The 72,089-nt window shown below is 33.3% G+C and overlaps 2 protein-coding genes across 4 annotated transcripts; both read right to left on the reverse strand.

Moving 5' to 3' along the window:
• Positions 1-32,097: 32,097 nt before the first annotated feature.
• On the reverse strand, positions 32,098-36,770 carry LOC105197172. 3 transcript variants are annotated; one of them, XM_011163418.3, is made up of 7 exons: positions 36,679-36,770; positions 36,067-36,579; positions 35,598-35,987; positions 35,141-35,533; positions 34,459-34,851; positions 33,650-33,734; positions 32,098-33,050 (listed from the first exon to the last, which is right to left on the reverse strand). In XM_011163418.3, exons 2-6 carry the CDS (start codon positions 36,398-36,400, stop codon positions 33,658-33,660), a joined length of 1,587 nt encoding a protein of 528 aa, XP_011161720.1. In that variant the 5' UTR covers positions 36,401-36,579; positions 36,679-36,770; the 3' UTR covers positions 32,098-33,050; positions 33,650-33,657. The 3 variants fall into 3 exon arrangements, with proteins under 3 accessions (XP_011161720.1, XP_011161721.1, XP_039308852.1); XM_011163419.3 differs by having other exon boundaries at positions 36,067-36,270; positions 36,620-36,752; XM_039452918.1 differs by having other exon boundaries at positions 36,067-36,755.
• A 4,259-nt stretch (positions 36,771-41,029) lies between these two features.
• On the reverse strand, positions 41,030-46,018 carry LOC105197174 (kinesin-like protein KIF20B). Its single transcript, XM_011163420.3, has 2 exons — positions 41,748-46,018; positions 41,030-41,485 (listed from the first exon to the last, which is right to left on the reverse strand). The coding sequence occupies exons 1-2, from the start codon at positions 45,879-45,881 to the stop codon at positions 41,288-41,290; spliced, it is 4,332 nt and encodes a 1,443-aa protein (XP_011161722.2). The 5' UTR covers positions 45,882-46,018; the 3' UTR covers positions 41,030-41,287.
• Positions 46,019-72,089: the final 26,071 nt, after the last annotated feature.

The following is a 72,089-nucleotide window of genomic DNA, read 5'->3' on the forward strand; positions in this document are numbered from 1 at the left end:
GACACATAAACTTTATCTTAAAAATCAAGAATCAAAAAATTGATATCAAAAACCTCAGTAAACATTTCTGGGGTTTCTCTTGTGAGTGAACTTCTTTATTAATTAATTTTATTATTAAAAATAATTTTTTTTGTTAAGTAAAGTTTAAAAACAATAAATAAATTCGGTCTTACTTAATTTAAAAATTGAATAAGGCTTGTAGTTAGAGCTTAAAAACTATATTAAAAGTTATTTTCTAAAAACTATCACAGTAACTAAAAAAAAAAAAAATAAAGAAAATGAATTAAGTGAGCCTTATCAATCCGAGTATTTTATGTATTCATATATAAAAAATACTATACATAAAGCTAAAATAATTTGTTGAATTTCCAGTGAGAATAAGATAGCAAATCTTTGAACTCTATGAACAATCAAATACTATACCAAAAAATTGTATTCTCGAATTAAGAGGACTATGTACTTTAAATACTTTCTTAACATATATATTCGTAGTGAATAAGAATGTATTCTTCTTTTGTAGAATATCCTTTGAAACTAAGAATAATATTCTAACAATATTTTGGACACTGACATTCTATACAGATTAGCTTTCGTTTGGTGTCTACAACAATTGCATCAATTGCATGTTTTAAAAATCAGTATATTTATAATTTCTATTTAATTTGTATTTAACCTTCATAATCGGCGGAAAACAATGTGTGTTCCAATAAAATTTAATATTTATTTAAAATTATATTTCTTTTCAAATTTGTGAGAAGTCAGTTTCAGAAATATCGTCTAGAAAAAAAATCTTACATTCTAGGATTAAACAAAAAAAAATTAAAAATATCGGTCACTAATCTATTTTTTAGAAAGGAATTCTTTCTAAAGTTAAGAAAATCCCCTTGATGTTTATTTTAGGAGAAATGTGTACTGTAAAAATAAGAGAAAAATTCCTAAATTAAGAATACAATTTTCTCGGTGTACGCGACACGCGATGCGCTTAATCAATATACTTGAACGCATGAGATGTTCGGCGAGAATCTGTGTGACTAATTAGCGTGTCCCTCCTACCCGCGTGTCCTTCCAGTTCTGCGATTGTCGGCGAGGAAGCGGCATGTACGTCTCGCTCTCGCGAGCCACTCGCATCAATTTAGGTTTTTCTTCCATGGGCAACGAAAAAAAGGGTGCATGATCTTCACGATTGTGTGCGCTCACAAAGCGCCGACGTGCCGCTGAAAACGTTCCGTCGACTTTCTTTTACCGCGCGTTATATCTCCTTTTCTTTCTCTCTCTCTCTCTCTCTCTTCCCCTCTCGTCTCTCTGTTCTCTTCTCAGTCTTGATATAACTCCCTCCCCTCCTCGATTTCACCCCACCATACTACGTCGCTCCCTTTCGCTCCCTTTAACTTCATCCGTTTCTTCTTTCTCCGTGACGTTTGATGTTTCGCGTTTGTGCCGGTCATTCGGCGCAAGAAGCGCATTATAGACCGTAAATGTTGGGACCAGATGCTGAATTCGTCATCGCGGCCCGTTGCTCTTTGGGCCCTTTGGGAATCAAAATGGAGGATTATGTTCCCTTCCTTTCGTTAATCGTACCCGCGGCTAATAATGTGACGCGAGAGCTTCTAATTCTTCATTCATACGTCGCGCTATTGAACGCGATTTGGGACGTAGGCTAAAAATACTTTATCTTGAATAAAAGTATATATTATTGCTTTGTCATATTTTATTAAATCAAATCAAACATATCAGTTTTTTACTTGCATGGTATAAAAATGTTTAAATCGGAACTTTAAACAAAATTCGTAAAAAGAGAAAAAACAAAGCGGAAAATATCTTAAACAGTAATTAATATTAATAAATAAACAGTAACAAATAAATAGCAATAAATAAAAACTGATGAATCTTGAGACAGTAATAAATGAAGTAGCACAAATACAGAGAAGCTAAATTTGACGAATTACGCAAACAATTAATTTACTAAATAAATAATTTAATAAATAATTAATTTATAAAATTTTATATTTCGATGTATTAACAGAAACAGTACAAAAAAAGAAACAGAAAAATAAATACAAATTGAACAAGAATGCCTTTTACGGTCGCAGCTAGGTCTTCGTGCTTGTATTGTTTGTGTGATTTTATATACTTCCCTTATATACGTTCCTTCAATGAACTGCGCGCCGAATTAATTTTCAGTCATAACACAATTCTAAATTGAACAAGATTAAGTAATATCATGTATTATTAAATATTAAATATTAAACCTTTTCTCCCCTGAAAAAAACTGTAAAGAAAAATAAATCTACATTTATAGTGCGTCAAGCGCGATTGCTACGGCACGACTCAAAGCACTTGATGGTCAGACGAAGGACTCGCGCACGGACTCTTTTATTTCGACGACTATTTCCATAATACGGTAGGATCAGTAGTCTAAGGAAGAACGGGGCAAAATGATCTCGTGAATATTCACAGGAGCGCGCACGAAATGAGATGCGGATGCGTGTCTGGTCGTAACAGTGCACCAATGCGCAAATAATGACACGACGAAGGAATAAAGGCCGTCTTTCCCGTCTCTGCCCGTCTTTCCTGCATCGAGAGTCAACATCGGGAAGACTTAATTACTCGGCCCTTTCCACGCACGCGATCTTACTCATCGGTCCGGAAACCTCAGGTACTGGGTGACCGTGAAACAAAGCGACGAATATCATTTTACGTTGTGTGTTGATTTAAAAAAAAAAACAAAATATTTGAATTTCAAGAAATTACAGCATTTACATAATTAAGCCAAACAAAAAATTATTCGTGAATATTGTTTGATCAGAGTAAAATATAATGCATATAAAAAAACAATTAGAATCATGAATTCAAATAGACATGAGAAAATATATACAGGGTGTTCATTAATGGTTGTATCCACTTTTTACCATAGGAGCATGATTTACCGACGGATATGTATTTCTAACATATTATTTATATTTGAAATAACAAATGCGTGCTCCTATGGTAAAACGTGGGGACAACCATTAATGAACACCCTGTATGTATATTGTACGTACGCACAGTGCTATTTTATAAGTATGTATATACAATATTCCTTTACAAATATAAAGATGGATGAATACTGTGAACGTAGAGCGATTTATCTGCAAATTTTCTCGCGCTTCCTGATCGGGAACCTTTAACTCGATCCACCCGTTAGAGGATCCGATCTGTCGGATCATGAGTAATTCTGCTGGCTTGCAGGCGACGTAATGCGCCACGGTAAACTAAAAACACACCGATCCGTCTCCGGCGGTTTCCATGTGGGCCGTGTATGACTGCGCTTTATTATCGCGGAATTTCAGGTCAATTGTTAAATTGATCGGCAATTTTCATTCCAGGAATTGAAATCTTTATCTCCGCCGGCGGCGCGTATGTACGAGGTCGACGTTCGTGCGCACAGGCGATCGCAAGTGAGAGGGAAAGATAATCAGAGAGGGGAAAGTAAACGGAGGAGGGTGGAGACGGAAAGAGGGTTAGAGCGGCGCGAGAACTGCACAAGCTCGTAAAAACGGATAATTATCGATGTCTGGCCCTTTTATTGCAGCCGCCTGTCGATCATGGCCTCGCTAAAAAGGCGGCTGTACGATCGCGTGCGTCTTCGAGCTCGGAACGTGTTTGTCGGATTTCTGCGCGATACGGTCGTCGATAATATAACAATTATTCATCAGCAAAGTACCGTGTTGCCTTCCGTTGAACACACTTCTCCGCGTGTTTGTTTATTAATTTAATTGATGACCATCCCGTCTTCCCATTTTCTCGAGGGTGTACACTAATTCTCATTATTAATTCCTTTCTATGGACAATTTCATTCCGGTTTTAATGAAAGTTTCAAGTCATTAAATCAGTATCTAGTCATAATTTCTTAAACCCTCACAAAAATTTGCACATATTATTTATGAGCAATATAATAAAAATAAAATATATAAAAAGAATGAAAAGAACGGTTGAAGAAATTCGGTGTGATTTCGCGTTCAATAAACGGCGGTAGGAAATATTTCCGCATTTGCATCAGCGATTAACAGAAATCGTGGTGTTGATAGTGATAGGTGGTGTTGATAGAGAGTGGGATCAAAAGAGGGATGCATTCATAGGAGCAAATTAGAGGGTGGATTCGAACTGGGGTGATGCGGTACGTTTGACGTCGAATGGCGTCGAGTCGGAAAGCGGCGAGGGCTCTGCAGGGTTTGAACAAATGAAATGAAATGTTGTTGCTTTCTGCGCGAGGACGAGAGTGATAATAGAGAAAGAGAGATTGTTTGTCGTTACACCCCTTCCCATCCGTGTTCCGTACACCGGCGCAATTCTCAGTTAGACAGCTTATTTGCCTAATTGCGTGACGCGCCCGATAAATTTCTACAAATCGACGCTTTGTTTTGCAAATTTTGTCCTCGTACGGGCACCCAACTTGTGCAAACTCCAAATTTGCTCGAGGTTATCAGAACAAAGGACGGTCTAATTCGTCGAATCCGAAATCGTCCTTTGCGAAAAAGGATGTAGAGCGGGTGTACATCATGTTAATAAACTCAACGTAGCGAGGGAGACTGGAGCTAGTTGATCCACTTTTCAATTTTGAATTTTTAGAAAAAAGAAACACAGATTTATCGAAAAAGCAAATCCTATGTCAATTATTAAACATTAGACTATCTAACTTAAATTTATAGTTGTAATTTCTCAGTAATCGCTAAAGTTTCTTAGGTAGAGAGTTATGTTTCTTTCTATTAAATTAAGAGTTACTTTTTAATTACAGGACAAAGTAATATTAAAAATATTTATTTGTATATGATTTTCAATAATGTTTCTTAGTTCTTATGCATACAATATGCATATTTGAAATATTTCGGACAACAGAGCAGCAGAGTTTACTGTATATAACAAATTAAAAATAACTATAATCGTGTACAAACAATTATAATTATCTCCAGTTGTTTTATTTATAAATTCAATTAATCAACCTATCCCGATAGTCAACTAGCCTTGCAAAATCTCCCCTACAATTGTTTCTGTGTGTCTGATGAACCCTCCGATATTATTTTAAAACTTCAGTATTTAACAATATCGTAATCTATATCGCGCTTCGATGTTTCGGCGCAGTCGATATATTCATTAGTTGTCACAATTCGATAGGATCGTTGCCAAAAGAATTGTACGTAAGAGTCAGATTTAAATAAAGCTATACCGCGCGCTCTCTGAGAAACGAGCATCGCAAAGCATAACCGATAAGATCCATTCGCAGAAAAGACGATCCGCGGATCCTCTTATGTAATCCCCAACTAGTGGCTCGTTAGCGTATCGGGATCAATGGGTTCGTCGTGGCGCTCGTAATTTTATGGGATTCCACAACAACGGGGCGCATCGGACGCGCGGCGGTTTGATATCGAGCATGGGGATCGGTGAAGTGGAGAGCGGTTGCGCCGGGAGGGGTAGTCTTGTTAAAAGTAGCCCGCCTCATTGCCTCCAATATCTGGTAAGTACTGCTCTTTTGTAAAGGCACCGAGGTTCTCGGGAGCGGAGCATCTCAATAGCCACTCAAACCACCCGCAACGCCATATTGTCACATGAGCGTACATAAACCTGGGTTCTGCACACGTGCCCGTATTCGCGGATCCGTAACATGTATACGATCTCTTCCAGCGTTGATCATCAGAAGTTCTTACGATCATCAGTCGAAGTTGCGGCGCGATTTTAAAATAGAGACACGCTCGGAAGTTACGCTTGAACTATTTTGTACTTATTGTTAAACGTGAGGCGGGCAATTTTTAAGAAAAAGAGATTTATCAACTCGTCTAACTTGAGACTTTCCGTGATGGTTAATCCTATATTAAGAATAAATACCAGTTTTATTGCTTAAAATTTTGTTTATTATTTATTTTTTAGCAAATGGCAATAGCTTACCTTTCCTTTTCTTTCCTTTGTTGAAAAAAAAGAAAAGTCATATGTTTCCCATCCACTTCTTTTAAACAGGAGAACCTTCTTAATTTATTAATATTGAAAACGTTCATTGTAATAAAAATTATCAAAAATTATTTGTTTATTGTGGCACACTGAATATTTGACATGTGCTGCATAAGCGTATGCAATTATTCAGATTTAATAGCATTCTTGAATCAAACTTTTACACCTACATATTTTTAATTACATAATATTTATTTTGCATCTTTAGTATATATTAATTTATTAACGGCTAAAAAAATTTTTTTTAAATTCATCAGTAATTGGTGTATTATTAGATGTTTTAATGTTAAAATCTGTACTTACTTATATTCACAAATAGGATGCATCTATGTATCATGTCTTTAAAAATTTGATGTAACACAAACTGCGGTATAATGCATCTTGATTACAAATTACATTATATTAATAATTAATGTAATGTAAAAATTTGTAATCATAAATGCAGAATTTGTAAAAATTAATACAATTAATAAACTTTATAAGTTTAATTTCAAATATTTTTTATATCTAACATATTTAATTAATGTAACATTAGAAACATTATTGGAAGAAAATGTCCAAAGTGATGTGTTAATTTTTAAATGAGCACACGCGATACTGAGTGCCGCATCAAAAATTTATTATTTAGAAGTTACATTAATTAAATAAATAATTGTAAAATTATCATAAAAACAAGTAAAATATATGTGTAATAAAATATAGGTAACATTAAAATTTCATGTATATTCTCTTATAAAATTAATTTAGATAGACGTAACTAAAAAATTAAAAATAAGATAATGGTTTAAAAATAAAGACACATCCGTTTAAAATCAAATGTAGAAAAATAATAACAGTGCTGCTACTTTTGAATTTGATATAAAATAAACTTTATGAAATACTTGAAAAATTAGAACAATAATAAAAGATAAATAAATATCTTTTAATATTAATAATAAATAATAAAAGATGTTTCCTTCATATATCCAAGTGCTTACAGACGATAAAGAATATTTCTGAGACTTATGACAAAAAAAAAGGTTTGTTCAGGATGTCTCCAAAATAGTTTCCATTTAAAGTTATTAGAAGGGCTCACAAAATTTAATACTTAAATCTTATTAGTCCATCTTTTTTTGAATATTATAGTTTCTATTTGTTTTATTTGAGTTGTTTATCTATAATGTAATTTAGTATATAACCTAACTTTAACGTCATTTTTTCAAAAATCGCACTGGGAAGAAAGACATTAAACAGTAATGCAAAAAACAAATTAAAATGTAGAGAATAATTATCATATCGCATTATTACAATTATTTTTATAAAAACGATTTTACTTACTTTTGAGCGAAACACTCCGTGCCACAAAACGTGTCTTCACATTTTCAAAGTGGATAAAAGTCTAATTATTTGATAGACAAAATGCGACAACTACACTATCTTATGATTAAAATGTTCAATGAGGAATACAGAAGATTGGTAATAGAAGAAAAAAATGTAATACCAATAATTTTTCAGAAAAACAACAATGAGTGAAATGAGTGCCGCAGCGCGTCATTTAAAGGTTAATGAAGGACCTTTTTTGATAACCAAAAATATTTTATACAATAATGACTTAAATTTTCAACATGTTCTTAAAAAAAATCAAAAATGTTTACAATTGGATTCCAGTATACGATACCTTTAGTTACATAATGTTGTTTTGCTTAATATATCATTTCGAAACAGAAGCGCAGATGTTTTCTCTGTATCTCGTCAAAATGTAATGTAACAATTCGATAAAATCTTCAATATTGTGCAAACGTATTTAGATAATTAAATGTTTAAAACTTTTAACAGTATAAAAATGAAACATAAAATAGGTTAAAGCTAATTATAACGCACACGTTTTATTGAAACAAATATGAACGCATCTAATATATGTCGAGAATCGATATACTATTAATATTACATTGTTTTAGTATAAACAAAAATATATATACACTTTATTTCATTTCTTGTAATTATTATTATTATATGTATATGTGACGTTTCCTCTAAACAAAAAATCAAAAAAACATTACATCGGATTAAGCTAATCTTTAATTACAACTAAGTGTTCTCGATTTGACAAAACATGTAAGATACCTGAGCCACAGTAATAAATCAGACCCACTTTAAATTGAGCGTCAATATGTAGCAAAGAATAATATTTTACTCCCTCTTTGACCATCACGATCATTGGTATAACTCAATCAGTAACCAACGTTATTTTTTAGTGTGCGAAACTCATGAAATAGTAACATGTATAACAGATTGGGAATATTATACAAATTGAAAAAAGGATTAAAGTTAAATTTTTATAAAATCGGAGGATTATACTTACAATTAGTAGTAAACTTCAAAAAAATCTATTTTGAGTTTTGATATTTTCTGAAAGTACATATTTTCAAAAATATTTTCTGTAAATTTTAAGTTGATCCGACAAAATTTAACCAAGTGATGCGAGTTTGTGTTAGAGTCATACAGTTTCTCTTCGGAGAAAGTATATATCGGAGTCCTACAGGTAGACGAGTCCCGAAAGTAGTCTCATTCAAGTGTATGAGTATATATGTTCTATACTTGTACAGTTTAAATTTCTGTTAGTAAATACCAGCTATACGAAACTGAAAGTGTAATAACCTTTTAATTCGACTAGGAAACTGGCGGATTAGTAGTATCATTACGGGTTGAACATCTAGAAAAAGATCTAGAGATTTGATACAATCCATTAAGCTGCGGAAATTGAAGGCAATACAAAGAAAGTTAGTGAATCAGAAACAAATATAATGTGATAAAGAGAGTTACAGTACATCGGCAAAAAAAAATTGAAACGCAAGCGGACGTAATTGTACCAGAAGATTATTCTATAAAATATAGATATTGAATTTTATATTACTAAAATAACAACAAATGCATGTATCAACTAAATTGGAAAATTAAACCTAAAATTGTTTCAAGCGGCAATAAAATCGTAAAAACAGTTCTTTATATCGTCGCCGATATACTTATAAAAGGTAATGTTATACTTCTTAAAATATTTCAAGTTATTGTATTGAGTGAATAATAGTCCGAATGGTCGCAGATATATTAAAAGAAAAATCGGTACGCGCTTCAAAATTTCGGATCTCGATGCACAGCAAAGAATACAAGAGACAAGAGCACCTTGGCAACAAGTAAAAACTAAAAGTTTGGAGGCTGAATTGATTTGCAGGACTTACAATTTGATGCTGGACTAGACAAATCCATGTAAGTAACAAAATTTGCATTTTATTTTGTTGGAAACTTAACTTGAAGCATTAAATGCGTTTTTCTCAAAATTGTATTTTCAAAATTGGTGATTAAAATATCTCGAGAAACACTGCATCAATCAAAATAAAATTCTGTAGTGTAGTTTTAAAGATTCAGGAGAAAACCTGATTTTTTCAATTTTTCCACAAAATTTTTCGGTATTTTTCTCAAGGGATAGAAAAATTTATTGGAAAAATTGAAAAAGTAATGTACTATCATGGTTCCTCATCAGTATCAAAGTTACCTGTTTTACGATATAATTTCTTAATCTTAGCTCACTACACTTAAGTTTTCAAGTCCGCAATTCGCCATATTCCCATCCGTGACGCAGCTCAATTTTTCGTCTGGCATCTTTCACTCAAATTAATAATTTATAGTTTGTATTATAAAAATACATAATTTAAATACAATGTTTATAAGATAACAGCAAATTGAGAGAATTGTTTAAAATAATTGAATTTACAACAGTTTACAGGAAAAGTAAACTATAAAACGAGATAATACTTTACGAGATAATACTTTAAGAGTTGAACGGATCAGGGTGTAGCAAACTAAGTTTGAAAATTTGTCAACAAAAATTAAACAAAGACAACTTCAACGATTGTAGCTAGATCTTAGAGCTTATATTTATTCATGTAATTTTATTTTATTATCGATCAAGTTGGCTAGCATAAGACACCCCCACCGGAGATTTAGGAGGGCCCAGGTTCGAACCCCGGCTGAGGTGATATTTTTCGCAATAAATTCTTTAGGCTAAAGTCGGTATATATGTCGTAGCTATCGAAAATTTATTAAGTATTTATTATTTACTATGTTTAAGAAAAATAAATTATACCAATTAAAACTTTATACTGTTTATTATTATAAAAAAATTTTTAATATGAAATATTTTTTTCTTTATAATTGAAACTTTTTGATGATTTAAAAAAAAAAATAGAAAATTGATTACAAAAGCCGAAAGTGTGTACTGATTTCATCAAAGTTTATGATGGTCATACATGGTTTCCTTATAAATTTCATGATGATTAGACATAATTTCGAATGATAACACGGAAGTCCAAAATGATTTCTTCGGATTTACATATAATTTCTGGTAATTTTATTATAACTTCTGATGATTTCATCTGACTTTATGATTACATCTAATCGCAAAATGATTATATGAGAATTTCGTAAAAATTTTATAATGATTTTAGAGACACTGTCCACTATTACATTAAGAGGTTAACCCCTCGGTCTATACGAAATCGAAAGTGTAGTCATGATGTAAGAAAAAAGATGAAACGTCGTGCATCGTCAGCAACTCGATATGCAGCTTAATGTGCGATGAGCCAATAAAATTTGGGTATAAATACCACGTTACCCAATTAAGAATGTAGCAATAGTGAAATCCTGCATTTGGACATAATTATGATTCATTGAGACATAAGAGCTTATACGCATCTAACTTGCCTCACCTTTCTTTTTACATCAAGGATATAGTGATCTTTTGGTCTTCGCGACAGATACAGTGAGCAGTATAGCATTAGCAGTCGAGCAAAGCAGTCGAAAATTTTAACGCAGCATTTTATTTTGTGATCTACTGTTTTATTTATTATTACGGTTTGAACATCCAATCAAAGATCTAGAGATTTGAGACAATCGATTAACCTGAGGAAATCGAGGGCAATACAAAGAAAGTCTGTGAATCCAAAACAAAAAAAATACCATATGATGAAGAGAATTCTAGTGCATCGCAAAAGAAATTAAAACGCAAGAGGACGTAATTGTACTAGAAGAAAGTTCTACAGAATATAAATATTAAATTTTATATTACTCAAAATAACAACAAAAGTTTATATCAAATAAATTGAAAAATTAACCCTAAAATTATTTCAAGCGGCAATAAAACCGTAGAAACTGGTACTCATCTCGTTGCCTACTGTCGCCGATATATTTAACGAAGGTAATACTGTACTTTTTAAATTGTTTCAAGTTGTTGTATTGAGTGAGTAATGGTTTGAATAGTCGCAGATGTGTTAAAAAAGGAATCGGTACGTGCTTCAAAATTTCGAATCTCGGAACGCAGTAGAGGCTTTAAGAAGCACAAGCAGAAACTAAAAGATTGAAGGCTGAATTGGAGAACAATTTGACCCTGGAATAGACGAATTCATGTAAGTAACAAACTTTGCATTTTATTTTGTGGGAAACTTAACTTGAAGCGTTAAACGCGTTTTTTTCAAAATTGTATTTTCAAAATTGATAACCAAAATATATCGAGGAACACTACATAGAACAAAATAAAATTTTGCAGTGTAGTTTTAAAAGGTCGGAAAAACCCGATTTTTCAACTTTGCCACGGATATTTTGGTTTTTTCTCAAAAGAAAAAAAATTTAAGGAAAAATTCAAAAAGTGTGTCTTTATTAATATCAAAGTTACCAGTTTTACGATATGATTTCTTAACTCTAGCTTGTCACATTTATTTTCAAGTCAGTAGTTCGCTATATTTCCATCCGAGAGGTAGCTCAATTTTTTGTATGGCTTCTTTTATTTAAATTAATATTTTATAAATCGTATAACAAAAATTAAATATACATAATCTAAATACCATGCTAAATACTATGCTCATAAGACAACAGTAGATCGAGAAAATTATTAAAAATATTTAAATTTTTAACAGTATACAAGAAAAAGTAAACTTTAAAACGAAATTATGCTTCAGGAGTTCAACGGATCAGGGTATAGCGAACAAGAGCTGAAAATCTGTCAACATAAATTAAACAAGACAGCCTTCAAATGTCGTAGCTAGAATTTAGTCCTCTTATTTATTCATGTGATTTTACTTTCTTATTGGTCGAGTTGGCTAACAATAAGACACTGAAGATTCGGGAGGTCCAACGTTTGCACTGGCCGAGGTGATATTTGTCGCAATATATTCTTTACAGTTTTTTCATAGGAGAAATAGTTCTAATATTGACGTGCTAATTAATATTATTTAGTTTATTAAATCACGTTTATTAAGTTAATTTCAATTTAATAAACGTGATTTTACTAATTTTTATTCAACTTAGAGACGTGTTATGACGAGAAAAATAATAATTCGTCGCGCAGATTGATGAATTTGAAGAAGTATGTAAGATCACACAAATAAATATAATCACTAAGATCTAACTAAGACAGTTTAAGGCGTTCTTGATTAATTTGTATTGTTACATTATCGGTCGAATATATCTCTGAAGTTGAAAATGTGTGTTAACGAGAAATATAACCAAAAAATGGTGCATGTAAAAGTAGACTATTGTTGGTTTCTGTCTTTGAATTTTTGTCCATAAAGTTTTTTTTTCTTGTTTATGATAATGTAAGTACGACAAAAACAAAAAGCAAAAATATATAAAAACAGATTTAATGTAAATAAAATAAAACATGTGCCTCTTGATAATTGCTAATGTTCAAAATTTTTACAAAATAATTAACATAAATTTTAACTTAAATTAGTTTTTAAAATAGGATTAAATTTATTCTTCCAAATGTTTGTTTAATAATTATTAATCCTCAAATGACGTAATATTCCAAATATAAGCTTAAACGTTAGTTTAATATTAATTTCCAAACTTATATAATGTGTCTTATCTTAATAATACTGTAAAAGTAGGTAGTATTATTTACATGACACACACAAACAGCAATTTTCCGGAAAGAAAGCAATTTTCAGAAAAAACAGGAATTTTTCTGATATTCTGCCAGCGATTTAAAACAAGCAATTTTTTTCGCTATATTTTATTGGCTCTTTGATACTAAAAAATCTTATGTCCGATAATAGCATTCATTTCTTTCACGTACTTATTTCTTACATCAATAAGAACGAGCAATATTTTATCAAAAAATGTCGCAAAATATGTTTTCGAAAAATGGATGGTCGAGAAATAGATAACTATATACATTAAATAAATTTATCACGTTCTTTGCTTTCAGATGACCAGCTCAAAGTTAGAGCTGTTCACTGCAAAACATATCTAACAAAAACTGCTTTTAAGAGATTGTTTATATTTTTTCATTTTTTAACACTTTACCATAAAAAAATTACTTAATTATTCTTAAAATAAATATATTTGAATACATTAACGTTTGTTTTGAACGGTTTTAAAGTTAAAAAAAAAAAAGTTTTTTTAAATCGTTTTATCGGCCTTGAAATCTGGTACGACTATTTACTGGCATTAGTGTGAGCAGTAAGCAAGAATAAAGGGACTTTCAAAAAGTGTACTAATAAACTAATTAATACAAAATTCTAAATAACAATGTCCCAAAATTTAGTGTGGAATTATTTCACTCAACTTATACAACCAGTAGCAGAATGTAATTTATGTCAAGAAATCTGCCTTAGCGAACAAGTGCTAAATTTAGAGGAACATCTGACACGTAAACATCCAAAAGTAATAACGGAAATACGTGAAAGTATAAGACGTGTTGAATTAACAGAATATTTTATATTCGATGTAGGAGATTCTGAGGCAAGATGCATTATTGATAATTGCATTGTCAACATATTTAAAGGAATAAATTACTTAAATGATCACTTGAGCAATCATAGTATAAATGAACTTGCAAAGGCTTCTAAAAGTGCTCGAAAAACTCTAAACGCAACAGCATCACAACTAACAGTTGCAGAGAATAATGCAAGTACAAGTGTTAGTAATCAACCGACTGAACCACTTTCGCAAAGTACAGAAAATCTTGAAAAATTGCCATGGGGTAATTCTAATAATTTGGTATGGAGATATTTTAAACCACTTAAAAAGTTTGAAAAGACTTATGCAAAATGCAATCTTTGTAAAAGATTTGTAAAAGAATACTGCAGATCTTCGACAAAATTTGAAAATCACATGCTACGTTATCATAAAAAACCAATAGATGAAATGCAACGTGAAATAGATGACGATATTAGGTATCTCAATTTATCACCATATTTTGTGTGTGAGACAGTTCTTCGTCGAATAAAATGCAAAGTTGATAATTGCATTCATTTTCTCAATATATTTCACGGAACGACAAGATTAAATCACCATTTGAGAAAATATCATAAAAGTATATGGGCAAGGATTTGTATGTCAAGAAATGACACTGATGTAATGACAGAACGAGCAGCTGAAGACAGTAATGAGGGTATACAGCACACAGTCGCAGAAGACAATGCTAGTGCAAGTACTAGTCAACCAACTGATCCACTTTCGCAAGGTACAGAACATCTTAAAGAATTACCATGGGGCAATTCCAAGAGCTTGGTATGGCAATATTTCAAACCAATTAGAAAGCCTTATGCAAAATGCAAAATATGTAAAAAATGTTGCAAAGGTTCAGAATTGAAAACATTTGAGAAACACTTGTTAGATAAACATACGAAGGTAATAGATGAAATGCTATGTAAAATAAATGACAAAATTAGGCATCTTAATTTATTATCATATTTTGTATGCGACACAGTTCATCGAATAAAATGCAATGTTGATAATTGCATTCATTATTTCAATATATTTCATGGAACAAAAGGATTAAAAAATCATTTATACACATATCATAAAAGTATATATACAAGGATTTCTATGCTAGAAAATAACACAGATGTAGTGATAGAACAAGTAGCTACAGACAGCAATAACAGTATACAGCTAACAGTTGCAGAAGACAACGCCAATATAAGTGCTAGGAATCAACCGACAGATCCATTTTCGCAAGATAATAAAAATTTTGAAGAATTGCCATGGGGCAATTTCGATAGCTTGGTATGGCGGTATTTCACACCAAACGGAAAGCTTTTTGCAAAATGTAATATTTGTAAAAATTGCTACAAAAGTTCACAATCGCAAGGACTTGAGAAACACTTACTATGTTGTCATACAGAAATAATAAATAAAATACAAAGTGAAACAGAGGAAAAAATTAAGCGCCTTAATTTGTCGCCATATTTTGTATGCGAAACAGTAATTTCTCGAATAAGATGCAATATTGAAAATTGCATTCACACAATCAACATATTTTACGGTATAGAGGGATTAAAAGAACATTTGAACAAATTTCATGCAATAAAGATTTTTCCATACATTCGAAGAAGTACCTCGCATGTAATGACCAAATCGATAGCTGAAACGAATAATGTAAGTACACACACATATACAAACGTTGATGATCCGCGACCTGGTCCAAGTTGGCAAACGTAACAGAAAATCAAGGACAACGAAACAAGGAAAATATTGTGCGGCTAGTGGCTCTGCCTGACAATATCGATACTGATATGCGTGCGGTGAAAAAATAGGGCGCTATAAGAGACTAATATGACTTGGCCAAGGCGAAATCGGACAGTTAACAAAGAGCCTCGAACTCACACACTCCACATTACACTAATTACACTTGTATTAAATACTCTTTTTGTAATAAATATTGTTGTAATTACAATAAATTTTACAAATTGAGGTCTCGTTCAGGATAGCCTGCGTAAAAGTGTCAAGAGGAGAATGGGATTTGTATACAAAATATAACCTGCGACGAAAGGATAACGAAAGCGGAAGACGAAGACGATAGAATATTCCAGAAGTTGTTGCCACGTTCACACGAAGAAGAAAGAAGAAAAGCTCAATACAGTACCGGCATTTGAGCATATCAAGATGGGAATTATTATTAGATATAGCAATGAAGAGGCATGATCAGATTAAGATAATAGCAAGTAACTTCAAAAGGAGTTCGACAAAAATGATTAAAGCACTGCATAGAATCGCTTTTTAGCAAGACTGACAATGAGATAGAAATAATCAAAAACGGCTCCGAGAATTTACAAGCTTCTTATTCGCTAAAGGCTCAGGTGCGTATAAAGCAAAGAATCGTACGTAAAAGCTAGTTTTAATTCGGCAGACTGAATTGATGTATGTAATGTTTTAACGCTCGAGTAATGCGGAACAAAGAAAGACTTAAGTTATCGCATATATGACACCTTGATAAATCTAAAGTTGTTGAAAAATTAAACAAAGAGGAAAATATGGAGAATGGCAATACGCAAGTAGAGGAGTCAAGTGAAGACAGAACATAAAATTCATGACTAGAAAGATAAGCAAAAAATAAAGACGTAAGACAACGAAGAAAGAAGAGCGAAGAAATAGTAAATCAACACAAAAAGAGGATAAACATGAAAAGGGCGAAAAAGATGATATAGACAAAAAAAATGCAATTGAATACGAAGGTGAGACAAACGACAGGTAAATTCCAATACGATGAATGCTAAATTTGCAATGACATTTAGAGTCATGGGAAATGTTATCAGACACTGCGATGAATACGACAAATATCCGGTTGAACGTTGGGTAATAAATGCAAAAAAATGGGCTGAGCTGTTTGACTGGACGGACATTTAAAACTTAATATTTGCAAGGAAAATGTCAAGAAACGTGGCAAAATTATTTATTGAGGCTGAAAAGAGTATAACGTTTCAGAAGAAATTAAAGAAGATGCTGAAAGAATTTAATCATTGCATAAAAGAATTTAATCATTGCATAAAATAAATAGTGCCGAATTATACTAAACAAGAGAAAGATTAAATAAGACAAATCAGTGCAAACATATTTTTTAGTCATGAGAGGGATCGCTGGTAGAGGTTGAAATCAAAGAAAAGGCATTTTTCACTATGTTATAGATGACATAAGTGACAATACGGCGAACAAAAGTATTGTGAACATAAGTATTGAGAAAGAAGGATAAAAACATTTCAAAAAAATTAAAAATAAAAGAGAAAGTAAAAACGAAGATGCCGATTGCCATCAAAGTGACATATGTACTTACAAATAACAGGTGGAAACCGGAGGCAAAGGAAGAAGTTCGATGGTATTATTGCGGTATACTGAAACACAAATTAATTAGCAAGAAGAACCCGGCCGTCGAAAATCAATGGTTTTAATAAAATATTATATTTGTGTAGTATTCACTCATATTTATTACAGCAAAGCCATAACTTGCAATATTTAGGCACTCTCAAGAAAGAAAATATATACGTATAAAAAAAAATATTAAAAAATGTCAGTAGCGTCGCGTTCGGCGTTAAGACGTTGACTGTTTATACGCTTTGTTCTATTCACCGAGGATAAGACTTTTTCATTTAAACCTTATATTTTAAAATTTTTATGTACAACATTTTTTATTATTTATTTTTTATATACAATTTTTTTACAATTTTCTTATATTAAATTTTTAAGAAGTAAACATAAATTGTATAAAATACATTCAACTGGACACGATATATTTAAAATTTTCCAAATAAATCTTGTTTTAAAAGAATCCCTATTTTATACATAAAGTAAGTTGGGGGTAGATGCCAGTTGGAGGAGAAGCCACTTTGATTATAATTTTTCCACAAGATAGTGATTAGCTAGTCTGATCGTACCTAAGTGTGCACTAACCTATTGGGAAGTTATCACTATGAAGGTTAATTCCAATACTAAGAATCAGTAAAGATTTGTGTAAATATAAAAAGGCAAGTGATGAAATATGCTGCTTGTAATATTTAATAACGTACGCAATAATGAAGCTTTGTAGTTCCCTTGATGGTTACTTTGAAATCCGGTAACTGTTGTATAGTTTTGAGTTATTTATCTTTACAGTCACATGATTAGCACAGGTTATATTTTATAAAGTTGTTATATGTGTACAACTTGCAGTGACATCTTTTCCTAGCATTTGAGGGTAAGATGCCAATTTAAGTAAAACGTGACTATTTAAGCTTGACAGCTTCATTAACATGGTTTAAAAAATTGAAAGCACTTTGAGCACTTTATAAAATTCTAAACATTTTAAATTTGTAAAATGTTAAAACGAATAAAAGTGTGAAAGTATTTGAAGCTGATCCAATATTTACCCGTTTACATTTTATCACTATTTTTTGTGTTTTTTATAATTTAAACTTGATTATCTATTTTAAATAAGTAAAACATGCAAGTCTCTATTATGTTATATTATTTAAATAGTCGTGACATTTGCCTACAAAGAAAGTGGCATCTTACCCGTATAGTATGGAGAAAATGCCAGCTTTACAGTACCTAACTAACTTTTTTTCAAAAATCTAAATGTCAAAATTTTAATGACAATTTTATTTGTACCAATAAATAAAGGTCTCAAGAATATATATTAATATTTTATCGCTTAATTTCGTATCATAATAAAGTTATTTCAGAAGAAAGGCTTTAGTGTGCCACTTTCCCCCGACTTACTTTATACCTTTTTTCTCGAGAATGCTTGAGTATCGTAATTTACGGTCCTTTACTGTATTAAAAGTTTGATTGAACATAACACGCCATAAAATTTTATTAAAATTGATGAAGGTCAATTCCTGTATTCTTCTTATAAGTGCGAATCAAAAAGTAAATGCATAAAATGCTTTAATTGTAACGACTTTGGATACAAAACTCCCAAATGCAAGAAAGAGAAAACAAAAAAGATGTAAGATGAAGAAGAAGAAACATCGACGAAGAATGAACAGCTATGATCCACCAAAAGACATATAAAAGACAATTGAAATTTTAAAGGATAAACTGAATGCTCTAGTGGACACGGGGCGTCGGTTCAATATTATGAAAAACTCTATATATAAGAATCGGATCACCGAAATTTTAAAAAACTAAGATGCGGGTTTCAGTAACGAGGTAAAGCCCTACGAGGTAAAGTAATATTTTGAATATACGTATAATTTTTGTTGACGACAATTCTTTTTATTTATCTATGTAGTATTGAATGACGCTCAACTCAATACTATGCAAAATAGCATTCTCAGCAAAGTTACACGAAGATACGATGTTACTACTTAATTACGTCATAGAAGAAGGTAGGCCGGACGCTGTGCATTATACTTGTATAAAGAAGAAGCAAGAAGTAGAGAATCTTTTGGAAGATTATCAACCACGGAAGATGAACAAGACTAAGATTGATATGACAACAGCTATAATCAGAAGGTAATAGTAGAAGATAAACCAAGACGCTTGCTGTTTCTAGAAAAAATATTATAGAAAAATAGATAGAACAATGGATCGAGGAAGAAATAGTAGAACCCTGTTTGTCTGATACATCAATAAAGTGGTGATATTAAAGAAGAGAGATAAAACACCGAGAGTTTGTGTAGACTACCAATTATTAAATAGAGTAGAGGTCAAGGACTGCTATTCATTTTCACTAATCGAAGTTATATTGGATTTATTGCCACATGCTCGAGTATTCAGTATCTATTCATACGAAAAAAAGATTCTTCGACGTTCCGGTTCATAAAGATACCGGAAACACATCGTTCGTGATACACAATGTCCAATAACAATTTCTAAGAATGCCATTTGGTTCTGCAGTTTACCAGTCGCATTCTAACGCTTTATAAACCTGATTTTTAATTATTTGACCGCAAAGGGATTTTCTGTACATTGATGAGTTTAATGAAACCAGGTCTCAATGAAGAACTGCTATTGCTTTTCTCAAGTTGATTGTACAGAGACAGCGAAAGAATATGGAAACGAGATTAAGAAAAATAGTGCAAGTTGTTGCAAACACGCATTGAATTCTTGGGACATTTAATGGAATATGGTAAAATACATGTATCACATAATAAGATTGAGACAATAGTGAAATTTCCAAAGCCGCCACATATATAAATCGTTCAAAGCTTACAAGATTACCACTTTCGAAAGTTTATCCCATGTTGCTTAAAGATTACTAACCTATTAGTGATCTTCTAAAAAAAGATGCAAAAGTTCAGTCCGATTTAAAGAGCAGGAAATGGATGCATTCGTGAAGCTCAAACAATGCATTTCAAAGAAACCATCAATCTTAAGTACCTGCAATTGCAATTATGAAACCAAAGTTCACACTGACGCTAGTCAAGACGGTTAAAAAGCAATTTTACTACAAAAGACACTCTCACATAAATAGCTGGATCCTGTGTGGTATACAAACAAGAAGAGGAGCTATGCTGAAAGAAAACACTCTAGTTACGAACTTGAGGTATTAGTGGTGGAAGTTTCAAAAAAATTTCCGTGTTTATCTGCTGGGAATATCTTTCAAAATTGTAACTGACTATTCAGTTTTTCAGCAGACCATACATAAAAAGGATTTAACACTTCAGGTCGCACGATGGACGTTGAGTCTCCGAAATTACATAATGGAGCATCACAGAATGAAGCATATGGATGTTCTGAGCAGGCACCCAGTAATGAATGTCGTTAGTCATGACATTACTCCAAATATTTAGAAGACTCAATACTCCGACGAAAATATATAAGTCGTCAAGCAACGCAAAACGCCCCTCATAAAAACTACCACATGCGTAACAATTTAGTTTACTCAGGTAAACTTATGACTTATTTGTACTAATAAAGCCAAAATAAATATAAGCCGAACATAAGATATGCTCATGAAAAAGGTCATTTCGCAGTCAAGAGGTCCGAGAAAAATCTCAAACAAGAATTTTACATTCCTAATCTACATGAAAATGTAGAAAAGTGTATTGTTAATTGCTTAAAATGTATTCTCGTCAATAAGAAAACTATGAAAAGAGAAGGTTTCTTGCATTCGCTGACTAAAGAAATACCACTCCATATACTCACCATATTGATCATTTAGGATCTCTCTAGTTTACGAGCAAAAGTTATAAGCACATTCTGGCGGTAATTGACGCCTTTACAAAATTTGCATAGCTCATCAAGTAAAGTACACAACTTCGAAAGAATTTATAAAATATTTAAAACTGCAGAAAAGTGTATTTGAAAATCCAAAATGTATCATTTCCGATAGAAGAACAGTACTTACATCCAACGAATTCGAAGACTACTATCGTTAGGAAGATATTAAACACGTGAAGATCATTGTTGTTTTATTAAGAGCTAATGATCAAATTAAATTCCCAGCTGTATCATTTTCGATCGAGGGACAGTATTCACTTGCAACGATTTCGAAGATTACTGCCGTTAGAAAGATATTAAATACGTAAAGATTATTATAGATTTACCAAAAGCTAATGTTCAAATTAAAATCTTACCTATATCATTTCTGATCGGAGAACAGTAATCACTTTCAACAAATTCGAAGACTACTGCCGTTAGGAAGATATTAAACACGTGAAGATTATTGTCGATTTACCAAGAGCTAATGGTGAAATTGTGAAGGTAAATTGCATCATACGTATTAAATATTATACGTTTATGTGGTGTATATATTTGTGTTTTACGATTATTTGGGATTAATAAAGTTTTTTAGGAATCTTTGGAACGAGTTTGAACAATTTTAATTTGTTATACGTTGTTGGCTATGAACATATTAATAATTGATGAAAAGACTTATATTTCGAGATATTGTTCAATCACTTTTTAATTTAAGTGTAATTTGCATTTCAATAAATCTAATTCATATTTGAGTAACAAAATTAGATAATTTCATCTAATTATCAAACAAAACAATTAAAATATCATTTTGCATTTTTAATAGTTTTACTGCATTTTCTAATTTTGTAATTCACTGTGTATACATGTATATATGTGTTTACGTATGTGCAGGTTTACTCAAGCAGGATAATACCATGTTTCGAACTTTAAAACAATGAAGTATCATTGGACACTAAATAACCATGCCTCCAATCTGAAAGAATGAGATGTAAACTGGCTTCTTCGACGTGTTATTATTTTCTTCGTATCGATAAGAAATGTAAAGCAATTTTACAAATTAACCAATAAATATATAAAAAAATAATAGAATAGCGAAAAAGACTACTTGTATGAGCGTACAATTTTGAAGACAAATTGTTTTCCAGTAATTTCTCTCACAGTTTCTTCTCGAATCTAATTATATTTTTACATAAGAAGTGTAATTCTTAATTATCTTGCGGCTATAACTTAAATGTTACTAATTATCGTATAGTTATAATTTTATATATAATGTCCTCCCTATTCATTCTCCTATATTTTTAAGGCAATATTTGTGTTAAAGGGTAACACTATCTTGAGGCCCAAAAATGATACCTAAGTTTGTCAATTTATTGTGGGTAAATAAATAACTTTATATAAAAAAACTTGGAGGGCTTTATTGTACATATATTGATAAGTAAAAAAATATTTTTTTATTTCCTTTTATGCACAAAATGGTGGCGTACTGGGATTTACAAAATCGTCTTTTCTTAAAGATGAATTTTTACGTGCAAGTTTTTTGCGACTCGGTTCATGCTGGAACAAATGACAAAAATCTACATTATCTACATATTCACAACTAAACAATAAGTATGTAGGGATTTTTAAAAGTATTAATTTTTGTTAAAATAGCAGCTATTTATAGAAAAAAGTGCGTTTTTGCCTAAAAATGTATTTAAAAAGATGCTAATTGCAAAAAGAATTATCAACATTTTGCAAAAAACCTTTCTACTTCACTATAAAATAGTTACAAGAAGATTGTGATAAAATTTCAAGTCAAATAAAAATTGTAAGTATGACGTTGCACGCAAGTTTGAAAAATTTTGTTTTGACAAGAACATTGAACATATGTGTATTAATGAATAATTGTTAATACTAAAATAAACAGAAAAATATTTGTATTATTAGTTACATATATTAAAATATTTGAAGAGGTACGTTTTGGGTATTATTTCTTTTTTTATTTAAAAATTAGTACGGTTTTTTAAGTGGCAATTTGCTATTCAACACTATTCGTAAAGTTTTAAATGATGAAATAGAATTTTCAGAACAATAACTTGTTTATACAATTCTTAATCACTCATAGGCATTAACGATGCATGCACAACAATTTATGAGAGGAAATATATTTGTTTGATTTATGAGGACGATTAATTTCTATTAAAGTGTTAAAAAAAATGTATTATTTCTAACCTATAGTATTTGGAGGAAGCTTAACATTAATTCTGTTTTACATTCAATTACGCTTTTTTATACGTCTTCTTCAAGAAACTCATTTACCTTAAATAATAACCCAAATAGTGCCAAGTGTTCCTAAAAGGTTTGCATTGAGCTCAACTAAAAGAGCAATGATTTTACTGTTCATGAAATACAACTGGGAAAGTCAGTAAAAGGTATTTTATATAACAATTAATAAAAAGTTCAGCAATGTATTCAAAAGAAATTATTTTATATCCCCTTTGAGATCAATTCCCTAGTCACTTACTTCATTAAAAGTATATTTATTTCATAATATTGTAAAAAAAAAACGTTTTTGTCACAATAAATAAATTAAAAAATGTTGCTTAAAGTAAAAAAAAAATTCGAAAATCTTATTTTAGGAATATTATCGTTTTTCAAGGGGTCACCCATCCAAATTGGAACCTCTCCAACGTTGTTTGACTTCTGCGTGCATAGAAACTACTATTAAAATGATCCGTGAATATTATGTGTTGATACATATATAATACTGACAGATCATTTCAATATATGTTATTCTAAAAATAAATATATAATTAAAACACATTTTTATTAAATATGTATAAAAATGTACGCTTTTATTGATTTTTACAAAATAGTAAAGTCGACCATGTGGGATTAGAAAAGAAGGCAAGCATCGACAAGCACTGATCTTGAAACAAATTTCTTCAAAAGCAGGCAAAAAAATTACATTCTTGCAAATAAACGCAGGCAGATTTTGGGCCACCTACGTTACCCATTGTACTTGAATTGATTGTTGAAAATATTTGAAAAGTTCCACAACAAAATTTCCCGGAGCTATCGTCTTGAAAAATCTCAAAAGTATTTGGCAGTCAATGAGAGACTGTGTTTATAATACAGTTTGCATGCACAAAGAAGTGAAGTCATATGAAATTATTTAAGTTAGAGTTTTTAAATAGTTTAGGTTTCCTTAATCATTTGGCACTAAGAAAAATGAGCAACATTTTTTTAAATAGTAAGATGATTTGTTTGAAACACTTTATCTGTAACACTTTTCAATGAAGCTTTTGTGAATTTTTCCTGAACTACTGTCTCATTTGGGTTACTATCGCTTACTCGCCATTGTAACTTTTTTGTTCCTCACTAGCCATCGTGGTATCACTCGCGTTTTACGCTTTAAAGGTTACATTAAAAGCAAATGTGCATTTGTGCATAACTATATATAGTGTTTATCAAATGTTTCTTCCTTTGCTTTTTGCCACGCGTGAAATTTAGTGAATTCGATTGGATTGTACTAGCATTTTAACGGTTGCTCTTAGAATTCAACGCAAATTATCATGATATTCGTGGTATTTCATCATCCCAGACATATTCCACTACTACCGTCTTTTCTCTGCAGTAATTGTAATCATTTTTTTCCTCAGTGACGTTAACATTGCAAATACCTTTTTTCGCAAAATTGTTCTCTTCAATAGAATAGTTACATTGTAACTTAATATAGTGTACGAAAGTGTAAAAATATTCGCATTTCCTAAATGTTGAGGCTTTTGTCAAAAGTGTAAGATGAAACTCTTCCGACGATTCTCGATGTCGAATGTCGGCTGAGAACGATGTCATTTTAGACGTAACATTGAAGTTTCGGGCTTGAAGAGATTGCGAGGAGGAAAACGGCTCTCTTCGTCGACACGGTACCGGATTACGACGCCAAACTAACGAGGAGGCTGCGGCCTTCCTGATGCCCGCGGGCTCCTTATTTCGCATATCAGGCACGGGCCGAGGCGTATAACATTTCTATACGAAGGGCGTGCGCGGCCGGCCAACACCTCAAGGCAAAACGCGGCCGCATATAAAAACGTGAAATATCACGGGTGTTTCCTTATCGCCTGCCCGGCCATATGTAAAAATGAATAAAATCTCGGTAAGTTGCGCCAGGGGATCGCGCGCGGCAGTCGCTCCGGGCCAGTCGGTCGAATCTGATTCCATACGTTTTTAGCATACGAGTCGACGAGCATCGGGGATAAATCGTTGCGAGTACGACCTCGCACCCGGCCATTCCTTTCCTTGGTGTCCGCAAACATTCGCAATTGTAAGTGAAACACGTCAAGTGTATACTGCTATATTGCTCTTCTTCGCAACCTAGAGATGTAAATTTGTACTAACGTGATTTTCAACATTGTAATAGGATATTACTTTGACTTAACTAAATTTAATTTAAAGATACAAGTTGATCATAGAGGAGAAAATGGTATTATGGGCACTTATTTACATTTTATTTAACAACTTTGTTACAATCTATAATCTATATTTTATATCAAATCTTAAAGATTATATTCATAGAAACATTATTTAATTAATTCTAGACTCAAAGCTATGGAATATTTATTTCTTAAGACGTAACTTATACAAATGTGTTAACACTGTATACTGTATAGGTTGAAGAAAAACAAGGATGATAATACGGGCTATCACAAAAATAAATTTAATTGGTTTTATTTAAAAAAGATGTAATATTTTGTTACAAAATTATAAATTTTTAATTTTCCATGGTTTAGAATTATTTGGATTCAGAAACGTTAGAAATATCATTTTATCCTTGTTTAACATGTTAAAAGAGTAAAGTAGTATCTCTAATGTTTGAACACAACCTTATACAATGACAATTGATTATTTCGATATAAAAGTTTCGATAGTGCTCATAAATACTCGCTTCTATGTCCACATTAACAAAATGCTGTAATATACTATTGAATAACTTTGCACAATTCGAAAAGTGTATAGCCGAATAAAAAGTTAAATAACAAAAGAAAGCATTCGAATGTATACGTATGTTTGTGTAATAATATGTTTAAGTTTAGAAACAATGAAGAAGTAGGATCACTGCACTAGCCAATGAATAAATAAAAAATTGAATTAGTCAATAAACGTTTAAAAAAATTTAATATAATTACATTTTTAAATAAAAAATGATACTTTTAATAAAATCTTTATGAAAATTAAATCATGAAAGAATAGAATAAATTTGTAATTTATTATTTTAATACTTTTCTAAAATAGTCATTTACTGGTGATTGTTTAGTGACTGATGCAGTGACCCAATGTGTAATTAAATGTCAAAATGTACCTTGTGAACAAATTTCAAAATAATTAAAAATAAAAATGTAATAATTGTCAGTTATTATGTATTGTTCTATTGGCGCTACTACATAACGCCATGTTACTAAATAAATGATTCCATAAATAATTAGTAGCAATTCGTCACCTACAGAGATAATACGGGTGCTCATAATACCTTCCCATTTATTAAAAACAATTGTAGAACAGTAATGTTATAATATTCGTGATAGCGAGTGAAGAAAAGAATCTATGAAGAAGTAATGGCGAAGGCAAGCCGCAGCTAAGCAGAAAGGAATATCAAGGCTGGACCAAAGAGGGAAAATCCGGGCACGCAGGGGAGACGAGAAGCACGTAGCGTGCGAACAATAAGCAATAATAGGTAATGCAATTCAAACGTGGAGGCTGGCAATACTCCGAAGCCGACGGGGTGGTTACAATGCCGGGAAATGCAAGACAGGCATTTCCTGCGAAACGCGACGGCGGTGGCGGCGACGGCGAGAGGCGGACAGGGATGGTTAGGGGGGGCGAGAGAACGGAGACAATCATACAATACGGGACGTTCGGGTAGTCTATCGCATATTTGCCTTTACGCAATTCTCTACTCGCGCAAACGCTTCGCTCGCGATATTACGCAATCGCGATTTATCCAGCGCGATGCGGCGCGACGCAGTCATCGTCCGGAAGCGTGGCTGTATTTAATCCGTGAATACTCTCAGCGTGTCTGCGTTACCGTGATGAAAACGCCGCGGATAACCGCAAATATCTATATCTTGCCTTTCCACAATATTGACAAAATAATCACCGACGAATGACAATCCTGCGTCGCGCTCATTTTTCCATAAAAAAAAAAAAAATCGTAATAAGTTAAACGAGTAAAAGAAACTAATTAATGATGTTTACGGAATTAACTAGAGCGGCTTAATAATTTATTAAAATTATTTTGATAATGATGAATAATGTTTGACGATTATAATTTCCACGAAATTTTATGTTATTCTGTCAGAATTAATTTAAATTAGAAGAAAGCCAATACTACTGGCATGTCCTTCTAAAACGGCGTGCACTTATTTCTCAGAAACATTGCACTGTATTAATACTAATAGAAATAAAAACATGATAGAAATAAATATCCACAATTCATACATTTATAGTTTCTTTTTACATAAAATCAAGTAAAAATAAATTTTTGAAAAAATAGAAAAAAATTTGCACGATTTTCTTTTGCAAACTGTATAGTTTACACTTTTAAACAATGGTGAATATATATGATTGATAATATTATCATTTTATATATTTGTAACTTTTCTAAAACTCATTTGTTTCCATATTTTTCTCTTTTATATATTTCTCATAGTACGATTTGAAGCATAAAATTATTATGCAGCAAAAACCGGTATACTCCGTAAGAATTAGAAATAAGTGTAAAATTTTCAATTAAAATATTGATAGATAATAAATTTCATAAATCATTTTACATTTTATTGAATTTTTTAAGATAGAAAAAATAGCATAGAATATAATAGCATAGAATGCCATATCAACTAATAATAGAAAAAAGAGTAAAACGTAAAGGTTCAATCCTAGCATTTTTATTTTATATACTTTGTTGTTTAATACATAAAAATATTTTTTTTATTATTTATCAATTTATTTTATTTAGTTAACTCCTATCCTGCGACGCTCTGAATTCTGCTATCACTGTCTTCTGTGTCTGTTTTTGGGTCTCAATTTCTCAAACGCTTTCTCTGGATTATATACTGCATTAAAAATATTAATTATTACAAAATACGAAATAGCATTATAAAAGCGGACAGGAGAAATTTTATAGATGTTTTTTAGCATTAACATTATGTATTTCGGTTTTACGCACTCTCCCTGACCGTGTTTCGAATCCGACAAAATGTGCGACGTGCAATTTATGTTTGGTATTTTCCGTTTCCGTCAATCCGAATTTTACTTATTACTTACTGTGAGTATCATTAAAACTGCTGTACCATTTGATAAAAAACTGTTTAGCTTATTTTCATGTTTTTAAAGTTACATATTTAGTATTTGTTTAAGAAATTTTATTCGAAAACAAAGTGTTAGTATTGGTGATTTTCTTCTATTCTCGGATGGCTATATTTCGTTCCATATTTGTACCTATCGCAATTACCTTACACAAAAATATGAGCATACGTAAATATTTACAACTGCATGATATTTCTTATAAAATCATGTTGTGTATCTTTGAGTTCGTATAGTATGCCTATCTTTAGATACATACATAGATCTTGTGGTGGGATGATCTCAGGGAGGGGTATGAGGACGTAGCAGATGAAATCGTTTGTTCTAATATCGCGGGACTGACCCCCGAAGCTCGAAGATGGAAGTTTGTCCGTTGGAAATTGTCCGGATGACGTTGCAAATGGGTCCAGACGATTCCGCCCGTCTCTTCTTATAGCCCTACCGTGACACGCACACACATGTGCTCCCAACACCGCGCACGTTGGCGAACCAGGACGGTAGCTTCTCGCCTCGAAATCCCGCGAGGCTAATTCTTAAGATACCGTTCGACGTTGACAAAAGTGGCCATATCGAAGTCAAAGTTTTCGCAAGAGTGCCATATTTGTCCGAGCAATGCCTTATGTTCTCTTTCGCCGTCTTGTTATGAATGAATACCTCGTAAATTTGACTAACAATAGGGTTACTCACTGTAACTTTTAAATTTATGATTATATATTTCTACAAAATTATTTTAATAATTAACAAAAATAGTGTCAGTCGAGACAACAGTTTATTACAAAATAAAATCAATATGTTAGCTCGGATAACTTAAAATTATCTATATAAAAATAGGGTAAATGACATATAAGTTTTCTTATCTTAGATAATATAAAAATAATTTAATTATAATTTGTTTAAGTAAAGGATAAAATTGTGTATTGTTTTATCTAGATAATTTTAAGATATCATTGTTGTTAAGCAAAATAATTTTAAATGAAAAACATTACGTTCATATTTTTACTTATATTCCTTCATTTTTCAAAAACAAGAGTTATAATATAAGAGACATTATCTTTTTCAAACAGTAATCTACTTTTTTAAAATAATTTAGTGTGGCAAGGAACGTGTGACGTTTCTTTTTTTTTTATTTGGTACAAATAAGTTAAAATACATAGAGGGAATACATCACAATATAATAAGACTACATTCCGTATAAAAGTTTTTAAATCATTTAAACAACTTTTACATTATGTTGCTATTACTTCTAATCTGTGCAATTTGTTATTATTACTCAAAAAAATGTTCTTGTTATGAGAAACTAACTTGGAGGTTTTAACAAAAAACAATACTTTATATCTGCTACTTATTTTAACTTAAGTGATTTGCAAAATTAATACTTCCTTTATGTAGAAGAAAGATGAAGATAATATACATTCTAATAATCTAAATAAAGGTAAGGTAAAGTCATTTCTTCTTTTAAATATTTATTTAAGTAATTTTATAAATAACGTCAAGCAATAAAAATAATGTTATTGCTATTTACTAATAGTTAAATAAAAATAATAAAAATTTGAAAAATTTAAGGCAATTATATTTATATAAACTACAAATACATGAATACTATAAGTAAAAGTTCTTCAATTTGTATCGAAATCCTTTCTATCAAATCCCGTTCTTGACGAGTTTCTTCTCGCTTCGTGTAGTAAAATTTCTACAGAGAAACTCGAAGCGAAACGTCATCGGTCTAACTCAGAAGGCAAATGACACGAGAAATATAATCCATGCCACCCCGGGCTTTGAACCTAGAGAACTTCTTACCCTTCCCACTCGACATCGTTATAACTCCTTACAGGCTTGGCCTCTCCTTCCCTCGCACGCTTTCCCCCTTTCGTCTACGTCAATCCCAGAGAAAGCTGGGCATTGTCGTGCCGAAATTGTGCGTAACTACGACAATAGTTCGGCAGGATTGGGCGAAATTAATGAAAACTCACGCAGGATCCACGAAGAAGGGGTGAAGAAAGGGATGAGACCTCCCCAGAAACAGATATTCCAACCGTTCGGGGAGGGGGAAGGTTTGGCTAATCGTGACAAATACTGATCCGGGATTGCCGAATTATAAACTAATGTCTCGAGGAAACTTTGCCCGGAATAACTTTCTCCTCCTCTATCTGATTACCCCTCTGAGTACTTGCTCAGCTTTCAAACAGTGTGTATATCCTAAGAGAGTCAGCTGCTCTGAATTTTATTCAACCTCTTTCGTATACATTATTTATAAAATTTATAGAGTATACATTTTTGTGTAATTTATTTTATTAAGCGTCTTCGGGAAACACACTGTCGTACTAAACGGCGCTAATGGCATCATTTTATGTTTATCAGTCATAAAACGTAAAACTAGGACAGAATGACACAATGGCGTTGATAGAGTACTCCTGATTGTAAAACCAATTTTTTAGCTTATACTTCTAGCTTATGTGCATATTTAGAAAAAGAAGCAACTCACAGAATGTCATATTTATTATTAACATAAAAATTAAAAAAAGAACAGCATCTCCTATAGTTCATTTATAGTCACTAACCTAGCACATGGCAATATCGTACGAATATTCATACGAAATGTACCGTTAGGAAATCCGAGTGAAATAGTGAAGTATCACATTAGAACTTCATATAATATTCATAAAAGTGAAATACGTTCTTAGGCAACTAAAAACAACTAATTTTTCCTCTGTAACATGTAGACTCGGTCTCCCCTACTAGATATTTGATTTTTGATAATATGTTATCATTCTTTATATTGATCATAATGTATGTGAGGAACCGTTATAAAGGTACCGTTATTTGGATAGGATAGGTAGAAAGAAGACATTGACTTTGTTAAATAACTCATTTTCCAATATATTATAATCTCTCATAACATTGCGTCTAACCCGATCATGCTTAAACACAAAAAAGCAAAAAAAGTACCCATTCTAAAAAAAAGTACCCATTGGACGACTGCAGTGTCGCAATTTACTGACTGAGCAGTGGTGAAAATTATTGAAACTAAAACCAATGAATGAACGGATATAAGAGAAAGTTTAAAATTATACTTATACATTCGAAATATTTATCACTCTCATTACTCTCGATCTACTCGGGAAATTGTATGAGCCCGTTTACTAACGACATTTATATCTTCTACTGTTTGGGAACTTGTGCGAGCCCGTTTACGAGCGGCATTAAAACTGACTTTGTCAGTGGATTCATCTAGCAATGATTAAATCATTATATGCATGTTATTTCTTTCTGTACAACATTACTAAAATTTTATTTAATTTTATAGTAAAATTATCAGAGAAATTATATATTTCTATCTTTTTATTTTGATTCGTTACGTAACGAGTAAAGTTATAAATACTATTTTTCAATGAGTAATTTAATACATTCTGATTATTCCAACCCTGGTTTTATTATTACTATTATGGTAAATTGTAACATTATTACCAAATTATAAAAATAACGAATAACGAGTAACGGCGTTATTTATTGTAACTCGTTACTTTCCCTGATTATATCTTATTGTTTGTCGCATTATTATTCGATTATTTGATTGGTAACAATGTGGATTCGTACTATCTAAATCTAATTATCTGAAGAATCGAATGTCCAGGTGTAAATACAATTTAAATTCAAAAATGATTGAGACCAACAACTTGAGTATGAGACTTTTCACACTTCTTAGGGTTCGAACTTCAAACCCACGACTTAACCATATCCGATCTCACGTAATGCCTTCACGCTGCGCCACTCCAGTATGAGATTTTTCCTCAAACACTTGAAGCGTATTGACTTTTTGATGAAATAAGGATTAAATAAACAAACTACTTTTTAAAAATGCCACCTTTTTTATCTAAAATGCTTTTAGTTGTGTCATCTTTATTACCATTTAAAATATATGAACTTTCCAATCAATATAAAAATATATGCACATATACATATATATGTGTGTACATTCTGTTAATACATATAATCTAGCATACTTAAAATTATTCTATACGTGTGTTGAAATGATTCTTTGTTTGTATGTACGTAACATAAAAAGTTGTCAATAAACATAAAAATTGATTTTGATATTACTCGAATACAACATCATATTAAATCATTAAATGTATTCAAATTTTTTCCTCATTTATTATTCGTTTACCATGTCATACCTTTTTCTTGTAACAAATTAAATTTCTAAATAAACAAATCAGCACATTCTATTTTTTAAATATGAATATTTATATTATCCAAATAATTTGAATTCTTAAATTACCCAGATCGCAAGCTGACATAATATGTCATACTTTATCATCAAAATAACGTCCTTGACAGTATTTATCGTCAAACTAACAATAACCTCAGTTTGCTGAGCATATTAAGTAAACACTAATTACTCTAAAAAAAATTGAATATTATCCAGATACTTGTATTTGTTTAACAAATATTATCCAGATATACTTGTATTTGTTAAACAAATATTACACGAGATGCATAAAAGAATAGATAAATAAAGAATATAAAAAATTTAAATTTAAAAAAAGTTTGAAAAAGAGTCATAAGAGAATTAATAAGTGTAATTAATGAAACTAAATTAAGTTGTAATAAGATATTTGTAATCAGATTAATGTTTAATTCGCGAAATCGCTTTATGTTGCATAACTGATTGTATAGCTATTTTAGCTATTAAAAAAAATTAACATTATGGTCACCTTTTTCTTGATGCATTGATGCTTTCAAAATCTGAAATAGAATCTACGTTCTTATTGTTCTGCTTGTCCCTTTTGCTATTGAATCTACACAGACATAAAGTTATTAAAAGGTTAAGGAATGTAGTGGTTATATTACATAGTAATAGCATAGTTGACATTATCTGATTGAATCGTAGTCGCATTCGTTACTTGATTATTGAACGGAAAATTGTATTTTTACTTCTTAAACATCTAAAAGATAAAATGTCCTGATATAAATACTATGTGAATTTGGAAAAGATTAAAAACCAAAGACTATAAAACTTTTCATCAAACACATGAAGCATTAATATAGAGATACTAACGGTTTTACTCGAAAACTAACAAAGCAACAAGTATCTTTCTCCGATTTTAATGAGCTTTAGATATATTAAAATATAGAAAAAATAGACACGTATTTTTTTATAAGTGCTGAATCGCACGTTAAGAAGATTAAAACATCTTTCCGAAAAAATTGGTTTTCTTTTAGAAGCAAATATCAAAATTGTAAAAGATAGAAAAAAATGTTCTAAATAAAAGTTGAATGATTTCTTCAAGAGTACTTTATAAACACCGCTAGCTGAAAATTGACTGAAATTTTTTGTCAAGCTCTGTCTTATATCAAAATGTAACTTTAAACTTACATTAATATTCACAATACTTACCACAATTCTTATTTCTCCTCATTTTCTACTATTTTGCTTATATGAGTCTGTGTATAATCGCTCTTTACAGTAGCATTGGTTTCATCTAGTGATTGTTAAATAATTATATGTATTATTTTTTATGTACTTGCATATAAGACTTACATCTTTAAACATGGTATTAAAAAATAACTCATAAGAAAAGATAGAAACAGATTTAAATATTATTAAAAGTTTTTAAAATTTTATAGTAAAATTATTCATTTCAATTGATCCATATTTGAATTGTACAATAAAAAGTATAAAAAAGTATAGAAATAGTGCAAAAAAGTTATTTCTAAAAGCTATTTCTATCGCTTCTTAACAGTATCTTATTTAAAACCTTAAGCATTAATCTAAATGTGTATATATTTCAATACAAATTGTCTCGTTATTTAATCAAAATTAAAAATTACGGTTTGATACACACACATACACGCGCGCGCGCGCGTGTATGTGTGTGTGTGTACGTGTGTAAAAAAATATTAATGTAATTAAAGTCATATTTATATAAAGAACACAAATTAAAGTATAACGTAATACATTATACATAAACCGAAAACATGAAGAGATAATGTCAATTGATAATATCATAACATAATTAAACAATGATTAAAGATGATTACTAAACTATATAATAAAGTATATGATAGTATAAAAAGAGAAGATAACATATGACATTTAATAACTAAAAATAGGATAAAATTATCTAGACCTTTCTTATACAAAAATCTTATCCTGTACAAATTCTTGTATAATCCTATTAGATATTAAGCAGAATATTTATTTACCTATATTATGTTTCTTGGCCAAGTGGTCTTTAAAGTAATCTAGTCCTCTATATATACTCATACGGTTGCAATTGTAAATGCACCTTGTCATATGACCCTTTACGTATACTTTGAAGTATTGTGATAGCCAGCTACATCTAATTTCATCCTGCATTTTTTTTACTGTTTCTGGATGTTGACACGCAAGATGCTTCTCTAAATTGGGTATTATTCCACTACTCAAACGTTTATTACAAATATTACATTTTGAAAAGGGCCATTCTTCTGATGTCATATATTGCCATACTGTAGTGTAACGGAAACTCCATGATCCTTTATGATGTTTTGCTGCTTGAGCATGTGCATCAGCTTGTTGTCCATTAAAATATGTACTATCGCTGTCATTGAATTCATCTACCGATGATTAAATCATTATATCAATATTATTTCTCTCTTGTATATACTTGAAAAATAATTTTTTATATATAATTACAGTAAGATCACGTATAACGCGGTATTTCTATAACGCGAATTAAAAATTGTGCTACTGCTCCCGTATAACGCGATTAGAAATATATTCAATTTTAACATGTTGTTTAAAATAGATTAATTTGTATATTATTTTGTTATATTAAAAACAAAGAGTATTTGTTTATTTCTAACTTTTTGCGCTCTTGGTATAAGTATTGAAATATTTATTTACCTATATTATGATTTTTAGATAAGTGACTTCTTAAGTAATTTATTCCGCGAAATATACAAAACGGTTTGCAATTGTAAATGCATTTTGCAAAGTCCATACGATCTCTCTTATCAAATGTGAAATATTTTGACATCCATGAACATCTAATTTCATTCTTTATTTTTTCTACCGTTTTTGGATGTTTTAGGAACAAGTGTTCCTCTAAATGTTGTAATCTCTTGCCATTGTAACGTTTGTTACAAATATTGCATTTTGTAAAGGGCCAATTTTCTGATGTAAAATATTGCCATGCTACAGTGTTACGAAAACTCCATGATCTTTTAAGATATTTTGCTACTTGTGAATATGCTTCATCCTGTTGTCCATTAGAATTTATCCAAGCGTTGGATTTATCTAAATCATTACATCTCATTATTTCTTTCTCCACATGTATATAAACATTTAAATATTCATTTACCTATATTATGAAAGTTGAACAAGTGATCTCTTAAGTAATTTATTCCACGAAATATACTGAAAGGGTGGCAATTATAAGTGCATCTTATTCTGTGACCTTTCTCAAATATAAAATATTGTGATAGCCAGGAACACCTAACTTCTTCCTGTAATTTTTTTGGTATTTCTGGATGCAGATGCGACAAATGTTTCTCTAGATTACATAACATTTTCCTGTGGTAACTTTTATTACAAATATTACATTTTGCAAATTGCCAATCTTCTAATGTGAAATATTGCCAGGCTATAGATTTATTGGGACTCCATGATACTTCTGAATGTTTTGTTGCTTGCAAATGTGTACCAATTCGATGACTAATAATGTTTGTACTTCTGTTGTTATTATACTCAACTGTTGATAATTAAATCGTTACGCCTGTGTAATTTCATTGTATACATAAACCTGTCTAAATATTTAAATATTTACTTACCTATATTATGTTCTTTGAATAAATGTTCTTTTAAGTAACTTATTCCGCGAAATATATTGACACAGCAATCGTTAATAATGCATACTGTCTTCCCACATTCTTCATCAAATATGAAATATCGTGATAACCAGGTACTTTTAATTTCGTCTTGTATTTTTTTTAGTGTTTCAGGATGTACACTCCACAGATGTGTTTCTAAATGTCCTATTTGTCCACCATGGAAATGGTTATTACAAAGATTACATTTAGTATTTGGCCACGTTTCTGATGTGAAATACTGCCATACAAAGCCGTTGCGTTCGGCATTCCGATTTATATTATTATTATTTTCCATTTTGTTAAACCGTTAATTATTTTACTGAGTGCAAAAGAATTTTTGTTAACTGACTGTCATAGGTTAAGTTGATGGCTACGTATACTGACGTATAGGAAACTAAAGCAGACGAGGTTGGTAATAATCATTGCCAGGTTAGAGGTTAGACGGCAAACACGCAGTTTACATACAGCAGCATTCTAAAACGACACGATGTTTTCATTAAAACATAACACTGACCACAATGTAGGTCCATTAGAATTGCTCTTTTTACTCTCGTAACTATTATAATTTATTACAATTTTTCTGTTCATTTATCATATATAGTTTCGATGCGACCTCGTTACTTCTTCAGTAATATCATAGACTGTTACTAATCGTGTTAGACCAACTATGTGGAGAAATATTGGACAAAGGTCAAAGAGAGAGATATGTTGAAGTCAGTGTTGCCAAGGATTTAAGAAATTTTTCTCACTTGGGTTTTATTATCACGAGAATTTATTTGAAAAGTTAAAAATATTATAGATTTTTATAATTTCCTTCTCTAAAAATTATCATAAACTTTTTATACACCAAAAAAATTTTCTCTAATAAAATCTACATTTGAGAGAAAATCCTCCAACCTCGCAATTCTGGTTGTGTATGTATGAGACACTTCAACTTAACTTCGATTAACTTCATCGACCGATTCCATTGGAATTAACCAATCGCATTTGTCATTTCATATAACAAATAGATGCGATTGGTTAATTCCCATGGATTAATTGGTCGATTAGATTAATCAGAGTTTGGTTAAAATGGCCATAAACACGCGTATTCATAATTATTTTGATATTATTTCTATTGATAAAAGGTGATAAGGTCTGATTAAACGATTCCTTCTTTGGATCATTGGATTTTTTTTCACCAATAAAATGAACAAATTCTAGTGTTGACAGTCGCGGAATCTCATTACTTCTAAAAAATATATATATTTTTTTATGTAGTTGCACAAATTCAATAATATATATTGCCCAGATAGACAAGCGTAATTTTACATGTTAAGTAAACTAATGCACTTCATGAGTTGTTGTGAAGTTGCTGTCGATTTGCTGACACCGAAGTCTTATGTGCAAACTGAGTTGACAACAAGAGAGCAAAAACATATCACCAGTTAATGAAATTTTAAAAGCAAAAATTTATAAATAATAACATGTCGTACTGACAGCAAACTGACGGCTCATCATGAGCTCGCATTCGTATATGTCATAATGACAACAACATGAGAACAAAATGATAGGTCCTATGATATCAAAAGTTTGATACAAGAAGCACAATACTGATTAATATTGTTGAAATTCCTAAATTGCAGTTTGTTGTTAACAATTTGTTGACATGACAATTTTTGGTCCCGCCATGTAATGCCCCACGCGAACAAGTGAGTGTTGGCGCCACCGCTAGGCGGCCACGCCGCGGGGGATTTCTCGTGAATCCAGTGCAGCCACACAAACGTTATATCTAGGCCACAGATATCTATCTAACAACTAGATCGCTACCTTCGGCTGAATAGCTGTGTCCGGCAGGATATCCGGATTCGGCCATCTTACCCAACAAGAAAATGGCGTCTACGCGTAGATTAGGTTAGTGCGTATGTGTTTGACAGGTTTGACAACTAAACCGGTTAACCGCTGAGCACCGTTGAGCATATTAATTGCGATTATCGAGTGTGTTTTTTCGATATCGTGCCATAATGACAAGCAAGAGCGGCATTAGAGCGGCATTGGAGCTGCCATTTTGTTGTAGGTAACATGGCTGAAACCGGATATCCTTCCTGCCTCAATACTGTCATATGCTAATGCCACAGGTTAGCGATCTAGTTTAGTATAGATATCTGTGATCTAGGCGCCACCGGGGCCATTTTACCAGCTCATACTTCAGTGAGGAGCTGCTTAATTGTAATTTCAGGACGAATGCTTGCTCTCATTCTTTTCAAACGTGACATGTGTGTGGAACGCTGTTCCACATAAAATTTTATGTTTTTACATTTAAATGATTAACTTGTTTTTATATCAAATGTAATGCATTTATATTTTTGCAAATGTTGTCATCATGTTGCTGTCATCATGTTATATATCACAGATGCCACATCGTGACAAGTTGTTTTCATGTTGTCTTCAAGATGCCGTTAACATGCTGTTAAACGCGGACAGCAAACCGATGGCAACAGTTGTTGCCTATCATGTTGTTATCATACGTATATTCTTTGAGTATAATGAAGTAATGCCATCAAGATGCTATCCATTTGTCATCATCAAATTTAGAATTCATGTGAGGGCAAGATGTCACTCATATAGTGAGGAAGCAATTGTTTGGTGTTTGTTTGGAAGCACCTAGTTTGTCGACATCAGTTGCTGAAACGGTTAACAGTAACATAACGGCATTTTGAATTTATTTAGCTATCTAGGTGTATTTTTTGTAATATTTTCCAAATTCTTGTGTTCTACATTCAAGTTAACATAAATTTCTAATTATCTAAATTATCTACAAAAAAATAATTTTAGTTATAATTCTTAAAGGAAACGTTTATATCTTAAGTTAAAAATAGATTAATTTTAAATTAATCTTTTTTTGATATTTATCAGAAGAAAATTTGTATATTTACGTTTGACGACGTATTACTGTGCTATACTGTGCTACATCTACTTTTTTCTTCATTTTTCTTTCCACGTACCAAGAAATCGATAAAAATTATAATTCAAGATTTTTTCGTTTGTTATTGAATTGGACTACACAATACATTTGATTTGCTTGATTTTTTTTTAAATATAAGAAATAAATTATAAGAATCACTTAAAACATTATTTATATTGGGCTTTTGTTGATACTCTCAGAGTTTTAGATAATAATTGTTGATCGGCGTTATCCGAGCTACTTGTATATACGTTAAATTTCTTAATCATTATATAAAGCATAAATTCCAAATGTAAAAAAATATATTAAAACTTTCAATATTCCACAAAGTATGAGTAAGTTAAAATAAGAAGCATAACTTTCAATTTTTTTCAATTTATGATGTTGAGAAAGAGAAAAATGCGAAATGTATGAATTTTAATTTACAAAACGTCTTATTATATTTACATCTCTTTAATTAAACAATAAAATATGTAAAATTCTTTTACATCTTTGTCAAATAAAGAAAATCGATTTCGAATTATATAATATTATTAAATCAATGTTGTGTGAAATATTAAACATATCTTGAGCAAATATCGGGTATTGCACCGGTGCAATTTCAACCGGCTAACCAAAGAGGATGGCTTCGCCATTTTTATGTTTTGCGACCGGGCGTGTAAAGGATAACGGAAAGAGGGTAGATGATGGTGAAGTTAGAGGGCGAACGAGTAGGCGGACGAGCGGCAATGTTCCGGCCAAGAGAGAAAGGAAATTGGATGATATTTCCCGCAACGATCAAATCTTATTGCCAATTGAAAGAGGAAAGTTTGCGGTACATTTATCCCGAGAAATCACCGACGACGAAGAGGTGAGCTGGCGAAAATGGTCGCTGCGATCTGCGATTCCGCAAACCACTCGTAGCTGTTTTCATCGCGATAACAAGCTCATCTACAAGAAGGTAATACGAGATTAATTACAATCAAATTGATAGTCCAGCACACAACGGAATAAATTTCATTTTGCACATACAATTTAATTTCGTATTTGAGAACCCAGTATCTTTTTCACATAAAAATTATTTAAAAAAAATCTCTTTAAAAAAAAATCAAACTCTTGTTTTCTTTCAAGAATAGATTTTTTATGATTAGAAATACGTTGAAAGCATTACTGAAGGTAATCTCAGAGCCGTTCCTACGTCCGTAAATTCGCAGCAGATTGCAATCTCGTATTGAACGATTTTCTTTCATTTATTCGTATCCCCTTATCACATCGCACATCCTGATAATATCATCAGAAGCCGAAAGACTGTATGGGCTGAAGGTCGCGGTCCAATTTCGATACCCCTCCTCATAATTTCATCTATCAGTATCCACAAAAGAGGGAAAGTGAGAGACGGAGAAAGAGAGAGGTCACAGCTACTCGCCGTTCTCACGGGAAGATCACGTTAGGGGGATGAGGAGGGTTGTAATGAGTGGACGAAAGCGTCAACGGCATCTAATGTCAGAAATTATAGCATATTGGCAATAAAATCCGGAGCAGGGTCCGTGCTTGCGCGTGCAGTCGCCGCCTCTATTTATGGATGGTTCGTTTATTGTAACGAATGTCGCGGAATCACATTTTGCCATTACACACGATCTTGTTTCGGGAGAATGACTGGTATATCAATAATATTCCCAATCACGCCATTGCTTTTCGTGGATAATAACCACAATAAGATATTGATACAAAATATCTCGATCTCGTATAGAACTTGCAGTTTTGTAGCCTTGCAATAAATTTATGCGGCTAAATTAATAAAAGCAATATTGATTAAATTTCAAGACGCTTTAGAAGCTTGAAAACGTATAATACATGATCTGATTCACAATTCGATTTATATAAACTTTTCGTTGACTATTAAAAAATGCATGTAAAGATAAATTAATAAAAGTTTATTAATTTATGAGCTAAATGTGTGTACAACGAGAGAACAATACAGAGACAGCAATACGAATTAAATGTGTAACAGTTGGATTAAAACGTATAACATTTGAGACATGCACGATTTTTTTTCTCTTTTAAATTTAATAAAGTATGACATGTGTTTAAAATTGTATACGAAACATTCAGCGGAACGAAATACACGGAACGTAAATAAATGTCAAATTACTTTAAAAATGCACGCGCGACATACACAGCAATATTCTTAGCATCAATAATTATATACAAAAATTATATATAATTGAATCAGTAATTATTGGCATATGTTCTTTACTGTCACTCAGTTTCTGAATCACTATTTATATCTTCGTGTTTAATAGAAAGTGCGGTTTTACCAGAGATTCTTCTGACTTTTATCCAACCTCGTATTTTCTTCGTGTCTTTGGTACTTGGTGATCTCGTGCTGAAATTATCTTCCATTTCCGACCTATCAGTTTCAGATGAACGTACATTTGACTTTACACTGCTATCTGTCTGGAAATTTTAAAGATGTAGGATATTATACGTGAGATCTCTTTATTCGCAATTATTAAATTTTCCAACTTTTACGTTTATACTAATGTGATAACAATTCACAAATTTTTTAATTTAATTAAAAAACTCTCTTAAAAATTCTATTACAACTGTTAAATGTTGTTGTTAATCGTTTATCTTCAGTAATTATATGAAATACTTATAACTATTGCACATTAAGGATTATCGTTATGCATATACATTATATTGTGTTCAAACAGACCTGACAAGATTCGTCATCGCCGAATTTAATACTGAAGTCATATTTTTCATCAGAAAAAGTTGTGGAATCTTCACTTGGAGCTGACGAAACATTTAATGCCCCCGAACTAGCATGCTCAGGCACAAAACAGGAACTGCTCGCGAAACTACTTTCGGCTTCATTTCGGTCTTTTAAGGTTTCATCTGGCTGACTTTGATTCTTCGATGATGGGCTTTTGGAATAATTGGAGCTGTTCGCAAGAGTCTTAATATGTTTTTCCTTCTCTTCGATTTCATTCTGAAAATGTCTCATTAAAATCTTATATTTTTGTATCGTATCGTCTTTGTTAGTTTTAAGTAGAGCTATTTCTAGTTCTTTATGCTCCAGTTGCATTTTTAAACGAGTTACTTCATCCTGGCTGTCGCCATAAGTCTTGCAAATTTCGTTCAGGAGCGTTGTATTATTTTTTTGATCCGAGAACCGAGATCTGAAATCATGAATTTCTGCTTTTATAGTATTTTCCACGTTCTTACGCAAATCTTCGCAGTAATGCAGATCTTCCATGACCGAACCGATGCTTTCGCCATTTTTGATAATTTGCTCGCTCAGATTTCTTGCTTTCTTGCTGTTCGCAACGTTCAAATCACCTATATTACGAATTTCACTCTTCAACGAAATAACTTCGCACTCCCTTTCCGTTACCGTCATCGTTAATTTCTTTAATTTATTCTCGAGAGTCAATTGGGCCTCGGAACATTCGCATAATTGCCTGCAAAGCTCGTTCCTATCTCTCTGACATCTGTTCACAATAATTTCGAAATCATGTATCTTCTGAAGCAATTCGTAGCCTTGCGCGAGCTCGTATTGCATTTCAGTATTCTTTCCGTCGAGCTCATTTATCTTCAGAGTTTTTTGCAACACTTCTTCTTCTAAACTTTCGATCTTTGGTAAGTGTTCATTTGCACATTTACTAAACGCTTTGTCCAATCGATTACGCATCAAAGATATTTTGCTTTCAAAGGTTCTGGATTTCTCTATATATTTTTCTAGCCATTTGAAAATTCGACTTTCATTTTTTTCTTTAACTGCTAACTTGCGGATCAGCTCACGAATCTCACGTTTATATTCTTGCATTTTATTCTCCATCACGTTGAATAAACCGTCGCGTTTCATTGCAATATCACTCTCCTCTTCGGTCAGTCGTTCCAGCGTTCCTTCTTCGTGTAGCAACTGACACTTATTCGTGCGAGTCGTTTCATTTAATGCGTAAATCACATCTCGGAGAGCTTCCAGATTCTGAGACAATTCTGTAACACCTAACGTGTCTTGATAGTTCCATTTATTCGAGTCTGCACTGTCTATCTTAAGCTGTTCAACATTTCCCTCCATCTGACTGTTCTCGTCGATGATGCTAGTTTGCGTAGACTTGTCTTCGTTTTCGCGGGTACTTGTGCGATCGTTCATATCAGTAGATCTTCGACTTTCGTTTTGTAATTCGCTACTTACACCGGAATCATCCTTGCTGCTCCTGTCGCTCAATCTAAAAACTTGATAATCTATACTATCAGTACTTTCGGGACTTTTGCGATCGACGTTTGACGTTTTCGAGAGTCCCTTCTTCGTTGATTCAACGTTATTTGCAAACAATGTTGGAATCATAATCCAGTCGTTAAGCTCGTGTTGATCAACAGATGAATTCACCGGTGAGGAAATTTTCTCTACGGGCAGGTTATTCTGAAAAATACTGTCTGCTACACAATCGTCAAATGAAATATTTGTCCATCGGTCACATTTGCACTTTCCGTCGCTTATAATCTCATTTTGTGTATCAGTCAAGCGCTGTTGAATTTCAACATATTGTTTTTCTTGCAACTGTGCGTAACGCTGCAGTTTGATGATGCAAGCTTCTTTGCGTGAAAGCTCCTCCTCCAGTTCTCTCATCTTCATCAAAGTATCATGCAAAAGATCCTCCGAGTTTGACGACGCTTGCTTCACTTCAGAAATGGTTTCAGCGTTTTCGTTCTCCATTGCATGGATGTATTCGGTCATCTCTTCAAGTTTCTTCTCGGTTCTCTTTAGTTTTTCATCCATTAACCCTTCCAAATTGTTCATGAGACAATCGGCATCGTCCTTGACGTTTTCAGTGTTGCCACCCCATTTACGAATCCCAGCTCGCGTGAGCTGTCGAAACTTTTTCAATTCCTCGGTTACCAAGGCCAATTGGAAGCTACAGTTGTTTTTCTCACAGAGAATCGTCTCGTTTTCTTTCTTCAACTGCCTCGCCACTTCTTTCAGAACCGCTAAGTTTGAAGTAACCTGCACATTCTCAGCTTTGAGCTCTTCGCAAAGCGCAGGGTTGTCGTCGATGTAATCGCCGCTATCGCTTCGCCTTCTCTTCTTGTGCCACAGATCATCGAAGCGCTTCTTATAAAAGAGGCGCTCCTTATAAAAACTTTTGACCTGCTCGACAGACCATTTCAACAGATCGTGTCCCTCAATTTCGAGCTTTTTGGTATTCTCTTTGTAAATCGCTTCTAAATCGTCGATCATACGTGAGTAATTATCGGTTAGGTGTTGTCGGATTGCGTATTCGCGATTCAGCATGTCATTTTTTAAAGCTTCCAGTTCTTGCTCCAGCCTTCTGTTCTCCTCTCGTATATTTCTGCATGCTACCGAATCGGTACAGCCAGTCATTTCTGCAGTCTCGGACGAGTTGGGCGGTGATGCCACAAGGTCATCGTCGTATGCTTCCAGACCAGGAACAGTTCCTTTGCACAGCTGTTTGCATTCCTTATGATGACTCTTCAGTAGCTTTCTGACTATATTACAAAAGCTGAAAATGCTCTGTGTTTCGTCGGTCAGACCTGGCCGAAAAACAATGTTTACTATAACGATCAGATTTTCCTCACCGGAGAGAGCTCGTTGACATATTCTCGTTAACTTGGACTGACGATAAAGTGCCATCTGATAGTCCCTCTGATTCATGGCCTTGAGGCATCTGCCGAGCACCAGCAGGCTGTTGTTGACATTGCTCGCCTCGCGCACATGCGATTTCTCGAATTGTGTAGAGCTAGCCAGGTCGCAAAAAGTCAACGTACTGTGCGTCACTTCTTCCGGTGCGTGATCCTTCTGGTATCTCAGTAATTCTATGGTGAAAATAATGTGCGATCGGGAGCTCTTCGATCTCGTCGCGTCGGTCGTTCTCATCCTCGATTGGTCCGCCATGAGAAGTTGACAGGCCTCCAGCGCAGTTATAGCGTGAACCTTTTGTAAACCGCGAACGTAAGCTCGCCCTTGGGCGTTCACGTACAGTCTCAACGGGGAGCGTGCTTCCGCGTCGTCCAACAGATCGTAAACGTTTCCGTTGTAAATCTCCGCGAAGGACAGCCATACGGCGTACATAGACTCGCTGAAGCACTCCTCGCATTTGTCAGGATCTGCGTTCTCCGGCCGCGAGTTCTCCAGAAACTCTTCAGCCTCCGCTATCGTCTTCCCATTCGCCGTCAACAGTCCGTCTAATACTCGCCTCTTCCGCTGCATCTCCGAATCCCGCTCGGTCTTGTTCAGGTGGACCACCGTGCCCTGAAACGTCGGTTTGTACCACGGCGCGATGGTGCAGTTTATCGCCGAAAACACGAGCTCGATACTGCGCGTTATTATGCCGGGCGACGCGGGCGTGCCGAACAGCGTGTAAGTCTTCCCGGAATCCCTTGTGCCGTAAGTCATGATGGTCGAACTTTTACCGCCGAGGAACTCCGCGACTCGATGTTTTATGGATCCCTCGAACATCTCCGCCTGCGAAGTTTCTGATCCGAAGATCTTCGTAAAGGCATGCCGCCTGCCTTCGGCCTCGCTCGATTTCGCGCCCCTCGAATTTCGAATGAATTTATCCTCGAACGGCAGAAACGTTAAAAGAGTTCTCGAGTTGAGTACGGCGTAACTCTTTTCAAGCGCCGTTGACACTGGCCTGATCCTCAGATACATCTCGACTGTCGATACTTTCAAAGCTCGTCGTGATTCCGCATCGGTACATTTGTCGGTCTTATTGTATTGCAGCGAAAGGAAGGAATTCATCCTGACTTTCTCGCCGTATCGATCATAACTGCTCGCGAACGTAGAACGACGTCCCGAGGAATTTTTTCCAATTGGCATCATATTGAGTTTCGATAACGAGTTAAAACCGTGATGAAATAATCGATTGATATCCCAAATATCACAGTATTTGTAATCTCAGGCAGATTACTTCATGACTATACTTTGCGACAGTTCTAGGAAATTAAACGTTGTTTCAGATTTTCATGAAGATATTAATTAATTTGTGAATAAAAGTTTGCTTATCTTAAAAAGATTTTTACATATTTCGAATATTATAAAATCAATATTTGTCTATCGGAGAGGTTACTTTACTTTCATATTTTGCAATATTTCTAAAAAATTAAACGTTTCAGATGCTGAAGATATTAATTAATTTGTGAATAGAGAGAGAGAGAGAGAGAGAGAGAGAAGTTTGCTTACCTCACAAAGATTTTTACATATTCTGAAAATTGCAAAATCAGTAAGAATCAAAATGAATGCGCAGTAAAGTGATCGATTGATTACTCCGAATATTGCACAATCAATATTTGTCTGTCAGGGAGGTTACTTCACATCCATATTTTGCGGTATTTCTGAAAAATTAAGACAGTGTTTCAAGTGCATGACAATGTGAATTAATTTGTGAATAGAAATTTGTTTACTTCGAAGACTTTTACATATTCTTGAAATGATTTTCATGGGACGTTTCCAATTTTACGACACAACTCCCGCCAATGTTGATACCACGATTTTCAACATCGTGTATTTTTGTTCCTGAATTATGTTCAAGTTTAACAAGTAAATTATATTCACGTGTAAGAACAGAAATAAAAAATATAAAAGATACGTACGTATACTTACAGGTTTGGTGCTATGAAACATTTCACTGTTACCTTGGTTGCAGTGCACGCCTTGACGCGCAACAAACGACGAACGTGTGACAAAACTAGAGTTCCTAGGAACTCTAGACAAAACGTTTGATGATTGGAGACACATGGAAATAAGCATTAACGTCTTCTAAATACATGATTGGATCATTCGCGTTATAATTCATTTTCATTACCTTTTTCAAGTATAAATGTTCTTTAGACTCTTCTATATATTTAACAAAATTACATGTAAATTTGATATATCAATTATAATCAACAAAATTAGTGAAATGTACAATTTTTTTCAAAAATTTATAATTTGGAAACAAAAATTACTTAAATATTTAAGTATATAAATACTTTTATACTTTAAAGTTGACATTTCAAACTACAAAAGGAAACATAAGTTTATGCATTGGCTGTTCAAAAAGTTGAGTTATTTAGTAACCAGAAAATGTTATTTTAATGTGTATGAATGAGTATAAATTAAAAGTATATTAAATTAAATATTTAATTATTAAAGTAGTGTTACAAAAACTTAAAACTAGTTATACATTTTTAAATATTATTTAAACAATACCTTTAAACAAATAAATAAATCATGTTTAAATTTTATGAAGATACTCAAAAGTAATATCAAAATATTCTATGAATTTTTTATATTTTTGGTAACTTTTGGTAATTTTTGGTAATTTTTGGTAATTTTTGAGATATAACTCATACATCCATAAAAACCAAATTTTTTTACGAAGGCATTAAAGACCGTTGTTCATCATGGTGAAAAAGAGAAGTACGATAGGTCACTAGTGTCGAAACGTTTATACAGAGGGTTAATTATAGTACTTTAGTAATTAAAACAAAACTAGATTGTAATGAATCACGCGGCAGTATCATACGATATTCTGTCTCGTAATTCGCCAGCTGCACCGTTCGAAGAAGTATCTAACTTTGTCGCTAATATGCATGTCGTAGCTTACTCGAGAAAACGCATTTCCTCTTTCGAAGCCATTCATCTGTCGCCAAGGCACGCCAACGCGTGTTCCATCCGCGAGGCGAGCACGCAGACGGACTCGCAGAAATTCGGCGATGACATCCGCGATACATACGGCAAAACGCGCGGACGGGCGACGAACGTCGGGACGTTCGAGAGAGGGCGGAGGAGGAGGAGAACAAGAAAGAGAGAAAGAGAGAGAGAAAGAGAGATCCTCCCGCAACCGCCTCGAAATATCTTCAAAGACGAGCGAGCAGCAATTTATATGCTCATGTCGCCCGACTCATTAAACGCAGCCAATCAAAGCCGAAGCTAATAGCGGCCGTGGCGCGTACGGCGGCGTGTGTTCCGGGATGGGACGCGCGATGCGCGAAATCCGCCGTAATCTCGGCATCGGAATCGCGGGCGTCGCGGGCACAAGTCGGCCACTGTACCGCCGCGCCGTGCACCGGCCTGACCGCCGCCGAATGCGGTCCGAGCGTCGTCGGATCGGCGGCGCCTTTCAAGCCACAATCGACCCCTTGTATCGACAGTGCGCGCGGCGCGGCGGCCCCTTCGTCGCCGCCTCCGGCCCCTCCACCGCTGGAGGAGCGGTCCTTCTCTCTGCTGGGATTTCGCTTTTCGTCTTAGCCGCTCCCTCGGATGTATATCGCCTCATCGCACGCGCGCGTCTTCAACCGTGTCTCTTCTGTGCCGGATTAAAGCTCGCCGCTCGCTGCGCCGTCCGCGCCTTCGGTGGTCCTTCTGTTTCTCCGTTAATACGCGTAATCTCGTGTATCAATACGTTCTTCGGTAATTGAAACTGGCGTGGTCTACAGTACATCATACGAAACTGACGCAACGGAAAACATAGTGATCCTATATTAATTCACTATATTTTGCATTGCCTACAATCAGATTAGTTCAGGCGAAGAATTATGATCACATGTCGAATTTCTAAACGTTAATGTTTTAAATCCCACGTACAAGTCTCCGTAAATTTGCCCTCTTTATTTCATTTCTGATGATGCGATATTAAATACCTTGTGCCGAATAAGGCCCACACAGAGAAAAAAATTTGTTAAACAACTAAAACATTTAATCCGTTCAACTAACAGTAAGATAATATAATATAGATTTAAAACTGTAAATTTTTTTTATATACAACAAATTAAATAGAAGGTTGGCCAAGATTGTCATAGCAAGATCTTAGTGCTGAATTTGTATTTCATATGTATGATTTTTCACTAATCACAGAAATAAATTTTTTAGAATTTATTCTACTCACAATTATTTTTAATTCGATCTTAAATTAATCTTTTTATAATTGAAAATCAATTTTAATAATACCGATGCTAGCTAGCAACTCCTCCGCACCGAAGAAAGTAAAAAATCTTTTGCGGAATGTATATCCTGGAGGAGGAATAATATTTGTATTGAAATTGATTTTCAATTTAATTATTTGATACTGTTTTAGTTCATTTTCAAGAGCTATGTTTAAAATCGAAAATAACGACACGCATTTCGAATGAATTGAAAACTGTATGTAAAAAATCAAATATGAAATATTATAACAGCATCAAGATCTTGCTACGTCCTTTTTAGTTAATCTTCCATTTAATTTGTCGTTCAACTAAGGATTCAATTGGTTTAATTCATTGTTGATTTAGCTGTTATAGAGGTTTATACAAAAAAATAATGTTTTTTAATGCTGCTAACTTTTGAGAAATCAAAATTACACTCAAATAGCTAGAAATTTCCAAAGATTAAAAGATTAATTAAAATACAAATTATAGATTATTGTGTTGTTTAGGAATAGAATAAACTTCAAGAGATTTTGTTTTTGTAATTAATAATTATTTTGAAACTAATTTAGAAAATAATGTTTAGTTTCTTTGTTATCATAAATTTACTTTTATGGGCTTACTATGATTATTTTGATCGAAGTTTATTATGTTCACAAGCATAATGAAGCTTGATATCCCTAAGAGTCAAAATTCTTTTATTTATTCGCAAATATTCTTTGTATAGAAGAAATATTTCATTTTTGTGTGAATAAAATAAAGATTTTATTCTCAGTTTATTTCATAAATCGCCAAAAATAGAGTTTTAAAAAATAAAATTGATTGAGTGGGTCTTATTCGGCTCAGCTACCTTAATACAGAATTTTTTCGGCAAAAGCTTATAGGGAGCTTGAATCGCGGGCACCGCGTATCAAGACGAAACTTCGTCCAGGTCGGAGACCATAACGGAAACTCGAGGGATCTTAAGTATTTACGTTAAGTATTTACGTCATAATAGACACATCACTTTTGATCTACGGCGTAACTCGCGATACGGTCCAACATACCGGTCGTAAAAACCTCGAAGAAGAAGAAGAAGAAGAAGAAGAAGGAGAAGCAGAAAGAGAAGAATGGAAGAGCGGAAAGAAACAAGAAGAAAGAAGAGGTCCACTCCTTTACGGGGCAAGAGAAAGAGCGCGTCGATATATAGGCGCGCTCGTATATAAGATGTAGCTCTGGTGTATGAAAAATAACAGCCGTTGTGCTTCGCCCCCCTCTATATCGGGCGTTAATGCCTCCACGGTGGATTGATGTTCCGCCTTTATGGGTTATTTATTTAATACTGACAAATTTCACCCGGTGCTCCGCCCTCCCCTTGCCACCGCCGGTGGCCCCGCCGAGCATCGCCGGCCGCTTCTTTTATGGCGCTTTTGATGGCGCTGGAGAACGAAAACGGCACTCGGTACCAATGATTTGACGTCGAATCTCGATATGAACGCGGGCAATAGGAAATGCACGCCTTGAAACTCTCTGTGAATTGAGTCAGATACCGGGCTCTGCCCAGTATTTTCTCATGATCCGTTTCTTGTTTCTAATGTCACCGTAAAAGAAAATAAATGAATGAAAAGATTATTTGTTATAACGACACGTGCCACGACGTTAAAAGCATTTATTTTTCGCAATTCATGAAAAGTTAAGTACAAAGAATTTTGGAAAAAATTTATGCGAGTCGAGAACATTAAAATACACATTTTTTTGTCTCTTTTTTCCGTAAATTTTTTAGTTTTGAAGTTAAAAGATATTTTGTAAAAATAAATGTTTGCACAAAAATTTTGATATTTGTTAAAAATCATAATATCAATTTTTTGAAAAAGCATTTTTAAGTTTAGAAAGCCGACTTTAAAATACTTTTACCTTAAATTTTGTCCATTGATGCTTTATCGAGCTACAGGTGTTTCAAAAACAAAAATATTAAAAAATTTAAAGTTTAATTTTATGTAATTTCAGAACAAAATGTAGAAAAATAATTGAAACTTTTGGCCTATAGTATTACAAATTAAAAATTTTTGAGTTGTCTGAATAAAAAAAAAATTCTGATGAAAATATAATACATAAAGGAGCTAATGATACTTTTATTACTCTACAATCAGTCAAATAAATTGTGATACTAAATCGTTTTTAAAAATATTATTCCAAAATTTTGACGATAAACCGTTCACACTGTAAAACTGTTTTTTTTTTTAATTATGATATTGTTGTATCCAATGAGTGATAAAATTTATATGTGAACACGCTATTCTTGACTATTAACTTTTAGCAATTTTTTTTATGGGACACAAACAACCAACGACATAATATATCACAACGTAGAAAAAATAGCATGTTTTTCTTTTTTGTTAATTTAGGCCTAATTCCGCAAAACAAGTTTTTTAAACATTTTTTCGACTTTGCATACGAGATAATGTAACTATAAAACGAGTTTTGTAAGTTATAGTTTCTTTCTCCACATCGCAACGTCAGTATAAAACGAGTTTTGTATAAAATGCTACTTTTACAGTTAACAATTAGGTATTTAACTACACAGTAATCGATCTGTTCGCATATTTACTTTTGCTATTACTGACGACATTATAATTTAAAGATGCATAATCGGTATAATTTCATCAAAAAGTGACCTATATTATTAAGAACATGACGATTTTTGAAATTTTTGGATGCAATTGGATTCCGTGAGACCACTATTGGTTTTAATTGCATAAAGTTAATGAAATGTTTTTCTGATAATCGTTAATTAGATTTTACATACTTGCCATACGCTTATTTTTAGTTTTGCTATTAAAAATATAGTACGTGATTATATAATTAAACTATATAATTAGACAGCTAACATTTTAATGTTTACAACATATTGCTGTATATTTCAATGCTTTATCTGCACTTGGAACTTTACAACAGTTTAGTTTTTAATTGATACTTTCAAAATAAATTAAAAAAATTTTTTCAACAACAAAAAATGTTTTGTTATATTTCTTTGTTTCACAAAATATCATTTTTAATTCATAAGCATACTTTCATCAATTTTTTACTTGTATTCAAAGAAACTATATGGTAAAAGAAATTGAATTTTTGCAAAGACATATAAAAAGGTTTGTTAACTATTCATATTATTTTTATGCATATCAAAGTATTTTAAAAAAGTAATATGATGTATCAATTGTTCGATGTATTTGTCATATAATTCCGTGTGTAAAATTAACTAAAACTTTTATTTACTTTGAAATTATCAGTCAATTTTAATATAATATTATTTCGCTTTGAGTGTTATGCTACATACTGTTCAAGAAGATTGAAACAATTTGATTTTTTAATTATACCTCCTTAAGTATATTTGACTATTTAACTAAAAGTTATCAAAATTTAAAAACTGTAGCTTTCTTAAGTTTATTCCAATTTATTCTAATACAAAAGTTTTGGCCGTAAATATCAAAATTTTGGCCTTAAAATTTTAGAGATTTTCTAACTTTGGTATCATAAATGATAAGCCGTAAGAATTGATCAATTACAGTCGAATATTCTTTTCATATTCAACTGTGATTGATTAATTCTTACGGATTACGACACCGACTAATAACTTATAGTAAAAAGTCTTTTAAGAATAAAATAACGAAAATTTGATTTATGCTGCTGAAATTCCTATTTTGTTGCATTTTAGTTAAATAACTTTTGAATGATTAAGTGGATTCAAATAAACTTTTGCATAAATATTTATTAGTATTTTATTATTGTACATAAAAATTTATCAAACCATGATCGTAGCTTAATTTAGGTATAACAGTTATAAATATAATTAACTATCAATTTACAAAGTAAAATACGTAATTAATAATGGGCTTATTTGTTCTTCCTTAGCATCTAAAATATGCCAAAAAAAATTAAATTATATTTATAATTAAATTATCATATCTAATTAATATCTTTTTTACGAGCTATCACATTCAAATACAAATTGTATCCTTATTAAAAAAATTAGGAATCATTGGTCTCTTAAAATGTAAAAATGCGGTATTTTATTACCTCTAATATTTGAAGTAAACTATCATAATATTTTACTTTGTAATTTGATAGTTAATTATATGTATAATTATTATACCTAAATTAAATTGCTTTTATTTGCATTATTAATCTAGCTTACATAATGATTTGTTCAAATTTGATTTAGCTCCGCTGCTTTCTTATCAAATTTGCAAATAATTACTATAATAAAATGCAATTTTATACAAAGATCAGGAGCAAACAAAAAATGAACTCATTTTAAATTTTAAAGTAAGCGCAATGTTCCCAAATTTTTGATCGACACTCAAACGTAGTAATGGAACAATCTATGAAAATTCTATGTTTTTGTTAATACTTTGTATGTGACACGTACTTCCTTAATAATGTGTATCTCAACATTTACAATAACAGATTGCTGAATTTAATTAATGGTGATGCCAAATGTTCGTTCGCGTCGTTCCAGGCGGCAGTGTAATCGACATTCCCCGATTGATCGGTCTGTATCGATAAGTTTTATTACGTGCATGCCCGGGGCGCGTGTGCGTCGATGCGTGTCTCGTGGCAGCTGCCGGATTCGCGCGGCGGCGCGTAAGGAAGAATGATGATGATGACCACGACGACGTGACGGTCGCATGCGAGCCGAAGAGGGGAAGGGCTACACCGCGCGTGTTTCAAATCAACTCAAATAATAATGACGAGTTATAAATGCCACTAGACGGCGTAGACGGCTAACCGGCCCAGACTGATCCCGGGCTAAGATACGTCTCCGCATCTCCGCGCATCTTTCTCCTGACGCGAAGTCATGAATATCCGCGACTTAACGTGACACGTCGCCTTTACCGACACTTCGCGTGTGCTTTCCGCAAATCAAGGTCACGTAATCGCGCCGGGAGTACATTGTCATGATGCATTATCGGCAAGGAATGAGCCTGTCGAGCGTAGATCGAAGATGCGCGAATATCCATTTTTTTTCCTTCTTCACGCGTGTGCAATGCGTTGCGACTCATCGGGGTTAATGGACGTTGCGCATGTAAAAATGATAAATTCGGGACGCGCTGCAAAATCGCGCAGGCGCCGATCGGCAAAGGAAAATTCAAAATAGACGCGGTATCGCGTTATTAAAGCGAACATCGCCGCTCGCAGTCAGACCTGGTAATTAGATGCAGCGAGGTAGCGAGTGAGTTATGGCCTGGTAATTGCAGGTCAGACGCGCCGCGTTACCGCAAATGTTAACGATTGTCTATGTATCTTCGTGATGATCGTGATCAAAAGGAGCAGGTAAAAATTCTCATAAATGTATGCCCCGGCACAATACGTTAGGACGCGCGGGTATGCATTCCCGATGCGACGAGTACGATTCTCATTGTCAGTCAACTAATTACATCGTAAATGCGTGCCTGCAATATTTGTTACAATATTTCTAGAATATTATACAAATATTATTAAAAATTAAAATATTATTAAAATTATACTCTGGGAATAATACTTAATATTTTTAATTATATTGTGTTAATGTTATATATGTATATGCCCGCTTTATATAATACTTGTGGTACGTAATATTTGTGATTTCAATATCCGTGGAATATTATGAAAATGTTCTACGGATATCATTTTTGTTCAAAAATTAATGCGAACCATTTTACATATTCATAAACTTTATAATTATTACATTTGAGAGCTGCAATACTCCCAATAATTTAAAATATGAAAGTAAATGATATTATTTACTTCTCATATAATATTCAATTAATATTCATACAATATTATTAGGAGTGAACACATAATCGCTTTTTATTAAATAATATTTCAGGAATATTATTTAATAGAGGAAAAAGGGGTATTTTGCTTGTAGTGGACATTACGGCTACCTCTATTATTTCCGTTATTAAGTAATGAATTCTAACAATTGCTTCTGGAATCATTTGTTTAGTGACCCGTCGTTTTTTAGTGGCACTAATACCAATACACAACAGCTGACAATTTTTATTAGGCATTTTTACTCTCAAGTATTTCTAAATTTTTTCAAGATACATTTTAGCACTTAATTACATGTATTTCTTCATTGTTCTTAAACTTAAGCATATTATTGCGAATGTATGCATATTCAAGTGTTTTTTAGTTAGTTAATTTTTTATTCGGCTGTACACATTTCGAGTTATGCAAAATTAAACATTAATAAGCAGAATTTTCATATCGAAATACTTTTTCGATAAACTGATTGTTATTCTAGAGAACAATGTTCAGAAACATTTGAGATATCACTTTGGGCTTGTTGTTTAATATTAAACAGGAATGAAATGATATTTTTAATGTTATCTTTAAAGTTTCTGAACACAGGAAAATTCTAACGATTGACAGTATATAATTTTGTAACAATACTGTGTATTTTTGAAACTAAACAAACTCTTTTAAATTATTGGTCTAGCCATATTACCATCACTTTTTTCTTTCACCAATTATGCAGTGCGTTATATTTTTATAAATCACGTTTTAAGTAATAAATATTTCATTACTTTAAATTCTAGAATCTGTCAAACAACATTTTGGCGAATAAAATAATCGTTCAAGTTTTAATAAAAAATATTGATTATAAACAAAGTTATTTAGTAAAATGAAAACCGGTGCCCTCTTCTTCTCGATTAAATAATATTGCAACGCTTACAGGGGTAAAGCTGCACGAAGCTCCCGCGCTACCTGCCGTCGGAAGTCGCACTCTCGCCGCAGCGAGCGGATGATATTCGCGTTATTTACATTCGCGTTATTTACTGTCACTTTCTGCGTTAATAACGGTTGACTTGCGGACCAATTAAGACACATCGCCGAGCGTATGATCGAAGGGGCCTTTAGTGACAGTTGGCCGTCATTAAGGCGACGATGCCCGGCCATGCGAGGGGCCCCGTATTCGTTTTTAAACAATTTCATAGCACGAGAAGCGATCCCTATCGCCGCGTATCATCTCTGTGAGATCATCGGTGACGGTCGTTGCGAGCGCGGCGTCATTTCCGCTCGGAGCCACGGTCGGATTATTGCGATCGTCAAACATCTGTCCGTATGAGCTAATGCGATCGTGCCTCGATCGATTTTGATCGAAACTCGTGTGAATGCAGACAGTTGCACGAACACCTTTACAGATGCTTGTTTCGAATAATATGGCAATACACATTGAAAAGTACTGCCGAGGAAAGCGAATGCTCAATTTACCTTTTTCTTCTAGTAAGTAATGGTTGTATTTAACAAAGAATATTTTCTCGATATTATCTTATAAAATATACTCATCACAATTAAAAAAATGTATTATCAATCTTCTGCTCAGAAAGTACTCTGAATTTTTTTATTTAAACGAAGCAATTGAAATCAACATTTCTTTTTCTCGCTAAGTTAGCATAACTGTATTCGACTTTCATGCGCGCAATTGTAATGTGGGTATCAATTAGTCTGTTTACGGCAGCTGCCTGTATTATTTGACATTTGATATTCATTTTCTTTTGCAGCCTTTCTTGATTCAAAACGCTTTTTACGAAATGGTAATTTGAATTTTGGGAACAAAAAAAAGTACCAGAAGGCCAAGTCTAGCGAATATTGTGCTTGAAGAATGTTAAGAATGTTTGTTGAATATTTGGCCAAAAGATTGCGTATCAACATGTGTGAGATGTTGCAATGACGTGTTGCAAAATCTATGAATTGTCTTTTGACATATCCGAACAAATTATTTATTTACGGTAAATTTTTTTTTAAGGAAATCTTAAATTAAGACAGTAAAATAATAGAATTCTTTGTATTCTACTGATTGAATTCACTTTCATCAAATAATGATAATAAACAATAACATTTTTTTCGAAATAAAAAAAGTGAAACAATAATAATAATAAAATTTTTGGCAGATTGCATTGATTGTTACGTTTTCTATCCATTTTTTTAAACAAAAATTTTTAATAAAAGTTTTATTTAAAGCATAATATTTTAAATGAAAGAAAAATCTTAATGGTAATTAGCAAATTATAATCAAGATATTGATATAACAATTGCTTCAATTGTCTTTATTACATTTATTATGATTTATTTTACATTTTAAATTTAGTGTGAAAATATCCTTTATTTACGACAAAATTACTTTTTGAGACTTTTGTTATATGTCGAAATAAGTCGATATAACATTAATAAGTGCGCTAAACTGTTGTATACATATCATTTCAACTGACATAGTTTTAATTTAGTAGTATTATTTTATGTAAATAAAATGTTATAAAAAATAATTGATTCATTATTAAAAATTATAGACATCAATTTAAAGAATGACGAATCTGTTCTTTTTTTCTAAAGAATATAATTATTAATGTATTATTTGAATCGTGTGTGTGTGTGTGTGTTTGTGTTTGTGTAAAATTAATGTTTTATTCAAACATAAATTTCAACGTATGATTAAAAATCAAAACTACACCGTGACCATGCATGCTGGTCTTAAGTCAAAGTAAAGACATAAATAAAGAAATGTATGAATATAATTTTATGTTTTGCTAACTTAATTAATTAGTTTTTCCTATTGTTTTCTATTGTATATTTAAAAATCACGACCTGAAAATATTGAACTAGTTCTCTACAATCTCCTTAATGTACTTAATTCTATCATTCTTTAATAAATCCTGTCGAAGCTCATATGTGATACTTTATTTCGTCGCAACTGGGAGCCGAGAAGTCCATTACAAGCTTCATACAAGAGAAGATGGTTGAATTCACGTCTCCAGACATCCGTTTCTCAAGCGGCTTCGGCCGTTTCGCCTCGAAGATATTAGATTTATCCATTTGTTTGCCGAAAGTCTCATAAATATAAGCTCCCTTTGACGGCATCCCACGGGTCTTATCCGCCGTCGTGATCTCATGGGTGGGCGGATAGATGAGTGCGCGGGGTGCGGTGGTATACGACGGAGAGGTGGGATCGATTTGGTATAGTTCGCCTTCATACCGGCATCAGTATTCCCAATTAACGAGATCCTTTCATCGACCATGGAGATAGGGACGAAGAGAGAGGAGGGGGAGGGCGGAAGGTTACATTTATAAATATGATGATCGTAAAAGGAGGCATTACCATCGATGAGACGAGGCAGATTTTCTGACGCTTCCTGGAGAAGCAAAGCAGAGAGAGAGACAGAGAGAGAGAGAGAGAGAGAGAGAGAGAGAGAGAGAGAGAGAGAGAGAGAGGAGCGCAGTTATTGCACGGAGAAAGGGACGAAATTGATGGCGACGCAACGGGACGGGTATGGGAGATCTTACGGATCGTGTCGAGCGTAATCTAAAGGGAATAATTAATGCCCGCTTCATTGGCGTAAGCTTTCGCCAATCGCGAAATTTCCAAGCTCATCCTTATGTTAATTAAGAATGTTTCTCGCACTCTATTATGCACAATTTATAGATTATGATAAACAGAGCCATTTTTATAATACTACTTCGTAATAAAGATATTTCTTCTGACTTCAGATGCAACGCGTGAAAATAAATGTAAATTCTTCTTACCTAAATTTGACACTTTACACACTAGTGTTTGCCAAGGGTAACGTAATACGTTAAACGCATTTCTCGCAATTGCTTATAAATAATTGTTTAATTAATCTCGCGGTACCGGCAGTTGGTTCTTTTGACGGCGTTTGTATAACAACAAATTTCAATGCATGAAACGTCGAGTTAGACGCAGGCAGCTGCACGAAGGCTTATAGGGGCGTCGCTGGAGCTGATCAAAGACGATGAAGCTTCGGGGAGGAAAATTGGTAAAGAGGGACTCTATACGCGCGCTACAAGCGTATCCGTCGAACGGTTTTACGCGAGGCGTGGAGGACCGGGCAGGAGGGGTGACAGCATCAGAACTAATACTCTGTTATATCAGGAGTTAGAGGTGTTAGCGAATTATGTCGTTTACCGGATGTAGCTGGAGGAGGAGGAGGAGGAGGAGGACGAGGAGGAGAGGGAAGAGGTGGAGGAGGCGGATGCCGCATGTCAAAGAGATGGGAAAGTAAATTCTTCCCCCGTCACTTATCGTCTTTTCGACGCGATTAAAAGGGAAGGAATAATTATTGAACAACAAGCTATTCGTTACTATTTAGAGGAAGGTCGCAAATACTAATATAGAAGACTCTTTTATTTTTCGAAGATTAAGCATTACACCGTATTAATATTGATAAAAGTGTGATTTGCTTAGATAATTGAAGAAATAAAAACTCATAGTTTATACATTTATATGATAGCTTCTTTCTATATAAAATTTGCTAAAAACGAATTTTTGAAAAGTGAGGAAAAATGTGCACAATTTTTTTTCAAACTGCATAGTTTAAACAATATAGTGAATATATTATTGATAATATTAGATCATTTTACATATTTGTAGCTTTCTAAAACTGTTTTGTTTACATTTCTCTCTTTCATAATTTTTCACGGGGCGATCTCTTGAAGAAAAGAATTGATAAATGTTTTAAACTGATTGCTATGTCAGTAGCTGATGACATTTCATCAGTTAACTGAATAGTAATCTTTAGTTATCGATATAGTGATCGATTTATTGAAACACTATCAGATCTTCTTTTAAGGGAAACATAAAATCGCTATACTGCGTATACCGATACACTTCTCCATGAGAATAGACAATAAATACGAAATCTTCAAGAACAACATGTTGACAAATGTTTCATGAACTTTTTTATAATTTCTTGAATATCTTAAAGTAGAAAAAGTGGTATTAGACGTTACTTAAACTAATAAAAATGAGAGAATTTAATTCTAGCTTTTTAATTTTATAAACTTTTATGGTGCGTACATAAAAATATATTTTATTACTTGGTTTACCAATTTGTTTTATAGTTAACTCCCATTTTATGGGCTGTATCTGAATTCTGCCATTAGAAAGTATAAAAAGACTTGAAACTTCTAATTTTGTAAAAAATAGGAAAGTCACCGATATTAACATACTTTGTTTTCGGAAAATATTATTTCCCAGACAATACGAAGTCTAAAATCGGGTCATAAGCCGTCTTTAAAATGTCTATAAGACGTCTTTAAAACATCTAAAAAACGTTTTTAAGATACATTTTTGAAAGTAGTCTTAAAGACATCTTGTAGACGTCTTAAAGACGTCTTATGACCCGATTTTAGACTTCATGTTGTCTGAGAAATAACACTATCCAAAAATAAAGTATGTTAATATTGGTGACTTTTCTCTGCTATTTTACAAAATTAGAAGTCTCAAATTTTTTAATACTCTCATGGTGGTCTATTGACGCTGGTTTATAAGCGTTACTACGAGCTGCGTCAGTATATATTTCTACATCCCTGGAAGAACGCGCGTAGCGCTTGAGAAAACGGAATTGATGTTTCCCGGTCGCATTTCCCCTTAATATATATTAAGTGTCGCGCCCGCGAATCGAGAGCGGAGAAAAATCGTCGTCAGTAGCGCGAAATGGCCCCGGCGAACCTGCGGGTCCACGATCTGTCCACAAATCATCGACGGGTATCCGCCAAACTGTAATCAGTGTTCATTAGCCTGGGCAAGCCGCGATTCTACGGGGTTTCTCCCGTGGGGAGATCTTTTCAATAACTCTTGGTCGGTGGTAATTGGTGGCGGGCGATATCTCTCGTAGCTCCACTCCTCGCCTTTTCTTGCTCCGGGGTCCTCCACAATGTCGTATATAACAATATCCCCGGCTGTCTCGACCTGACCGCTATAGATAGAGAAACATTAAGTGTCCAGGACACGCACCCACACAGACGACGTGCTCGCACATCGTGGAGGAACAACAAGTAACCGACGTGGATATGTCCTGTGACGCACATTGACAACGACCGACCACGACAGCATTCGAGAGAGGAGGACGGAATTCGTGTTGGCTGCCGATATCCACCCTTCTTCCATTTCATGTCTCATAGATACCTCTGGACCAGTTGTTCTCATTTCCTCCACCACCAGAATAGCTTCGTGAAGAAATCGCGACAAAATAAAAAATTTACGTTTAATATCACGGTTGATATCCGCGGAAGGAACAACTTTACTGAAATATATTGTAGATCTGAAAATAATTGTGTCAAACCATTAAAAAAAAATTTATATCAAACGTTTAAGCGAATTAGTAGAATGTCAAAATTTTTAGCAACAGTATTATCATGTTTGAACGTCTTTCATAATTAGTTTGATACAGCAATATAAAATTATTTTTTCATGTGTATCTAGCTAAATTTTTAACTGCGACAATAACTGTTCTTTCTATGTACTGTGTATATATTTAAATAAAGCGAATGTTTCAAGTTTTCTGTCTGAATAATATGAACATTTACGAAATATTAAATATTGCTTTTACTCGTATCTATTTCTTCATCCTTCATGATATACTTATTTTTGTGACTGCAAGTCCAGATTCAAGTAGACTCAATCAAATAATCTGCAAGGGCGAAACGCAGATACAGATGGCACATATTTGAGAACCACTGGTAGAAAAGCGGTGGATCGGAAGGAGGTAGCTCGGCCGGGGGGATCGAACAGACGCACATTGGGTCATAAACGTTTATATTGCGCTCAGTGCGCCAGTAATGCCGATATTGGCAAGTTATTGGTCCCCTTCTTGAATGTGGGACCACCTTCGGGTATCCGCAAGAGACCGCTGCAAACGTAGCTTATTTTCACTAATCCAGGAAAGAGTATCGCCTGGTATACAGCGCAGAAAGTTTAATTGGAAATATCGGGGAAACCGAAAGTGCCGGAGGACAATGTCGGCAGCGGGTGTCCCGAACTGGCGTATTAAACGAGGGTGTTCTCATTGTAACAGCAGTCATATCCGCATTATCACTTTTTTGTGCGTTTCACGTTAAAAATGTCAAAATACTGCACGGTAACCTGTTATTCGATCTTTCTTCATTTAATTATTTTTCGGACTAATAGGAATATTATATTTAAAAATTTACAAATTGTGTAATAATCTGAGCTCCGAATAAGACTCACTATTGAATTTTCCATTTAAAATCGCGCTTTACGCCTAGAGTACATGCTTAAAAGATTCGTCGTAGAAAGTAGATGAGGAAGGGCTGAGGAATTAGATTCAACAACAACGCGTCTGTTTAATGCAAAAGGAGCTTGTGACAAAATGGGTGTTGAGCTGTTTTTATAAAAATTCGCCGCAACGTTTATTAAGTATGTGTTATTTTACACGAAAAGAACAATTTTGCTGAAACACAGATTTGAAAATAATTACGTCGAATCATTTAAAAAGTTGTATCAAATGTTTAACTAATTGTTAGTCGTTAGAATGTTGTTAGTTGTTCGAAACTATTTGCAGCAACTGGGCATTCTACATAAATATTTTTGATGGCTTAATATAAAATTATTTTCTGGCTTGTATGTATCTAAATTTTTAGATATTATAATATTATAATATTAATTTCTTAATTTCTAGAAAACAACAAATGTATACAATATATATGTTTGTATTATTTCTAAGAAAATGTACTTATTTCAAAAATTGATATATGTATAACTTTGCGATTACATAATTAACCCGTTGTGGTTACACTGGGTCTAGATGACCCAAGGCCATATATAGTTATATATATATATATATATATATATAGTTTTTGACACAAAAAAAAATTTCTTCACATTATTTTATTCCTTCAACATTGATTTATGTCATTTCGTGATTTTTATTACAATTACCAACTTCAATCTTCAAAATAAATATACTTTTTGAAAAGCTCGATATAATACTATTTTTTCCTTAAAAGTATACTACTTCTGGAGTAGAACCCCGGTAATAACTTTGGTTTTACTCAAAAATTAGAATTTTCAGGAATTTTTTAGTACAAAATGGCATTTTTCAAAATTTTTTTTTCTTGTGTCGTTTCAATATTAAAAAATTTAATAAAGGATAACGATTTGATTACGAAGAAGAAGTCTTAAATTCTTCATTTTCGTGAAGGATTTGAGTCGATTCATCAAAAGGAACGCAAATGGCAACTGTTTTTTTGCGTCGGGTCAACTGGACCCAGTGTAATCATTACGTTATTTTTTGGAGGTGTAACCACAACGGGTTAATATAATAATATACTAAAATATATTATACTACATATTTCATATATTATTTATTGTAATAATACGTTCTTTACGTATAACAGCTTATTTCAAATTTATTTATATAATTATTCTTTTAATTCTTGGTAATTGCATATATATATATATATATATATATATATATTTCACAGATTGTTGTTTGTTTATTATTAAAAAAACATATATTTTATTGTAACATTTTGCTAAGTAATATTTCTAAAAGTGTACAATTTATTATTATTATTATATTATAGTAATATTGTAGCAACATTTTGCAAAGATTTCGCAACATTGCAATGAAATATTTCTGTAAAATCTTTCTGCAACCTTTCTCTACTATATGGATTGTTACGTACTTTGAGTGAATTGTTGAGCTTTCTTTTTAAAAGTAATATATCTAATTGTAAGAATAACAGAAAAGTTAAAATGTGTTAAATTGACATCATATTGACCAAATTATGACAGAAAATGGCATAAATTTGGTCTATATTAGATCAAATTGACATTCTGACTTCTTGTTTTCTTTGAGTAATTACGAGAACTCATCACGTAAGCGTTATTTAGATCAAATTATCGTCTCTTCTTCCCGAGAGGGACTCTTTTGACCGCATTATATTTGACTACACTCACTTATAACGATTGTCCAGTAGAAAAACTTTAAGCATTGATTGCTGTAAGCGGCTGTGATCAAATGCAACACAGTCAAAAAAACTCTCTCTTCTTTTTATCTCTCTCTCTCTCTCTCTATTAAAAAAAGTTTGTGAAATCGAGGAGCTTCTTAGAGAACATCGAGGTCGAAGGAATTTTCTTTCCGGTGATACTTGCTAGACCCAATCAACTGATATCGCGGGCTTAAGCCTCCCAAGAGCAGCAACTCCTGATACGGCGGTAATTCGACGACGGTTAGGCGGCTTGATCACGAGTTAGTGGTTCGAGATGGCAGCGCTGCCAGGATAGACCGTGGAAGGAAGAGAAGGCCAAGCCGACTTTATGTCGGGACGTAAGCCGGTTATAGGCACTGCCGATGTTATTTGATGGCCAAATGCACTCCGCCAGCGCGGGGGTGACCTCAGCCTCACCCGCCTTCTAGCCGATCTCTATCGTCCGGCTACTATTTTCCGGGCCACCTCCATCCTGATCTCCCCTTCTATCAACGCGTCGAGTGAAGAAAAATTCAGTACATCGTATTTTGTAGAAACAAGGGATATTCTACTTCCCTCGAGCGTTCGCGTTTGTCAGTTTCAAAGTTGAAGCATCTATACCTCCAGATAGAAGTGTGCACGAATAGTTCGAAGAATTTCGAACCATTCGATGACTCGATTTCTAATTGATCTACTTTGATCGTTTCGTTTATGTCTTCCGCGAGACTTCCGTTCTTGTATCAGCGCGTACCAATTCTCGCGCCTGTTCGTTAATTTCAAAAATTTTTCTACCGTTTCTTAAGTTTGATAAATTATTCAAAAATTTGTGCAACAATTTTCTCGTTTATTTATTAAAATGCAACATTTCGTTGAAAATTCTTCGTTATGTTTAAACTAGCATGTAGTGTAAATCTGGGAAGATTTGATTAGATTTTATTCGACGTAAAAATTTCAGATTCGATTTGATTTGATTCGATTCGACCTCTCAAACGCTTGATTCGCATATCTCTACCTGCAGAAACGTATCACTCTCATATAGAATATCGTAATATTTACGTGGAGATATATGCACGCGCTGTAAAACGCGTTAACCGCTAGATTGAGAGACTGAAACGAACATTCGCCTTTTTCGCCCTTTTTTTAAGTTTATCATAGAGGGACTGCCGTGGAAATGGCAAGCCTCCCACGCGCGAATATTAAAGAGCCATCGATAGTCAAGCATCGGGCAAAGGTACAAGAAACGACGCCAGCAGCAGTGGAAGAGGCAGACAAAGGGAGGCAGAGAAAAGAGAGATCCACCGCCTCCACCTGCCTCTTCTCTCCGGCCTGACTCGCGCTCGGGCGAGCATAAAACGCGCCGCGCGCATTTCCCACCCCCTCGCATTAATACCTAACCGCGCCCGCAAAACTTAATGAATTCTTTAGCGAGATCAAAAAGAACTCCGGTCGGCCGATACGACGGGCGGCGGGAGCGGTTTCCTACCTTTTTTTTTCCTCCTTCTTTCTCTTTTTAAAGCGCGGGGAGCGAAATTGAACGGCGATATTCCCGGTACGGTTTAACGACGACGTACACCTCCGGGCCTCCCTTACTGCATCCCCTATGTTCTCCGTTTCTCTTAACGAGGCACGTTCTACCAAAACTCTGCAGCCCCCTCCCGCCTCGCCTGTCGCGTTTGCAGCGCGTGAGGCGTCGGTGCGTTATATTTCATTGATTTTTATCAAGTCGGAAGTCGCGCAACATAATTAATGTCAAAAGATTCATTCTTTTCATTACATTTCGGCTATTGGAACATCGAAGGATTGTATTAGCGACGACGATTGTGCAATTCAAGTAATCGCAGTCTAGCTTTCTTTAATTTAGAATTGATGATAATAAAATTTTTTTTTTATCTGAAAACGTAGCATTATTCTAACGATCTCGTAAAAAGACAAGTTAACTGTAGGCGAGAAAATTTAAAGTTAATGTGATATATTATTTACTTGCTGCTTGTATTTTCTTCACACGTTAATCCACAGACGAAGCGTTGGATAGCGTTCGACGTTGAAATTTCAGGAAAATTTGTAGCCGGGAATTCAGAAAGACAATTCATTACGAAAAGTCTACAAGATTTAATAAGACAGCGATATGCCGAGGTAGCCGCGTGAGAAAAGAGGAAGCGGAAGAGACGGACAGCCACATACCCCCGGTAAGTTCGCGCTGTTCAAGAGAGAACGGCCACCACCTTGGTGCCCCGGCTGAATTGCTCGCGACTGCATGTCTTAGGGTGATTGGGAGTTATGACTCCTAAACCGTACTCCTGGGCGTCGGAAGGACTTGACACAGGTCAGATACCGCCTCGTAAAATGTTATGAGAATTAATGTCACTCCCCTCCACCCTTCAACCGCCACACCACCCATCTCCGTCTGCCACCCCCTTCGTCACCCCTCGCTATCCGAGCATTTCCTCCGACACCGACGACATCACCGGCGCGATGTCCTTTCGGTATGGCCAATTTCGTCGTTACGGTGACCACAACTTTTGTGGCTAATGGAAAAGTCGATACCCGATTGCCCGGCACCGACCCATTAAGGCAGTCGAACGACCAGTCGTGCGTTAAGATTCGTCCAGCTGCCTTGCGATCTTCGATCAATCGTAAGATTGCCACACTCAATTACAGTTTGCGTGACGTTTATATGTTTGAGTAAGTGCGTATGCACGATTTTTAATCATATACAGCATTTGAAACGTTAATAATTTTTATATCATAAATGTGTTTTTCTCTGACGTTGAATATTTCTGCCAAAAAGAATTAATTTTTTTAAATAGATAACATTTCATAAAATAAAATTAAATATACATATATATAAAATTTATAGGTTTTTAAATATTATATTATATATATTTTATATTATATATAACGTATAATTCTTAATATAATTATATATTAATAAATGATTTTAATATATAATTATTTTAAAAATATGTTTCAATACTAGAATAAATTATTGTAATTTAAAAAAATAATTTATCTCGTTTTGGTCTTTGCTCATTTGTTATTATAATTATTTTATATTATATATATAATTATATATGTTTTCTTTCTTTCACATAACTTATATCCATATATTGGAAAAAATAATAAGAAGAATAATTAAAAAGGGAGAAAAAGTATTTAGAAGTAATTCTTGCTTTAGTTTTTTTTTAATTTTTTTGCAAGAAATAAAATTGTGATAACGTCTGTATATATAATGAATATACAATTTTATATATTATAACAAATACATAAGCAACTTTTTCTCATTTCCTTAAATTTCACTTTTTATTAAAAAAAGATGAGAAAATTATATTTAAATTATTATTTTTTAATTTCTCTTTTTACTATTTTTTCTATGTGTACTGACAATATGCAGAAGAATGAACGCATATGTTAATGCGTTTTATACATAATTATATTTGTATTTGATTATATATTTAATCGTATATTGACTTGTTATCAGGTTTCTACTATTTTTATTTTTTCTCACGTATTTTCGCGGCAATCAGCTATTTGCTTCTTCAACAGAGAAGGCATAAAAAATTCTCCTCTCACGTGATATAACGATTTACCGAAGCAGCAAATTATTTATACCGTCTTTTATACCGTGTTTCATACCGTCAACGATCAAGTGAAACTTGTATCATTATAAAGATATAAAGTGTTATGTTTTATAAGTTACGAAACGTCTGCAACTGAATTCAAACGCGTTAACATTTCGATGGGTAAGCGTACGCGCGGGATTATTGGATACGGTTAAAGATTCCATTTTCCGGGTAATTATCGAGAACAAATTTAATTAACTTGGTGTGTCGTCATGATGTCGGTGTACGACAAACAGAATTTCCGTATTTCTCTTCTCTCCAATTTCTCCCATACGCGAACATTCGAGCAGTTGAACGAAATGTATTTCATAGCCACACATCAATGCCGACAGGTGAACCGCGGCACTAATTATCATCTCCCTTTTTCTCCTTTTTTTTCAATCGGAATCTGTCACTGCGGACGCTATGCGTGACGATGCCAGTCACTCGTGCGACGCACTCTTCGTTTCATATCAGCAGACTGCATCCCGTATCGAATTATAACCGGAACCTTTTAAAATAATGTACTTCCTGAATTTAACAAAATGCGATACACGGTGTGTGCGTGTTGTCAATGAGAAACTTTATTAATTACTAATTCAATCAGAATAATGGCTAATTGTAAGAGAAATTATGCAACGTTAAACGAATATTACTTTCTCCAATTTAATCAATTATATTTGAACAAGCCATGAGAATTATGAAAAAAAAAAGAATTTTATTTCTGTTTTGATTCATAAAATAAATATTTTTATTGATTAAATTTTCTTAAATAATATTTTAATATTTAGGTTACTAGGAAAAGAAAATTGATAAAATAATTTTTTCTTTCATTAACTCTGTTAGATTTATCCCAAAATATCTGACTTTTTTTTTATCGTTTCCTTGGTCAAAAGTAACTTTTGCCACAGGTTAACAACGATAGCGTCTATGAAGAAACGCGCGTTTCTTCTGTCTGTTTTGCAGCTGTCAAAGTTTGCCGCAAAATCGAAAAGTGGAGCCTCTATCCAACAATGCGCGACGACGGGTTCGCATAGACGAGCACTCATGGTAATGTGGCCTCATAAAGACGCTATACATCGGCAATCGCTGGATGAGTGGCTTCTTCCGGTCGCCCACCAGCGTTCCATGGCGTGTGTATATTAGCCGGCGGCGTTGCGGCCGTCAGTTTAGACGATGATTTAGTGGAGGCATTGATTGGGTCGATCAGAGGCCATATCATCTCATTTAAAGCCTTCCATCATCGGTGCCACTATTTATAGACCTATCGCGCGTTCGTCCGCCTCGGTGGTACGATGATCGAATCAATTTTCGTCCGCGTTCCTTTCGCGCGCGCGTGTCTACATCCGTGTAAATGCCGGTCGCAGCGACGTACGATTGGAAGATTGCACGGAAGTCTTCTCGTGGCGAGACCTCCGTCCTTTCAATATATCGCCTACGCCATTCATACGCCCGCGAGTCCCCCCCTTCTCCCCCACGTTCTATTAATCGACGCAGACGGTCGAAACAAACATGTTGTTTGGTGGTGCAGTATCGTACGCTCGCGTCTTTCGATGTAGAATTAATTTTAGACGAAATAATGAGAGGGGTCAAAAACTGTCTGGCCCGCTCATTTGTAGAGCAAGACGCAGCTGGGCTGTGTGTATGTGTGCGCGCGTGGTACCTTTATTGTATAAAAAGTGCGCGTCTGCATCGCCAATAAAAATAACAATTCAATGGGAAAAACAGCAAATTACATTTTTTCCTCCTGTCCTTCTTTTTACGATTTAGAGTGCGGCGCAGCAAGCCGGGCATGCGAAAGGGGATGCGTTAGATATTTAAAAATGAATCGAATAAAAAGTCGGCGGTGCAAAATTTATAAAAATGTATGTAATAATAGTTCTTCTGTGGATAAAGATCCGTTCCCCGCGCGTCCGCCCCATTCCTCTTTATAAAAGAAGACCATGTATCCCGAAACGTCAGAATTCACAAAAAACGCGAGCTGTTGCGGGAATGACGCGTATTCTGTGTCCGCGATTTCCGAGTTACGTAAAATTCATACGAAGAAGAGACCAGCGGCGGATGATATGATTTGTTGCGCGAGAAACGCAGTGTAAAAGACCGCTACGCATGTAATTACGAAAAACATAAATTCTTACCGTACGCTTCGTATCATAATTAAAACGAATGTTTGAAATGTAACACTGCGGTATCATTGAATTATCCATCCTCTGCCGTATCCAAGGGCTCTTATGCTAATTTAATTCTTCTCTGAAAAACCAGATTCGGCAAACATACGTGAAAAGCTGTGCTTGTTAATAATACGCACGATGAAGCGATTATGTATTCCATATGACTGAAAGAACATTTTTATATGTTTAGGAGCGGCGAGTAAACATCCTTTTGTACGAAAAATGCGTGAATGAGCGATAAGGAAAAATTAAATTATTATTATTAGGATGGAAAACGTATTGCTACGGTCAATTACTTTATTTTACAAAAGGATTACAATATGAGTAAAATATTGTCGTAGGCAAGCAAACTACTTTTTTTTAAAGACATTTGTTATCATTATCGTTACTTAATAAAGAACAACTAGTTTCTTTTCGCTACTGGCTTTGTTAGTACTAGAACAAAATCAAATTAAACATAAAATTTCCTTTTTTATCGTTTTTTGTTAAAATATTAAGGAAAACGATATTATTTTGTTTCTTAAATTTGCAAAAATACATATAAAATTCAAACGGAAAAACTTAAAAATGCTTGAAATGCAAATAAAAAATTTTGGTTTCTATTAAATTTATAAGTACAGCGAAATTTGTAGTTTTTGCACCTCTAATTTTATGTTTAAGTATTTTAACATTATAATTTCAAACTCAAAACTGTTCTTAAAGTCTATGAAATAATGTTATAATTATAATAAAACTATATTCAAGTTGGTTTTAAACATAAAAACTGACTACGAATATCAGCTAAAGATTGGACAAATACATACTCAAGAGAAATTGTTACAAATAGATTCAAAATATAAAAAGTAACTATTAAATCGTTGCCATTATTACTGAAAAATGTAAATATAATACATTACGGTTACAATTAATAAAAAAGAAAAATAACGCCGTTACAAGTTCGTTATTAAAAAAAAGTAACTCTAACAATGTTAGAAATAACATATATTACTCTGAATAGTGCAAATAAAATGTTTATATATTTGTCTTAATTTTATTCTTATTTATATAAGTATAAATGAGAAGGTAAATAAGTAAATCTAATAGGCTTTAAGTTTAAGAGAATTAAATCAAGAATGGAGAGCAAAGTGCCAATTTAAAGCTAACACTAACGTTTACAGATGTAAAAAAAATGCATTATTAAAAAAAAAGTTATAGGTAATTTCGATCTTCCGTTTTTTATCTCCATACAGCTCTCCGAATAGTCTACGCTGTTTTCATCGCTTTGGGCTTTTCATACATGGAAAGAACGATTGCACTGAGGTATCTAAACATTTAGCTAGATGCAGAAAATAATTATGTTGGACTATCAAAATAATTATGTAGGACGCTCAAGCATAAGCAGTGCCGCAAAAAATTCTGACATTGTAGTAATCAACTTAAGCTACCTACATAATTATTTTGACAGTCTAACAAAATTATTTTTAAATTTACAGTTAGCTAAATTTTTAGGTATTTTAACAAAACCGTTCTTTTCCTGTACAATCTTGACTAAAAATTAGATACTTTATATATAATTTTAAATATTTTTAAGTGAAAGAATTTGAACAGAAATAAAATGTGAATTATCTTTTATTTTGAGAATCTTTTAAACTTATGTATAATATCAGTAATCAATATGAAATAATACGGATAAAAGAATATCCAGATAAACAAAAGAATATAAGTGTCTAATAATTTTATCCAAGGCTGTATATTGGACTGTTTGTTTTAGTGCACTACAAAATGTTTCCTAATTATTTGAGATTACTATTTATCTATAAAATTTATCTACTTAAGCGTATTTATTGAATTTACATTATTTATTTTTTCATACAATATAACAAAGGAACAAGTAACCTGCGCGTAATATTTAATTTTAATTTCTTAAAGTCTTGTAATATGCACCCGATTTCATTACGTGTAATTTATTGTATTAGCAAAGATGATCCAAAACACAGGACCAAAATGTTTATCTGTAATTTTTATTTAAATAATATACTTTGTACACACGCGAACATCCAGTATGGCTTTGAATTGACACTGTCGAATATATTTTTAAGTAAATAAATAATATTTATTATTATATAATAAGTATATGCAAGTATACGTAAACAAATTGAGTTAAATGCTCGAATATAGAATGTCAATCTCGGTTCCGAGATCGAACAACCCTTTTTTCCGCACCAATTAATTAGTATATTCCGTGAGAGATCGATCGGGCGAAGCTCCACAAAATCGGAGGAGGAAAAGTTCAAACGACTGATGCGGGGCGATGTGGTCAGGCGTGGAGGAGGAAAGGATATCGCAGAAAAAGAGAGAGAAAGAGCAATTTAATTAGTATAATAACAAAGCAGTCGAGAAGCTATCGGTATCGGGGACGCAATATTTTTCCATTGAACGGTCACACGGGAGAGGGATGGCAGAGGTGTACAAATTGCCTCTCTCTCCTTCTGCCCCTACCCAACTTTCTCTTGCTCTTTAACGGCATCTCTTGCCAGCTTCGATGTTTTCGAATTAGCGCGACAATGATTTTTCACGGCGAGAGACAAAGCGTGTTTCCCCGCCGGTCCACACTTTAATCAATATACGGCGTCTCTCTGATGCGCG

The sequence above is a fragment of the Solenopsis invicta genome, chromosome 8, assembly GCF_016802725.1.
Source record: "Solenopsis invicta isolate M01_SB chromosome 8, UNIL_Sinv_3.0, whole genome shotgun sequence".
Taxonomy (NCBI): Eukaryota; Metazoa; Arthropoda; class Insecta; order Hymenoptera; family Formicidae; genus Solenopsis; species Solenopsis invicta.

Excerpts from the sequence above, each read along its gene's own strand:
- LOC105197172 (XM_011163418.3), bottom strand. The coding sequence starts at position 36,400 with ATGGAAAATAATAATAATATAAATCGGAATGCCGAACGCAACGGCTTT. Across the intron at positions 35,988-36,066 it reads ATTCAAAGAACATAATATAG|TTGAGTATAATAACAACAGA; the intron begins GTAAGTAAATAT and ends AATTATCAACAG. Across the intron at positions 35,534-35,597 it reads GTTCAACTTTCATAATATAG|ATAAATCCAACGCTTGGATA; the intron begins GTAAATGAATAT and ends GTAATGATTTAG.
- LOC105197174 (XM_011163420.3), bottom strand. The coding sequence starts at position 45,881 with ATGATGCCAATTGGAAAAAATTCCTCGGGACGTCGTTCTACGTTCGCG. Across the intron at positions 41,486-41,747 it reads GCGATGACGAATCTTGTCAG|ACAGATAGCAGTGTAAAGTC; the intron begins GTCTGTTTGAAC and ends TAAAATTTCCAG.